The sequence below is a fragment of the Aquarana catesbeiana genome, linkage group LG05, assembly GCF_042186555.1.
Source record: "Aquarana catesbeiana isolate 2022-GZ linkage group LG05, ASM4218655v1, whole genome shotgun sequence".
Classification (NCBI taxonomy): Eukaryota; Metazoa; Chordata; class Amphibia; order Anura; family Ranidae; genus Aquarana; species Aquarana catesbeiana.
In genome coordinates, this window is record NC_133328.1 from 341,778,021 (window position 1) to 341,850,109 (window position 72,089).

Here is a 72,089-nt window from a genome sequence, read left to right on the forward strand (position 1 = left end):
GGAACTTGACTGGCCTGCACAGAGTCCTGACCTCAACACAACAGGACACCTTGGGGATAAATTAGAGAGGAGACTGTAGGTCAGGCCTTCTTGTCCAACATCAGTGCCTGACCTCACAAATGCACTTGGAAGAATGGTCAAACATTCCCATAGACACACTCCTAAACCTTGTGGACAAGAAGAGTTGAAGCTGTTATAGCTGCAAAGGGTGGGCCAAATGAGTTTTGAACCCAATACTAATACTGGGATGCCATTACAGTTCATGTGTGTTTAAAGGCAGGCATCCCAATACTTACGCCAATATACTGTATATTGCTTGTGACACTGAGCATGGCTATGGACTTAGGGCTGGTTCACACCACAGAGATGCAGAGAACATGTGTGGGTCTGTCCTGGTGGCTAAGTGGATAGCAGTTCTGTCTAGCAGCACCTGGGATGTTGGTTCAATTCCCCAACATGCTAATGCTTGTGTTGAAGTTTATATGTTCTCCCTGTGTGGGTTTCTCACCACAATCTAAAGACATGCTGGCACCTTATTTGTCTCCTGTTGAAATAGGTTCTAATGTAAGAAAGTTAATTTTGGACTTTATATTGGAAGCTCATTGCAGCCAGGGACTGATGTTAATGTTTATTAGCACTAATCATGCCCAGGGACTTGGACATTTCAAATTTTAGGGTTTACACTGCACAGGTACATATGATTAGAAAACTGTTTCTTTGTTTATGTGGATGCAAATGGACTTTGATCTTTGTCCTGTAGTTGGAGATTTGATGCACATAGCCAAGGCTAACACAGTTGTGAATACTATTATGTGTTCCTGCTCATCAGGTGCAATCACTTTAGACATACATGAAGAGACAGATTGAAAGATACTGGTGGGCGTGTACTTCTATTGGGTGTGTCAGTGTGCTAACAATACAACCTCTCTTATATAAAGGCTTGCAGTAGGGGGGGTTTGTTTGGCCTGAGAAGGTCAGGTTTTTTGTTGTGATGGAGAAGGAATGATATTGGGAGATTTGATGAAATTCTTGTGCATTTTTTCAATCAAAAGTGGCTTTATGTGGCCATGCTGTCAATGTTGTGGGTGTATTGTTCCTGTCTGATCATGCAAACATCGTTTGGAAGCATCTGCTGACCTACTATTTTTGATCTCGTTTAATTGTGTACACCGAAATGCAGCTTCCAGCAGAACATGGTCACCAATGTATGTGTGGATTGTGGGCTGGTGGTGGGTGTTTTGAATAAGTCTTTTGCAATATTATGTTGGAATGCTTTGTAAGAATGACTGTTAAGTATGTTTCTATAATCTTTCAGATAATGTGATGTGTTGCCCGTTATACACTGAAATTAAAGCTGTGTCCACGCTAAGGTTTTGTCTAATTTTAGATTGTAAGCTCCTATGAGCAGGGCCCTTAAAATTCCGTTGCTAAATGTGGTACCATATATCCTGTCCAAATTTTTTTTGAAGCTAGTAAATGTAAATTTATTTTTTCTGCTGGTAAAATAAAAGTACATTGAGCTTTTGTTGTGGTGTGTGTGTTTGGGTTTTTTTTTTTTTTTTTTTTTTTTTCTTCTACTTTTCTTTCTTTAGTTTTTGTGGGTGGTTTTGGGGAAGTGCAATATCTCTTTTATATTTTATTTCAATATGTATTTGTGCACCAAAAAACTAATCTCTTTGCCCTGGTTCACATGCTACTTTGAAATTGCGCTGCTTCACTTGAAGTAGCACGATTTCAAAGTAGCAAGGTCAGCGTGATTTCTGGTGGCTTCATACACAAATGTCTATTGAAGTCGCACCTGTAATCGGCAAAAGTAGTGCAGGAACTACTTTAGCAAATTGATGCGGTGCCACAAAAAAAATGTTGCATCAATTGGAACAGTGCCATTGCCAATAGTCATGCGATTTGATCTCTCAAATTGCATGACCAATCGCTCCAATGTAAACCTAGGTTTCTGCACAACTGCAAGTTATATATAAAGATTCCACCTTTATCATTAACAGCTGTGGAGAATTGCAGGTAATGAATTCAGCTGGTGGATAGGCAGTGTTTGAATGTGTCAGCTCTGGTTCACATTGGTGTGATTTGACATGTCAAATCTGTGGCAATTGCACTGTTCTAATTTGTGCGATTTGTATTGATATTGGTGCAGAAACCTGCACCGATGTCTCTGATGTTGCCCCCACAGTCGGGACTGACATGCAGGAATGAAATTGTGGGAGTTCAGCTGAACGCTTTCTTCCCTCTGTCAGTGTGAACCAGGGCTCAAACTGGGCCTTTTGCCTTTGTAATTCACCTGTTGCTAACCCAGGGACACCATTTCTTAGCAAACTCCCTTAAGTTTACCTTCAAATATATGTAGAAATACAGATTTGCATGTCTGAAAATAAAAATACTAATCATGGTTGAGATCAAATATTCGCAGCTGCAATCAAAAGTGTGGTTTCACCTTCTGACCTGGAAATTATTCATTGTATGCACCCAGAAGTTCCTGTGCTGGTCAGGATCTCCATCGAGGTGGACATGGCGAGGTCTCTTTAGCAGAGAGGAGGTGCTGCTCATTGGCCGGGTAAGTGTAGGATATGTACTTGTACTTAATCAATGCGGGGGTGGATGTCATAGCTGGATTTGGTGTGGGTGGGGTTCATTGATTTGTTTGGCATCACCACACATTTGCTTCCGTCCCATGTGCACACATCACTTCCTGCATTTGTTCTGCTGATGTAAATCAGTAAGGACTATGCAAGTATAAATGAGAGCTCCTTTTATTAAAATATATATGACTTGTTTCACAGCTGGGCGAATTTTCCAGCAAATTTGGACCTCTGAGTTGAATGACAAGTTGTACCCCATGATTCTCAATGACAACCATTCATATCTGTGCTACTTTAAGTCGCACCAACTTCAAAGAAGTCCCTGTACTACTTTGGTGTGACTTGAGGTATATCGGGTACAATATTACACAGGCATTCCCAGAAGTTGGGGCCAAGTTGCAGCGGCAAAGTGGCAGCAAAATAGTGTGACTTTCAGGTCGCAGCAGTGTGAATGAGATTTAAGGATAACACCTTTGAATTTGGCCCTATTGTCACTTGTGCATCCTGAAAGTGTAGCAAATTCGTCCCTGCACTACCTTGGTTTGACTTTGATGCAATTTGAGGTCCATACACCACAAGATTACACAGACATTGCTTCAAGTCATGACAAAGCTGTGCAATTTTAAGGTCGCACAAGTGCAAATGGGGCCTTATTCAAAGGTGTTATCAATTAATCTCATTAGGTTACTTTCACACTTGGGTGACTTTTCATGGAGCTTTGGACCTCAGAGTCACATGAAAAGTTGTCCCCCTTGATTTCCATGCATATTTATTAAAGCTGCACGATTAATCATCATCGTGATTTTTTTTCCCTTTACGATCTTGAAAAAAGAGTTTCACGATTCTTGCTATGCAAAGAACTCTCTCTGCTCTTCTGAAGCCACAGCCGAAAAAATAGGAAGTCTGCCAAGAATTAGAACATTCTTTATCAGTGAACTTAACTAGAAACCTTGTAACAATTTGTCAATTAAATAGAATTCTGTGTAAGTGAGGAAAGTTTAACTACTTAAACACTAAACATTTTTCTGACATTTGTTGGTTTCAGGTTAAAATCATTTTTTTTTTTGCTAGAAAATTACTTAAAACCCCCCAACATAATATATATTTTTTTAGTAGAGACCCTAGAGAATAAAATGGTGGTTGTTACAATATTTTATGTCACACTGTATTTGCGCCTTTCAAATGCAATTTTTTTTGGAAAAAAGTACGTCGCGAGAATCGTGATCTTTTTATCCTAAGCAAAAAAATTGTGATTCTCATTTTGGCCAGAACCGTGCAGCTCTAATATCTATGCAACTTCACCCATGTTCACATAGGTCTGAATTGACATGTCAAATTGTAGGCCAAATCGGCGCCTATTGATGGCAATGGAACTGTCCGAATTGGTGCGACGCCACAATGATTCCCAAAAGTAGTTCCTGCACTACTTTGGGCGACTTCAAGGGGCGATTTCTTACCTCCCAACTTTTTGAGATGGGTATAAGGGACACCTATTAGCAAAAGTAGGTAGGCATAGGACACTTTCTTAAAGGAGAACAGTTGGGACCTATGTGATTTCACTAGACATCTGTGCAGGAAAGTGCACTGATGTCTCTGAAATCGCTGACAAAGTCGGGCTGAGTCACACTTGTGCGACTTTGGACATCAGAGTCGTATGACAAGTCATACCCCATGATTTTTAATGTGTACCATTCATATCTGTGCGACTTCAAGTAACACTGACTTCAACGTAGTCCCTGTACTACTTTGGTCTGACTTTGATGCGAGTTGAGGTCCATAGACCTCAAGTTTACACAGGCATTCCCTGGAATTGCGGCAAAATTGCTGATGCAAAATCATGGGAAAGTTGCGTGTCTTTCCCTGCGACTCCTGTGTCCATAGACCTCAAGATTACACAGGCATTGCTTAAAGTCGCATTAAAATCTCGCAACTTTCAGGTCGCACAAGTGTGAAAGGTGCCTAAGTCACTGTGCTGAGTACTATTTTATACCTAGAATATAAAGTAGTCCCACCATCAAACACTAGTAAACATATGTTCTCAATATAATTGTGCTCAAATGGCTGAAAATCACACAGATGGTATCACCTACTGAAAGCTTGCATTGTACTCAGCGGCATATGCTGAAAAGAGGCAAATGCCTATTAGCCAATGCCACATTGGCACGAGCATGGTTGTTACTATAATATTAATGCCTGAAATGCAAAACATTATTGTATTGAATCAAGCATTAGTAAATGTATTTTCTCTGTAGGTAAGTGCTCAGCTCTGTAGCATAGCGGTATACCCTGCTGCCCCCAAAAGTTCAAGCCATGAATTCAAATCCCACTGAGAGCATCACCTCCCAGAAGTGTGCATTGTACTCAGAAGCATAATTAGGCAAAGCACATCAGCTTGCTTTATTCCATATTTTAACTCCTCAAATGCATGCAATGGTATGTACTTATTCAATAATATGGTATGGAATTCCAAAATTCAAGGAAAAAAATGTCGTAGGGTCCCCCCAGTACATACCAGGCCCTTCGGTATGGACTTTAAGGGGAACCCCACACCAAAATGTAAAATAAATTTGATGTGGGGCCCCCAAAATCCATACCAGACCCTTACCTGAGCATGCAGCCTGGAGGTCAGGATAGGGGGGGGGGACGAGTGAGCACCCTCCCCTTCTGAACCTTACCAGGCCATATGCCCCAAAGCACCTTTTCCCCATGTTGATGGGGACAAGGGCCTCTTCCCGACAACACTGGTCGGTGGTTGTCGGTCTGCAGGCAGGGGGTTTATCAGAATCTGGAAGCCCCCTTTAACAAGGGGTCTCCCAGATCCTGCCCCCTATGTGAATAGGTATGGGGTACATTTTACCCCTACCCATTCACCAAAAAAAGCAGTGAAATGTAAAAAAATTAATAGCCGGTTTTTGACAAGTCCTTTATTGTAGAATAGCTCCGAGCTGTCTTCTTCCCTGAGCCATCTTCTCCAGACGCTGTCTCTCCCTCCTCCATCTTCTCCCCGAGCTGTATTCTCCCAGAGCCGTCTCTCCTGCCGCCGCCATCTGCTGTGTTCTTCCTCACCGCTGGTTACCCGCTAATAAAAAAAAGCTGCTCTTCTTCCATGGTGGTCTTCCTCCGTCTGTGTTGTCACCCGCTGTGTAGTGTCTCTTACATAGCCATGGAGCAGACTCTCCGGGTGACATTATCGGATGGCCACAGAAGACCGCCACAAGAAGAGTGGCTTTTTTTTATTAGTGGGTAACCAGCTGCGCTGAAGAACACATCAGCAGGAGAAGATGGTGGCAGCAGGAGAGACAGCTTGGGGAGAAGAAACATCAAACACTAGTGAATGTATTTTCTATGTATTTTCTATGTATGACTGTGCTACACCCAATAGGCTAGCGGTCAACACTTCTACCTTGAAGAACTCATGGGTTCAAATTCCACAGAGAAATACTAAAAGATTGAATTGGTGTAAAAAAAGCAAATGACTATTAGCCAATTAGCCAAAGCAGCATATGCTGAAAATAGGTGAATGCCACTTAGCCAATGCACTTTAAATTTGGCTGATTCTATTATATTAACTCTTCAAATGCATGCAATGATATGTAAGTATTCAATACTATTATGGTGTGAAATTCCAAACACCACACACTAACTAATGGGCAGATTACATTTTTTTGTTTGTTCATTTTAATTCGCTTGTGCACTGAAAAAATAAACACAGCTGGGGGATGGTAGGTTGGCTGGTATTTGAACTTGTACCATGAGTGCTGTGGAGACATCTGAGCAGACTACTAAGTTATTGTGCTAAGTATGAGACCTGCATAATAGTGTAGTATGATTAAAGAATGAATATAAATAATTACCGCTTTATAGTCACCTAAATTAAAAAATAAAAAACAACATACAACAAATAGATAACCTAAATGTTTAATACATGTAACTTTACAGAATAGCAGACATTACTATGTAATAATCATTCATAACTGCATTAGTTAGCAAAAGAAGGCAAAAACTAGGAATACTAATTGCAACATACATCAATAGATGCACACGAGGTAGAGCACATCTCACATAAAAATGTTTCTTTCACATACATGGATCATGATTACAGTGCAGTACTATATAACAACTTGGTAGGAATTGGCATTTGCATATACGCGGAAGCGCTAATTAGCGCCAGCTTAGAATTTACTAACATGTGTTTCTCACTAATAGCGCTAGTTTTTCATTCGCACATTCGCCTGTTGAAATTTTATTTGGCTAAAATGGGAGCTATTATTTGCCATAGTGCCCAGTACTTCCTGGCGCTATAGTAAATGACCCCCATAGACTTTAACGGTGTTCGCATGCTCGAACAAACTTTTTTCCTGTTCACATGTTCTGGTACGAACCGAACGGGGGGGGGGTCTGCTCATCCCTACCTAGCAGTAAAAAGGGTCGCTGGTTCGTATTCCCAACCACACCACAAGACTACCTGCCTGGAGTTTGCATGTTCTCCCTGTGCCTGCGTGGGTTTCCTCCGGGTACTCCGGTTTCCTCCCACACTCCAAAGACATGCTGGTAGGTTAATTGGCTTCTGTCTAAATTGGCCCTAGTATATGAATGTGAGTTAGGGACCTTAGATTGTAAGCTCCTTAAGGGTAGGGGCCCATATTAGTGTATAATGTATATGTAAAGCACTGCGTAAATTGACGGCACTATAGAAGTACCTTAAATAAAAATAAATAAGTCTTCACTAATATTATGGTGTGAATCTCCAAAACACCATACACTAGCTAACAAGCAGTTTACATTTGATAAACTTTATTGTATGGTATATAAACCATCAAACACTAGTAAAAGTATTTTGTATATATAATTGTGCTCAGCCCAATAGGCTAGCAGTTAGCACCTCTACCTTCAAACATTCAGTTATTGAAAGACTCATGGGTTCAAATCCCACAGAAGAATCCTAAAAGATTGCTACTGGTGGAGAAAAGGAGAATTACTGTTAGCCAAAGCAGCATACAGTGAATGCCAAGTAGCCAATACACTTTAATGTGGTTGATATTATTGTATTAACTCTTCAAATGCTTGCAATGGTATGTAAGTATTCACTAATATTATGGTGTGAATCTCCAAACACCACACACTAGCTAACAAGAAGTTTACATTTAATAAACTTTATTGTATAGTATATAACACATCAAACACTAGTAAAAATATTTTGTATGTATAATTGTGCTCAGCCCAATAGGCTAGCAGTTAGCACCTCTACCTTCAAACATTCAGGTATTGAAAGACTCATGGGTTCAAATCCCACAGAAAAATCCTAAAAGATTGCATTGGTGGGAAAAGGAGAATGCCAGTTAGCTAATTAGCCATAGCAACACAAATAAACGTGTATATATATTTACTGAAAATAGGTGATTGCCAAGTAGCCAATGCAAAAAACAGGGGTAGAAGGCAAAAAGAATTCTTCAGTAAGGAACCAGCATGTTTAGCAAAAATATAAATGTTTATTATAGAAAAAATGATACCACATATACACCAGAAGGTGTCAAAAAATTGACAATAAGTGAACCAATAACCACCACTACCAATTAAAATAGACAACGTTGTCTAAAAACAAAGAACAACATACAGATGGCCACCACAACACATACAGACACATATAATTGGCCAGCTGGACTTAAAAAGTCTCATGTATAGTATATCTAGCTGAAAAATGAAAAGCCAATGGGTGACGGTATGCAGCCTTAGATGAAGGGGAGTCCGCAATGTGCACTGCCAATGACAGACCTGGGTTTGACTACAGATGGATGTACAAACTATGAAGGTTGCTGGTAATAGCACTGACAAGTGGATATCAGCCGCAGCAAGTAACATGCATAGGCGGCTGTGTCAGTGCTGGACGAGGGTGCAAGGGAGGATGGTGTGCCTGTATAACTTTAAATAAACGACAACAGCGTGTGGAGTGATGCGATCTCACCAGACCATAGGCATCCGGGTACAACAGGTAAGTTGGACAGTCCAATCCTCCTCAAGCTGAATCATCCTCTGGTCAAAGTAAAGTGGCTGATAAGTCCGTGTGAGTAGATGCCCGCCAGGCAAGTGGAAGTGGGGGAACGTAGTGGCGTGCCGCCTGCTTGCGGAATGGAGCCACAGTTGCTTCCGGATTCCGTGCTGTGGGGCTATCGACGGACTTACGGCAGGGCTTGAGCGGCTTCAGCAGTAGCGAATCAGATCCCAGGGGCTGTGGGTGGGTCTGTACGGGTGCTACATCGAACGTGATGGCGTCATGCTGACGCGTTTCATCCGTAAAGGATTTCTTCAGAGCAATGCAGTTTAATGTGAAAGTTTTTATTGTATTAACTCTTTAAATGCATGCAATGGTATGTAAGTATTCAATTATATTATGATGTGACATTCCAAACACCACACACTAGCTAAAGGGCAGTTTACATTTCTTTGTTTGTTTATTTTAATTCACTTGTGCACTGAAAAAATAAACACAGCTGGTGGATGGTAGGTTGGCTGTTGTTTGAACTCATACCATGAGTGGTGTAGAGATATCCAAGCAGACCACTAAGCCATTGTGCTAAGTACAAGACCTGCATAATAGTGTAGTATTATTAAAGAATGAACATAAATAATTACTGCTTTATAGTCAACTAAATTAATAAATAATAAATCAAAAACATGAAAAAAACAACATACAACAAATAGGTAACCTAAATGATTAATACATGTAACTTTACAGAATAGCAGACATTACTATGTAATAATCATTCAGAACTGCATTTCTTAGCAAAAGAAGGAAAAAAAAACTAGGAATACTAATTGCAATATAATTCAATAGATGCACGGGAATTAGAGCACATCTCTGATAAAAAATGTTTCTTTCACATACATGGATCATGGCTACAGTACAGTGCTATATAACAACTTGATAAGAATTGGCATTTGTATATACGCGGAAGCGCTAATTAGCGGCAATTTGGAATTTACAAACGTTTGTTCTCCACTTATATCGCTGATTTTCATGCGCAAATTCGCCGTTTTGTTTCCATTTGGCTAAAATGGGCTCTATTATTTGCCATAGTGCCCAGTACTTCCTGGAGTTATAGTAAATGACCCCCATAGTTCCAGTGTACAAAAACATATTTGGGGGGCACACCCTGCAATGCGTTTAAATTCAAGATGGTGCCGCTATAAGACCTACAAACAGTACAAAATATTTTACAGCGCACACATTCAAGAATTGTGCGCTGTAAAATATTTTATATAGTTCCAGTGCGCTCGGTCAAATGCCTTCTCAGCGTCAATGGCAAAATAAACAACGTTAACCACTCGTCTAGTGGCGTCTGAAGTCTGTCAACCAGGAACAAATCCCATCTGCTCTTTGTATTAGCCTAGGCAGCACCTCTGTCAACCTATGCGCTAGTATCTAGAAGCGTGGCATATATCTTAACATCTTGAGTAGAGCATGATCTTTTCCCTTCGGAGACTGGGCCACAGGTAAGTATTCCAACATGATGATAACCCCAAACACACCTCCAAGATGACCACTGCCTTGCTAAAGAAGCTGAGGGTAAGGCTCCATGCACACTGAAGCTCATAAACGGCTGTTTCTGGGAGTTTGGGCATTTTTTTTTAACAGCCCATAAACTCCCCTCTATGTTATCCTATGTGTCCATGCACACATGGACGTTTTTGGATGTTTATCAGCAGTGCAGTTTATGAGTTGTTTTCTGAACGCCACAAAATCGCATTCAGGAGTCATTTTTCTGACCAAAAAAAATGCCAAATGCTCATAAACACTGATAAACATTGATTAAACGCTCAAAAACGTGGCTCACCAGCGTTTTTTAACCATTGAAATAAAAAGCTAAAAAACGCTAAAGTGGAAAAATGCTAAAAACGCTAATAAATGCTATTGCAAAAACATTAATAAACATTGAAAGACTACACTGCAGAGCTACTGGCATTTTTATAACATAATTTTAATGTCCCGTGTGCATGGAGCCTAAAGGTAATAGACTGGCCAAGCATGTTTCCAGACCTAAACCCTATTGAGCATCTGTGGGGCATCCTCAAATGGAAGGTGGAGGAGCGAAGGTCTCTAACATCCACTAGCTCCGTGACGTCATCAGGATTGGAAGAGGACTCCAGTGGCAACCTGTAAAGCTCTGGTGGACTCCATGACCAGTAGGGTTAAGGCAGTGCTGGAAAATAATGGTGGCCACACAAAATATTGACACTTTGGGTCCAATTTGGACATTTTTACTTAGGAGTGTACTCACTTTTGTTGCCAGCGTTTTAGACATTAATGGCTGTGTGTTGAGTTATTTTGAGGGGACAGCAAATTTACACTGTTATACAAGCTGTACACTCACTACTTTACATTGTAGCAAAGTGTCACTTCTTCAGTGTTGTCACATGAAAAGATATAATAAAATATTTAAATAAAATATTTACAAAAATGTGAGGGGTGTACTCACTTTTGAGAGATACTGAGATACAAGTATTTTGGGGTCTGGATACTGCCTGGGGTACACATTTAAAAAAAAAAAAAAAATTGTTTTTACAGGAGATTTTAATGACTCTAAAAGTGAAAAAATAAAAATAAAAAAATCTACTAATATAGTGCCTGAGGGGTCCCCCTAGTCTGCCTGTAAAGTGGCACATCTGTAGAATGTATGGAACTGTTCATTGGTATGGACCATAGGGTGAGTACATGGATTGAAAACTGGCTACAAGGGTGAGTTCAGAGGGTGGTGATAAATGGGGAGTACTCGGAATGGTCAGGGGTGGGTAATGGGGTCCCCCAGGGTTCTGTGCTGGAACCAATCCTATTTAATTTGTTCATAAATGACCTGGAGGATGGGGTAAACAGTTCAATCTCTGTATTTGTGGATGATACTAAGCTAAGTAGGGAAATAACTTATCTGCAGGATGTGGAAACCTTGCAAAAAGATCTGAACAAATTAATGGGGTGGGCAACTACATGGCAAATGAGGATTAATGTAGAAAAATGTAAAATAATGCATTTGGGGGGCAAAAATATGAATGCACTGGGGGGAGAACCTCTGGGGGAATCTAGGATGGAAAAGGACCTGGGGGTCCTAGAAGATGATAGGCTCAGTAATGGCATGCAATGCCAAGCTGCTGCTAAGACAAAAACAGAACATTCCATAGCTCAACTTACCAACCAGTCTGCCAACCAACCAAATTAACCTGTCCAACAGTCTGCGTTAAAAACAGGGGTTTAGTTAGCAGGCATTTGCAAATGCATGCATAAGCTGCCAGGCCTCTTCATGGCACCCTGTGTATGCTTGCAGTCCTAACACTACTGAATTTATAAGTGTCTCCACAATGGAAGCACATGCATTAAATGGATAGATGAGAGCAGGTGGGCCTGGAGGTAGCCCAACCCCCCTTAAAGTAACAGGAGCACACTGAACACCCAGCAAGAGCACAATGGCAGCAAAGGTGTACAGTGTGTCCCCGGACCAATATACATCAGAAACAAACAAATGGCCCCTGCCCCCACCTATAACTGGCCTTCACAGCAAGGAGCACATGGAAGGGCTATCACATGAAATACAAAAACAGAACATTCCATAGCTCAACTTACCAACCAGTCTGCCAACCAACCAAATTAACCTGTCCAACAGTCTGTGTTAAAAACAGGGGTTTAGTTAGCATGCATTTGCAAACGCATGCATAAGCTGCAAGGCCTCTTCACAGCACCCTGTGTATGCTTGCAGTCCTAACACTTATTCTCTCTGGAGAAGAGTGGACATGATTTCAATTTACAAATACCATACTGGTGACCCCACAATAGGGATAAAATTTTTTAGTGGAAGGGACAAGGCATGTGGACACTCATTAAAATTAGAAGAAAAGAGGTTTAACCTTAAACTACGTAGAGGGTTCTTCACTGTAAGAGCAGCAAAGATGTGGCATTCTCTTCTACAGGCGGTGGTATCAGCATGGGTGTATTGATAGTTTAAAAAAACTATTAGATAAGCACCTGAACGACCACAACATACCGGGATATATAATGTAATACTGACATATAATCACACACATAGGTTGGACTTGATGGACTTGTGTCTTTTTTCAACCTCACCTACTATGTAACTATGTAACATGCTGCAGCAAAAATTTAATTTTTAAAGAAAAAAAATGAATGAAATGACATTTAAATTGCCAAAAATACCATTGGCAGCAATAGAAAAATGTTTAAAAAAAACGGTGTGGGGCCCCCCCCAGAATCTATACCAGGCCCTTATCTGAGCATGCAGCCTGGCAGGCTAGGAAAGAGGGGAGGGGGCGAGTGAGCTCCCCCCTCTTAAACCATAACAGGCCACATGTCCTTAACATGGGGGGTGGGTGCTTTGGGGCAGGGGGAACTGCTTCCCCCATCCCAAAGCACCATGTCCCCATGTTAATGGGGACAAGGGCCTTATCCCCACAACCCTGGGCCCCCAGATCCCCTATATAAATGAGTATGGGGTACATACGGTAGTACCCCTACCTATTCACCCAAAAAAGTGTCAAAAAGTAATAAAAACACAGACACTTTTGACAATTCCTTTATTAAAAAATAAAAAAACTGTGTCCCCCCAATTTAAATCCATTGTCAATCACAATGCCTGCTGCACTGCCAGACCTGAAAAAGAAAAAAACTGTCAACTAAGGCAAACCGTTAAATGTCTGGCTTGCCATTTGACAGTTCTTATATAGGTAAGGCGGGGCCACCTGGGGATGTTGCCTGGTGGAACCGCCCCCTTGTGATGTCACCAACCCAGCATGCACCCAGGTGTCACCAAGTGCCCGGTGGCTCTGCCCCATAAAGACATGGATGAGTAATTCTGGAGTGGAGAAAATTGACTGGCCTGCACAGTCCTTACCTCAACCCGATAGAACACCTTTGGGATGAATTATAGTGGAGACTGTTTATCAGGCCTTCTCGTCCACATTAGTGCCTCACTTCACAAATGCGCTTCTGGAATAATGATCAAACATTCCCATAGACACATTCCTAAACCTTGTGGATAGCCTTCCCAATAGAGTTGAAGCTGTTATAGCTGCCAAGGTTGGGCCAACTCAATATTGAACCCTATGGACTGTATATATTAGTGTTAGTTAGTTACTACTTTTGACACTGTTTTATTTCAACTTTTTTTGTTTCATTGTTTTTTTATATTTATTTCTCCTTTGTTAGCATTGTGGAGTTGCACCTGCACACTTATTTTTAGATGTAATAATCTAGTGCAGGTCCACTGTCAAAGTTCTGAAATGCTATAAAAGTTTAACCACTTGACGTCTGGAATTTTTTCCCCACAAATAAGGATGGGTTTACACTAATGTGAATTGTATGTGGGTTTCCCTGCATCCAATTATCATGACAGGAGAGTGTGACTGGCTCTCATTGGAGCCAATTCACACATCTCCGGGGTGGCCGCGGAGTGCACAGGTGAAGTGTTTTGTGTGTCTTTGGCTCAGTTTCAGGTCCGAATTCAGGCAAAATTTTGGCCCTAATTCGGACCTGAAATGGTGAACGGGGATGCACCAGATCCCCTGCTGCGAGGCGCTCCACACATAGTGTGAACCCAGCCTTAAGCTTTCTTTTGGTGGTATTTGATCACCACTGCATTTTTTGCACTATATACAAAACAATACCAACAATTTTGAAAAAAAAAAAAGCTTTCCGCTATAAAACATATCCAATAAAAAAAATGAAAAAAATCTAATTTCTTAAAAAAATTAGGGCAATATATATTCTTCTACATATTTTCAGTAAACAAAAAACCCTAATAAGCATATATTGATTGGTTTGCACAAAAGTTATAGCATTTACAAACTATAGTATGTATACGAAATTTCTATTAACTTTTTTTATACTAGTAATGGGGGCGATCAGCGACTTATAAAGGGACTGCAATAGTGCAGCAGACAATCGGACACTAATTGACACTTTTGACACTTTGTGGGAACCAGTGACACTAATACAGTGCTCGGTGCTAAAAATATGCACTGCCACTGTACTAATGACACTGGCAAAACATTAACTGTGTGACTAGCCAGTGTTTTCGTGTAAACTGTGTGCTGCTTTTACTAAGGGAAGTCATGGATTTGCAGGGACACAAATTCCATCACATCCCCCTGTCAGAAAGGAGCTATGCATTGTTTGCAAAGCTCTGTTCTGTGTCTCTGCCCGACAATCAGCAGGTGCCGGTCGACATCCAGCACCCGGCACCCATGGATTGGCTTCTTCTGTGGGCAATCACAGCAGAAGTGGTGCGTGTGCCCCCTAGGCAGAGGAGTTAGAGGTATATCTGCTACAGGGTGGTCCTTAAGTGTTAAAAAGTTTGTGTTATCAAAAACAAAAAATAATGTAAATTTCTGAGTTATACAAAAAGGCATTTTTCAGGAAACATGTGTTGGGTTATTAACTTACATATTTTCTGCAGTGAAAGAAGTAAATTGAAATAAGTAAATTAATTTTTGAAAGTTCATGCAAGCATTTCCTACAGTTGTTGAAACTTGTGTTGATTACTTACAACTAAGGATAAGATATGTGAAATAATACACTCTAATTTGGATATCTTGATTAAAACCTGCCTGCTGACTCCTGCTGAATCAGTGCTGTATCGCATATCAGGCAGCTGGCAGGCATCTTATGTTGAGACTTAATTTTGACCAGGAGAATACTTGGTGGCTTTTACCATATAAAATATCTGTATACTCTTCTGGCCTTCCACAGGACATCCTGAAAGCTAGGCTATCTATCCAGGAACTACTAAACCACTATGTTCAGGTCATGTGCCAAGCAAGATACATGTATGAACTCTCATAGCAGAAGGCGGTCAGCAAGTTGGTGCTGTTGTCACATATAACCTGGCTTTGCACAAGCTGGCACGGGATAAGCTAACTTTAAGACCACCGGTTCCTGAAGAGTTGCCAGAGTCTATGGCCCAGTGAGGCCCATCTGAGACTGAGAAGAGGGGAAATGTGACTGTGCTGTCACTGGCACAAAGGTGCAGGACATGGGTCAATAACACATAGCTCCAGCATTGTGCTTCATTCTGCATCCTTCTCAGTCACCAACTTATTTGCCTGGTGTACTGCAAATGTACCATTCCTGTCCATTCTTGCTGTACCATGGTCTTTGGTTATGTGGGCCCTTGATGCTAATTGTATGTTATAGCACTGTGCATGCTGGTGGAAGGCAGTCATTATGTCATCAAATGTCATCTTGGTACCTGCCTCTGTAGTGTAGCAATGGCCATAAACTGGGAGAGGGGCTGCAAAAAGGTTATGACCTGACTTATGCTACAGAACTAATTCACAGTTCACAATTCAATGAAGGGGTCACACTTTGGCCTTTTCACCTAGGGTGTTAAAGGTCCCAACAATGGGTGCAAGTCTTTTGCTGTCTAGTTGCCCATTTAAAATTAGCTTCAACTCATCTTTTTAGTGCATAATTCTGTTTTTCCTCATGCATGCAGTACCCAAAAGGCAGTGCCACAACTGATATGCCAAAGGCAGAGGCTGCAGAACACAACAGTGCTGTTGTTTAGCTAATGCTGTATGTTAAAAAAAAGCCTATGCTGCAGGATTTTTACAATTTACTGCTGATTCAAGTGTTTTGGTACTGTGTCTAAAGCTAGCCAATTTTTACCAAACATACTTAAATTAAAATGCTGGATATTTTAGGAAAAGTAGAGATACATGGATGGAAGAGAGGGGATGTGGGGTATTTAAAGTGTGTTAAACTTTTTCCTGCCATTTTATTAAACATGTAGGAAAATTTAGTATGGTACTGCTAAAAAAAATACATACACTAACCATTCTCTTCAACTATTGTGCTACTGGCCTATTTGTATGCAGTTGAGCGATAGACATGGGCCGAGCGACCCCCAGGTCAGTTCGCAGCAGAACTTTCGAACATCGCAAAAGTTTGCAGCTATGGGACCTGAACTGGAAAAATCAAATGTGCCCATTTTGAAGGCTTATATGCAAGTAATTGGGCATATAAAGGATGTGGGGGTCCGGTTACTGCCCTGGAGGACATGTATCAATGAAAACAAAGTTTATAAAAAACATAATTTTTAAATGAGCTATGATTTACTGATGCTTAAAGTGAAACTATAAATGAGAAATAACAATAAAAATGAAAAAATTCTTTAAATATAGTGTAACGAGCCCCTTGCTCGCTCGATCCCACTCTCCCGACACTCCTCTGCAGCTATTGAATCAGATTGCAACGTCTGATGGTTCGGTCATCCAATGCTCCGGGATTAGAACTTCAGCTATGTGCCGTTCTAACCCAGTTGTGATAGCTCAGAACAAACACCAGGCAGGCTGTATGTAAGTTCAACCAGGAATCTCACTTTATTGCAAAATACAGGCTTTTATACACTAAAAGTGGAGGTGCAGACCTCCTGCTCATATTACCCTAACAATACAGCTGTAACCTAATTAACCTAATTAACATGAGCTAATTAACTAATCCCTTTAGACAGCCTAGATGACTCAGACATGACTTTTAGGCCAGACTGGCCGTCTTGTAGTTCAGAAAATCCAATCAACATTATCACAATCAACATAGACTCTTCTTCACACAATAGCAGACTTAATTAACACAAACAACAATGGGGATCTAATGACTCTTAGATCCCATACTATAGACTTATTTACAATACACATTTTAGCAGACAACAGACAGACAGGTGCTGGAATTTACATCAGCATCTCCTAACAGTATCTGTCCCAGCATTATGAATTAGCCACTATTCCAACATGGCAAATCCAGTGTCCCCAGAGTCTGTGTGTCCTGAGGGACCAGGACCTGAATCCACAGTAATACCACCTCAAGGGTCCCCAGGCATACAGCTCACAAAGAGCACCATTCCCCCAAATGCAAGGGCCTACGATCGATCGGCAAGAGGCTAGCATACAGTCCCCTCCAAAAGTCTCTCTCCTGGCTAGGTCTGTCACATATAGTGCCTGGGGGTCCCCTTAGTCTGCCTATAAAGTGGCACATCTGTACCGTGTATAAAACCTGCTGCAGCAATAATGATATTTATAAAGCCAAAAAAATTACATTTTCACAGCAAGCTTTCTTTATTTTGTAAACAACGGTTTGGGGAGCCAGTTTGTATGATGAGGCCACAATTTAGTGCAATCAGAACAAGATTAGAGATATTTTGTATAGATTCTGGTGTCTCTTTCACAGACTTTGGATAGAAGTAACAGGTGTGGTAAAATGGGCTTTGATTGTTGGTGGTGCCTTCACACCGTAACCCTATAGAGATACTCTTGATGAAGGCAAAAATTGGCCTTGCTGTCAAAAATTTTATTTATATGCACCTATCAAACAGGTGTGGAAAAATTGGTCTTTGGGTCTTAATTGTGACCATTAAACCTACACCAAAAAATGTCTTCCAGATAAAATCAACACCTGCAAAGCTGGGCAGCCTAGACAGTCTTTTAGAGATTCCAGATCCAGGAAGTACTTAATCAGTGACATCAGCATCAGGGGTTTGATAGCTGCTGCTAATCCAGGACTGATAAATTTTGATAAATGTCAGCCAGTCCATGGAGTCTCTTATTTATGACAAAACCTCCAGCAGCACTGAATGCCCATTTGGAAAGCATGCTGGATGCAGGGCAGCCCAACAGCTCAATTGCATACTGGTTGCAAGTTCTGGCCAGTGGTCTATTCTCATAACTCAGTAACCCATTGGATCGTCAACTGTAAAACTCTCCATGTCTGTTTTATCCTTAGATAATCTCCCACCATACGATGCAGACACTGCCTATGGGATGTGGAGGCTGATAGCGCTGGGAGCTGAGGATTAAAAAAATGTTGAAAAGCATAAATGAGGCGACCCCCTTGTCCACCGCTCCTCTCTTGACCAACAGAAGCCTCAAAACTAAATTTTCCACGATATTATAACCAACCAGAGTCTGGAAAGGTGTTACATAAACTCACCTTTACCACTTGCCAACCAGCCGTCATCGTAATAGGGTGGCAGGTCAGCTCTCCTGCATGAATTGACATAGCTGTACGGTGGCTCGCACAGGCACAGTTCAGGAGGGGGCGCGCCACCGCTAGTGCGCTTTCGCTCCCGCTGCATGCTATCAATATCCACCAGCGACCCGCGATCGCCTAGTATAGAGGCAGAACAGGGATCTGCCAGTGTAAACAAGCGGATCCCTGTTCTGACAGGAGACATGACAGAGATCTACTGTTCCCAGTGATTGGGAACAGTGATGTCTGTCATGTCCCTGGCAGCCCATCCCCCCCACAGTTAGAACTGATCAATATAATAATGTCACTGGTCCCCAAAAAGGGTCATTTGCGGTCAGATTTGTCTGCCACAATGTCGCAGTCCCACTAAAATTCGCAGATCGCCGCCTACTAGTAAAAACAATTAAAAAAAATAAAAGTCCCTAAATCTATCCCATAGTTTGTAGATGAAATAAATTTTGCACAAACCAATCACTATATGCCTATTGTGATTTTTTTTACCAAAAATATGTATAAGAATATATATCGGCTTAAACTGATGAATAAATGTGTTTTTTTTTTATATTTTTGGGGGATATGTATTATAGCAAAAAGTAAAAAAAAATTTTTTTTTTTTTAAATTGTCCCTCTTTGTTTGTTTATAGCGCAAATAATAAAAACTGCAGAGGTTATCAAATACCACCAAAAGAAAGCTCTATTCGTGGGAAAAAAAGAACGTCAATTTTGTTTGGGTACAATGTTGCACATCCGCACAATTGTCAGTTAAAGCGACACAGTGTCATATCGCAAAAAATGGCCTGGTCATTTGAAATATGTCTTGCTCTTCTTCAATGCCTCCAAAACTGCCAGGATCCTCTTCTACCTCCCTCTCCTATTGTGTGTTATGTGGCGTCGCAAAAATGGTGTCTGCATAAAGTGGGCCTTGAAATTAAAGCAAGTCCTCCTCTTCCTCCTGTTGCTCTGCCTTGAAAGCCCTGTCCACAATGCCATGCACAATCTGATCCAGCAGGAACACAACAGGGATTGTGTCACTGATGCATGTATTGTCATAGCTCACCATCCTTGTTACCTACTCAAATGGTGACAGTACAGTGCATGCACTCATTATCAGCAGCCATTGGCGTGGGGAAAAAAAGTCAAGCTGGCCTAAGCCTGTCATTGTGCCATATTCACACAAATACTCGTTGATGGTAGGGATGAGCCGAACAGCCCCCGGTTCGGTTCGCACCAGAACCTGCGAACGGACTGAAAATTTGCACGAACGTTAGAACCCCATTGAAGTCTATGGGACTTGAGCGTTCAAAATCAAAAGTGCTAATTTTAAAGGCTAATTTGCATGGAATTGTCCTAAAAATGGTTTGGGGACCCGGGTCCTGCCACAGGGGACATGTATTAATGCAAAAAAATGTTTTAAAAACGTCCGTTTTTTCGGGAGCAGTGATTTTAATGATGCGTAAAGTGAAAAAAAAAAGTGAAATATTCCTTTAAATATCGTACCTGGGGGGTGTCTATAGTATGCCTGTAAAGTGTTGCGTGTTTCCCGTGCTTAGAACAGTCCCTGCACAAAATGACATTTTTAAAGTAATAAAAGTAATTTAAAACTGCTTACGGATTTAATGTAATGTCTGGTCCCGGTAATATGGATGAAAATCAGTGAGACAAACGGCATGGGTACCCCCAGTCCATTACCAGGCCCTTTGGGTCTTGTATGGATATTAAGGGGAACCCCGCACCCAAATTAAAATAAGGAAAGGTGTGGGGCCCCAGGCCCTCTGAACAGCAGTATACAGGTGGTGCAAACAAGACAGGGACTGTCGGTTTGTTGTTAAGTAGAATCTGTTTGTAATTCTGAACTGGTACATTTTTAAAGTGTAGCTCCAGCCAAAAAATCTATTTTTAAGCTTTTTGGAAAACATAGGGAAGGGTTATCACCCCTGTGACATTTGTTTTGCTGTCTGTGCACCTCTTCAGAAGATTTTACCTCACTTTCTGTCCCAATGACAATTTTTTTTTGACAATTTGGGGTTTTTAGTGAAACAAGGATTGGTGATAAAGCATCAGTGGAGAGAAGACACATTTTTCCCATATTAACTCTTACAGGAGAAAATTTCCCTTCCTAGGGGTATATTTCATCTCACTTCCTGTTGTCTCCTTCCGTTTGCAAGTAGGCATCGTTTGTAAGTTGGATGTTTGAAAGTAGGGGCCTGCCCTATATACTCTGCAGAAATTGGGGCCATAGGTGTTGGTGTTGCCACAACACTGTAATGCCCTGTACACACGGTCAGATTTTCCGACTGAAAATGTGTGATAGGACCTTGTTGTCGGAAATTCTGACCGTGTGTGGGCTCCATCACACATTTTCCATCGGATTTTCTGACACACAAAGTTTGAGAGCAGGCTATAAAATTTTCTGACAACAAAATCCGTTGGCGGAATTTCCGATCGTGTGTACCAAATCCGATGCACAAAGTGCCACGCATGCTCAGAATAAATAAAGAGATGAAAGCTATTGGCTACTGCCCCGTTTATATTCCTGACGTATGTGTTTTACATCACCGTGTTCAGAATGATCGGATTTTCCAACAACTTTGTGTGACCGTGTGTATGCAAGCCTAGGATTTTGTTGTCGGCATGTCCGATCAATGTCCGACCGTGTGTACGGGGCATAAGCCCTCACAGTTACTCTTGGTGGGCGCTGGAACGGGTTCTGCTGTGAAATATTAGATCAAGAATTGTAATTACATGCTCCTGTTGAACAGGGTCAGAAAAATTGGGCCTTTGGTGGTGGTGTCACAACATTGTAAGTCCTCACAGTTATTCTTGGTGGGCGCAGAAACGGGCCCTGCTGTGAAATATTAGATCAAGAATTGTAATTAGCAAAAGAATTGCATCAAAAATTGTAATTACACGCCCCTGTTAAACAGGGGCTGAAAAATTGGGGCTTAGGCACTGGTACTGGTGCCACAACACTGTAACCCCTCACAGATACTCTAGTTGGAACACAGGAACGAGTCCTGCTGCAAAAGAATTGCATCAAAAATTGTAATTACACGCCAGTGTTAAACAGGGGCTGAAAAATTGGGCCTTAGGCACTGGTGCTGGTGACACAACACTGCAACCCCTCACAAATACTCTAGTTGAGTACAGCAATGGACCCTCCTTGCAAAATATTGCATTAAAAATTGTAATTACACGCCCCTGTTAAGCAGTGGCTGAAAAATTGGGCCTTAGCCACTGGTGGCGGTGCCCAGAACCAAAAATATTCTTACAAGCTATCAGCATGATCATTGAGGAGGAAGAGGATAGTCACTCAGCAAACCAGGATAGTCACTCACCATCAGCATGAAGGGATCTGACATTCCAAAAAAAATTATTCGGTTACATCAGCATCAGGTGCTTGGTAGCTGGTGGTGATCCAAGACTGATTCATTTTTATGAAGGTCAGTCGATCGACCAAGTCGGTGAACAGGCGCACCCTGTGATCAGTTACACAACCTCCAGCAGCACTGAATGTGCGTTCCTAAAGAACGCTGGATGCAGGACAGGCCAGTAGCTCAATTGCATACTGTGCAAGCTCTGGCCAGTGATCCATCCTCAAGACCCAGTAACCCAGAAGATTTTCGGAGGGAAAGGTGTCCAAGTCATATCTTTCCCCTAGGTATTCCTGCACCATGTAAAACAGATGCTGGCAATGGTTGCTGGAACCAATCATACCTTGGGGCTGCGGACTAAAAAATTGTCTGAACGCATCGGTCAGACGGCCACCTTCTCCACTGCTCCTTCTTTGACTGACCGAAGCCTCAGCAACACGTTGTCCAGGAACAGGAGTTGGTAACCTCCCAGTCTCTGGGAACGCGTTGCACAGACCTTTCTGCAAGGCCTCCTGAAGATGTTTCATCCTCTGCTCCCTCTGCAACAGCAAGATAAGGTCTGCAACCTTACCCTTGTAACATGGATCAAGGAGGGTTGCCAGCCAGTATTGATCCCTCTCTTTGATACCACGAATACGAGGATCCCTCCACAGGCTTTGCAGGATCAGGGAGGCCATGCAGCATAGGTTTGCTGAGGCATTCGGTCCGGAGTCCTCTGGGTCACTAAGGATGACATGATCCGCTGCCACCTCCTCCCAGCCACGTAAAAGTCCATGGGTTTCTTGGGACTGTGAATGATCCCTTAAAGACTGCTGCTGATGCTGAGTGCCAGGCTCCACCTCCATGCTGACACAATCTTCCTCTTCCTCCTCCTCCTCCTCGTCCTCTTCCTGTGTGATCGGCGGGCACGCAGGAACACTATCTGGATAAAGCAGGCCTTGAGAGCTAAGGAAGTCCTCCTCTTCCTGCCTCTGTTCTGCCTCAAGTGCCCTGTCCATTATTCCACGCAGCGTGTGCTCCAACAAGTGGACAAGGGGGACAGTGTCACTGATGCATGCATTGTCACTGTTCACCATCCTCGTGGCCTCCTCCAATGGTGACAGGACAGTGCATGCATCCCTGATCATGGCCCCTGGCGTGGGGGAAAAAAACAAGCTCCCCTGACCCTGTTCTGGTGCCATAGTCACACAGGTACTCATTGATGGCCCTCTGCTGCGTGTGCAGCTGCTGCAGCATGGCCAACGTTGAGTTCCACTTGGTGGGCATGTCACAGATTAGGGGGTTCTTGGGCAGGTTAAATTCCTTTTGGAGGTCAGCCAGCCAAGCACTGGCATTATTTGACCTGCGGGAATGCACACAAGCACACCAGCTCAAGCACCGCATGGCATCTTTTGACCTGCGTGCTTGCGTAGCCCCTTGAACGCCTACAGAGCACCTCTGGTTCCAAAGACAAATCAGCACAGGAAGAGGCCAAGGAGGAAGAAGAAGAGGAGGGGGTGGAGGAGAGAGGTGTGGCAGAATCACCACTAGTAGTATTTTGGAGGCGTGGTGGCGGAACAACCTCCAACACTATTGCACCCTGTCCTGCATCCTTCCCAGCTGCCAGAAGAGTCACCCAGTGCACGGTGAAAGATAGATAATGTCACTATCCATGCCTGCTGGACCATGAGTCAGCGGTAATATGCACCTTACCACTGACCGCCTTGTCCAGCGAGGCCAAGACATTGCCTTTCACATGCCGGTAGAGAGCCAGAATCGCCTTCTGTGAGAAAAAGTGTCGTTTGGGAACCTGCCACTGACGAACCGCACATTCCACAAACTCACGGAAGGGGGCAGAGTCTACCAACTAAAAAGGCAGCAGTTGAAGTGCTAGCAATTTAGCCAAGCTAGCATTCAACCCCTGGGCATGTGGATGGCTGTGAGCGAACTTCATTTGGCGATGCAGCAGCTGGGGAATTTGCCTGGTACAATCTGACGTCGGTGTACCGATAGCAGATTGCCCCCAAGTACTTGACTGTGACACACCTAATTTTACACCTTCATTCCTCTCTGTGCAGGTCTCAGAGAGGACTGAAGCTATAGTGGGGTTGGAGATCCCAGCTGATGAGAAGCAAGGAGAGGTCCTCTTTGTTCTTTGGTGTGTGTCATTTAGGTACGCTTGCCAGCCAACTGCATGGCAGGTCAACATATGTCTGGTCAAGCATGTAGTGCCCAAGCGGGAGATGTTTTGGCCACGCGAGATATGCTTGAAACATACGTTGCAAATAGCATTGTTGCAAATGGCCCTGGTGAACATGTCACTAATCAGGCGGTTTACGGGCAGGAGGAATTCCAGCTGAATTTCAGCCAACTGAGCATGCTTCTGGCCTGCTTTAGCAGATCTTCCAATACTGGGTACCTGCTTAAGAAATGCTGCGCCAGGAGTGCGCATGCGCGGGACTTTCGGAGCGACACACTGACCGAGAGCTCCACACCGCTCCGGCCCTCCAGAGCTCAGCATAAGCGCTAAACTCAGTGGATCTCAGCAAGAGGACCAGGTATCTGACCCTCTTACATCTGGGCACCAGCCTAAATGTCCGGATCCCAGCAGAAGAAAAACATTAATAGGCAATTGAACTTTGGCCTAGCTCCCCCGGGACCTTCCAAGATGGCGGCCGCAACTGCTCCATGCGGAGACACTGCAAACATACAAGGCCCGGTATTTCCTCCAGCGCTTTCCACACCATCCACAGCACAAGTGAGTACCATTATGGGGGCACAAAGCTACCTGGCTTCACCTGCATCCACTGAATCTCTCCTCAGCAGATTGCAAAACGGAAACCCTTATTTTCCCCTTCTTAATTCTCCTGACACCATTGCAGACTCCCCACAAGCCTCCCCCACCACTAATAATCATCCTCCAGAGATGGCACAACTGCTTAACTGCTTCTCGGACATGCTTGCTACAGGGCTAGCACAAAACGCCATGCAAATCACCACATCAATTAAAGCAGACCTCCAGAGTTTAGGGGCAAGAATGGATGCTATTGAACAGGCTGTAGATGATACTGCAGCACGCACCAACCAACATGCCACCTGTATCCATTCTTTACAGGATCAACTTGAGAATGCCCTGGCCAAAATTGAAGACCTGGAGAACAGAAGCAGACGATATAACTTTAGAGTATGAGGTATCCCTGAAGCTAACATGGATATCCCTAACACAGTCAAAGCCCTAATCAAAGAAATTATCCCGGATATCCCAGATGACAAGCTCGAATTAGATAGGGCCCACAGAGTGCTTCAACCCCCCCGCCAAGATGGCCACCCCAGGGACATATTGGTCAAGACACACTTTTATGGGATAAAAGAAGAGGTCATGAAAAGATCCCGCTACAAGGATGACATCACCCTGTTTGGAAATAAAATCCAGATTTTCGCTGATATCTCACCGACCACGATTCAAAAAAGAAGATCACTTAAACCACTCTTAGAAGTGCTCTCTCAGAAAATGGTCAAATATAGATGGACATTTCCTTTCTGCAATTCAACTACAAAGAGAAATCCCACGGCTTCTCGAATTTCCAAATGGGTGAGCAATTGCTTCTCTGCCTCGGGATAATATCTCAAGATATACCCACACACAACGTAGAGAACCGACCAGCTTCGTCTAAAAGGCCCCCTCCAAACAGCCCCCTTACCCCATTGTGGGTGAAACAACAAACGAAGAAACAACGGGAATCCATGCCCCCCAGATGAACTCTGCTATCATTTTCTCACGTAACTCTTATCATCCTGCAGTAAAAGTGTAGAAGCTTCTCCTACACACTCCTGGTCTTTTTCAAGACCTGACCTCCTTTATTTGCTTCTTGCCAATCTTTTTGGAAGCACTTGATGCAGAATATCCCTTCACCTTAGGAGGACTGCCAAAGACTCACTAACTTTTTATTTTTTCCCTTTAGGTCTCAGGCTCGGGCCTTACCTTGGAACACCTCCAAATCCCATAAGTCTCAGCCCCCCTCATCTCCCCTCTCCCCTACCCCCCACCCCCCACCCTTCCCCCTCCCTACCCTGCCCCCCAATACTGTGTTATCTTTGCATAGCAGATGTTCCCAACATGTTATGACGCCGGTCATTCTCTTGTTTACATGGTACACTGATAGCTATTGTTTTTCTTTGTCGGATTTACAAAGGCGAGTTTGCCCTTTTACTTAGAGATAGTAATTGGAAAACACTCAATTTCGCCCATGCTATGTTGTTAGTAGCTCCTGCTATAGGGAGATCTCTCCATTAGCTTTTTTCTTTTTTTTAATATCTTTTTCATAGTTTATAGCAAATGCTCTGCAGCTGGAGCGGCTCCACATGCCACTCCACCTACTGTAACCGAGAGGAAATTTTGCCCCTTGGTCACAATAGACATACGACCCTAATTGGGGCTGTTCATATTTTACTGAGCCCTTTATTTTAGGGGCTCAGTGCAGGCTTCTGATCCTGCAATCAAAGGATCCAGGGTTCCTTTAAACACTGGACTCCTTCTCTCTCAGTTGGTTCTATTCTTTTCTCCCGTCTTTCTCTGTCCTGCTCTTTTCCCCACCCTTTCTTCCTCCCACCCAGGTGCCTTCGAGGAGAGCTGACCAAGCACAACATCCGAGACTCCGCAGCTGAGACCACGATCCCAGGAAGGATGGTACCCCAACCCTGGATTGGGTAAGAACCAGTATCTTATTGACGAATTCCTCACACAATGTCCATGGCTAACGAACCTTCCCCACAGTCATCTCTTAAAATAGCAACCCACAACGCTCAGGGACTAAACTCTCCAGTAAAAAGGCGCAAAGCCTTCCATAGCTACCACTCCAGGGGGTTAGATGTTATTCTCATCCAAGAAACTCACTTCCCAAAATCTTTCAATCCATCTTTCCTACACCGTAACTACCCCACCTTTTTCCTGGCCAATGCAGATGACAAAAAAAGAGGAGTAGCTGTACTTATTTCCAAACGCACACCATTTTCTTTGACTAAAATCATTAAGGATGAAGAGGGAAGATACATACTTGTGAAAGGTCAAATAAACAGTGCAACTCTCTCCATGGTATCATACTAGGGACAGGCTTCTTTCTTCTCATCTATGCTCTCCTCGCTCTCCCCACACTTGGAGGGCAAGGTGATCATGGGAGGGGACTCAAATATTGCCTTCGATCACATGCTAGACAAGTCAACAAAAAGCCACTCGAAGCTCAAAAGGCCCCCCAAACAGAGCCTTCGTATTGCTCAACTTCTGCACTCTTTGGGTCTGATTGATGTATGGAGAGAGTTAAACCCTAATACCAAATACTATACTCACTTCTCGGCCCCCCACAGAACATATGCACCTATAGATCATATTTTTATACACACTACTGACATTCACCTAGCATCTCGGGCAGTAATTAGCGAGGTCCCATGGTCTGACCATTCACTGGTCTCAACCAAGCTATGCGGATTTCTACACACAAGAAGCCCACCACAATGGCGCCTCAATGAAGCTCTCCTATCAAACCCGGTACACTGCACCATGATAGAAAAAGACATCTTAGAATACTTCCGCATTAATGACACACCAGAGATTTCTCCAGGCACTTTATGGGGAGCACATAAAACAGTAATTAGGGGTAACCTTATACAACTGGTAGCGAAAATAAAAAGAGAAAAACAAATTGACATCAAAAAGTTGCAAAAAGAATTCCAATTTATCTGTAAACAGCACAAGCAACACCCCACACCCACGTCTCTGGCCAAAATGAATGCCTCTAGGATCGCATTAAACACTGCTCTCACATCTACTGCAGAAAAACACCTCAAATGGATTAGCGGAAGATTTTATCTTAATGCTGATAAGTTTGGCCCCCAACTGGCCTCAAAACTTTCTCCCAGACATAGATACCAAGCTCTACCCAAAATTAAATCCATCTCGGGTTCTCTAACGCAAAACCCCAAGACAATACTAGAAACATTCCACTCATTTTATTCCAAGCTATATTCCTATCCCAGTCAGGATAATGCCCAGAAACTCAATGAATTTTTTGATAGTATCCCCCTCCCCAAAATATCTGACTCTCATCACGCCCTAATGGAAGCCCCTATTTCTATAGAAGAGGTTATGGAAGTTATAAAAGAAACTAGAACGGGCTCGGCTCCAGGCCCAGACGGGTTCTCGTCATTATACTACAAGAAATTTGGAGCTTCCCTAGCTCCTTATCTGGTCCGGCTCTTTAATTCCCTTAACAAACAATCACCTGTAGATCCAGCAACAAACCTAGCCTATATCTCAGTTATACCCAAACCAGGAAAAGACCAGAGCTTGGTCAGCAATTACAGACCTATATCCCTCATGAACATTGACCTGAAAATAATGACCAAAATCCTTTCCAACAGACTAGGCTCCTTTATAGGAGCATACGTTCATAGGGATCAAGTGGGCTTTATACCGGGGAGGCAGGGTCCGGACCAGATAAGGAGAGCAATAGATATCATATCTATACTGCAGTCAAAATGGGATGGTAATACACCCCAAGAAGGCTACCTCTTATCTATAGACCTCCAAAAAGCTTTTGACTCCATTACATGGCCTTACCTTTTCGGAACATTAGAGCGATGGGGTTTCGGCTCCCATTTCTTAAACATCCTTGCAGCTCTCTATTCCCAACCCAAAGCCCAGATTAGGATTCAAGGTCATTTATCTGAATCTTTCCCCATAACCAAAGGGACTAGACAAGGTTGCCCCCTATCACCCTTGCTCTTTGCCATCGGCATAGAAAATTTAGCCATTGCAATAAGGAATCACCCGGACATCCATGGCGTTAATTGTGGCCAGTCAACACACAAATGTGCCCTATTCGCAGACGATGTCCTACTCTTCATCACTTCCCCCCTCATCTCTACCCCCAACATCTTCTCCCTTCTTCATAACTTTGGACAGATCTTGGGATTACAAGTGAATATGTCCAAATCCATAGCACTTAACATATCCACCCCATCACGCATCCAGGAAACCCTAAAGGAACATTTCCCCTTTATATGGAGCTCGAATTCCATCACATATTTAGGTATCCAGTTAACCCCCCTAATAGAGCAATTATACCGCTTTAACTACCCACCCATGTTCAAAAAAATCAATTCTGATCTGGATCATTGGTCATTACACAAATTATCTTGGTTGGGTAGACTAAACGCGGTCAAAATGACACTATTACCGCGGATCCTGTATCTGTTCCGCTCCCTTCCCATTCCTGTCCCCAAATTTCATATCTCTAAGTTACAATCCTCGATCATCCAATTTATTTGGAAAAAAACGAATCACAGGCTCCCTAAAAAAACTCTTTTTAGACCAAGGAAAAAAGGCGGTCTTGGACTGCCCAACCTCTGGGGGTACTACCAGGCAGCACATCTTAGTCAGATTTCAGCCATCTATTACAGAGGCCCCAAACCTGAATGGATAGAGATGGAAAGACAAGCTATACCCAAATTCACTATAGATTACTGTCACGGAACGTCCCACACTCCGCTTGAGTGCTTCCGTCATATACTACTTCCTCCCAGTCTGTATGCAGATATCCCAACCTCTCTGAGCACAAACAAGGCGACACTTGCTTGTTGCTACTAAGAACTCACTTTATTCAGAACCAGAATACAGTCTTATATACACAGGAGAAGATTACTCTAACAATACAAACGTAACCTAATTAACATGAGCTAATTATCTAATCCTTTATACAGCCTAGGTGACTGAGACATGACCTTTCGCCCAGACTTGTGGTCACCGAGCTTCATACAGTTAATTAACACAATAGCAGTCATCCCGTCTCCTACATTGTATAGAGGACAATGTCATTAGCTCATTCAATTAGCATAAACACAGGTTGATGACACCAGCATCTCCTCACAGGATGTGTCCCAACAGAATGAATCCATTGAAAATCCAGGGCCCATAATCAAAAGGCAACAGGCTTGCATACAGTCCTCTCCAACAGCCTCTGTCCCGGCTAGGTCTGTGACATCTCTCCCCTTTCGGCAGGAGACTAACACAGGAGGAGACCCCAGACGGGTTGACTCCGAAGTTAGTCCATAGTTCCAGTCCTCTACTGCCTGTACCCACACAGTACCCCAAACAAATTGTTCCAAACAGAGTATTACTCACCCAGCCAACCTCTGCCTCTCTCAGAGAACATATCTGCCGCTGGGGAGAGGCCTGGACTGGCTCTTCTCCCTGGAATCCTTTCTGCCGCTGGAGAGAAGACAGGGTGTCTGGGCTCACTCTGTCATGCTGTTGGGGATCGGGGCCCACTGCCCAGCATCCCTGGGGTATACAGGTGGAGACTGAAGTCCCATCCACCTTCACAGGAAATCCATCCTCTGTTAGTTGAGGGCAGAGTCCAGCAGTCCTCGGCCCTGTTGCCAGCCCTTCTGCTGGAAACCCCACACCATCTGTTCTGGCTAACTGTTGGAGAGGGAGGCCGACTGCCCCGCCTCCCTGGAACTCTGTAGTTGTTGCCGGTGCTGGGCAGAGGTTGGTAGCACTCTGCCCTGTTGCCAGCACTTCTGCTGGGGACTCCGCATCCTCCGCTCCAGCTAACTGTTGGGGCAGGAGGCTGCTTCCTCCACTCCCAAACTGTGTAGCTGCCATTGGGGAGGTGAGCCGGCTGCTTCCTTTTCCATTCCCTCATCTGGCTGCAGGGACGACATGTCGATGGTACTGTCTCCCAGGTACACGGATCTTTGCTGGGGAGGAAAGCCCACTTCCTCCACCCTGGCCAACTGTTGGGGAGGGACAACACACACCTCCTCTCCCTTCTCCCCCTGTATCTGCTGCTGGGAATTGATTGCCATCTTCTCAGCCTGAGCCTCCACAATTGCTGCAGGTGTGGGGCAGAGGTCTTGGACCCTCTGTCCAGTTGCCAGCACTTCTGCTGGGGGTTTGCCAGGTGGTTCCTCCTCTACAGAAACGTCTATTAAATCCCCAGTCTCTGGAATTGGTAAAAGTGTGGGACAGAGGTCTTGGACCCTCTGTTCAGTTACCAGATCTTCAGCTGGAGAAGTTTGTTTTAACTCCATAGATGCTGCTGGCAGAAAATCACATGTCCCTGTCAGTGTTGTGGGAGAAAGGCCGACTACCTCTTCTCTCAGGAAGGCTGAAGCCACTGTTGGTGCTGGGCAGAACACAGTGAACTTTGGCCCTGATAGCAGCTCTTCTGCTGGAGGCTCATCAGGTTGTTCTTCCTCAGCAGAAAAGTCTATCAAATCCCCATAATCAAAAGGCAACAGGCTTGCATACAGTCCTCTCCAACAGCCTCTGTCCTGGCTAGGTCTGTGACAATTACCTATTATGGCGTCCCCATAAAACTAGACTATCGATCCTCTCCCCTTCCCTCTCTCATTCATTCACATTGTGTGACACCATGCACAAATTACACAATCTAATATCTCCATGGAAACCCTTGGCACATATCTTTAATAACCCCCACTTCCCTCCAGGCACAAACATAAGAGCGTTCCAATGGTGGCTCGATAAGGGTATGTACAGAATAGGTCACTTCTGCATTTCTAATGGTCCCCTCACTTTGGCGCAATGCACATCCAAACTCGAAATGCCCCAATCAGAAAAATTTCGCCTTTACCAACTGAGACATTTCCTACTTTCCATCCTATTCCAGGAATCGCTTCCACTTCATACCACTCCCTATGAACAGTGGTGCTCCTCAGCCATGGACATGAAAGGGGGAATTTCTCTCATATACGCAGCTGTAGACGAACCTCAAGAGAAAGCTACTTATATGACAACCTGGGAACGTGATGTCAGATTTGAATGGGATCTCGACACATGGCACTCCCATGTCGCGTCCGCTTTTAAGGGGATCCTAAATGTCTCTCTTACTGAAGCAGATCTCAAAATTATAACGCGGTGGTATCTAGTCCCCACTAGGTTAGCTAAGTTCTACCCACATTCCTCACCAACATGTTTTAGGGGATGTGGACACATGGGCACCCTCTTACATATCTTTTGGGAATGCCCACGTATCAGAAGCTACTGGAACAAAATTTTCAACCTCATTCGCAAGGTCACTGACTTAGCGATCCCACAAACTCCAACTGTAGCCCTATTAAACCAAAAAATCCCCAAAACTCCTAAATATGATCAAATTCTAATCCACTATATTCTTATCGGAGCCAAAATTACAATAGCCCGGGCATGGAAACTTCCTACAGTTTCATTCCATATAGCCAAGCAGAAAATCTCTTGGATCATGTACCAAAAGAAAAATTCTAACATCATTCTTGACAAGACTGAGAAATTCAAACGTCTTTGGGATCTGTGGGCTCGTCATATGGGAGTGACCCTCTAATCCCTAAACTTGTTTCTTTCACAGCTAAATAAGTTCCCCTGCCCGACTGTTGGACACTCGAACACAGCTCTCCTCGAGGGCCCTGACAATCCCCCCCCCCCCACTCAATCCTCTCTTCTCTCTCCCCTTCTCTCTTTCTTACTATTTCTCTCTCTTTTCTTCTTACTCCTTATTAATAAAACAAAATTTTCTTTGTGCTTTTACTCCCACCGAATCAGAATGGTGGGGTGCAAAGTTGAGGATACAAGATTATACATATGCCTATTATGATCCTTTCCGTTATTACTTTAAAGATGTTATCTTTTACCCACGCTTGTATAAATTTAAAACCTAGTAAAATAGACACTAGTTCTGTAATCTCGACTCCTAAAGTCTGGTATCATTTTCAGGAATTTAAATGTTTGGCATAGCACCAATATTCATGAACTGTTGGGAGTTAACTTACTAAAGGAGGGCCGGGGCCCTTGATGCCCAGACACAGCATGATCCCGTTAAGGGGTGTCTGGTCGCTGGGGCAGTCGGCTTTCTGTTGCAAATACCCAACTGGGTCATGTAGAGGTTTTCTTTCATTATTTCCAAATAGAAATTTCAGATGTCAATAACTACATTGCAGAGATTTTCATGTTAAATCCGTCTATATTTTAATCTACATGTTCAGAATTTTATATCTGCTCCTCTCCCCTGCGTGGGTAAAGAACTGTTGATGTTTAACATTTTGCCTCAATAAACATTTTAAAACTGAAAAAAAAAAAAAAAAGAAATGCTGCGCCACCAAATTGAGGACATGTGTCAGGCATGGTACATGTGCCCACTTTTCCTGTCTAAGGCGGACATTAGGTTTCTGCCATTATAGCACACCACCATTCTTGGCTCCAGCTGGCATGGCATGAACCACCTGTCACATACCTTCAAGCAGAGCCTGATGAGCAGAGGAACGCCTCTCATACAGCCCCGGTTCAAGGACCACGAAGGTTGCAACAGCGATCGCGGGAGCACGGTGAGGTAGTAGTGCCTTCGATTTTCTCCATAAGCAGGTAGGAAGGAGAAGCAGGTGGCAGTGGTAATAGAAGGTGCTGATTTGGTGCGGATGCAGGCACGTGGTGGATGCAGGTGTGCTGTTGATGCAGGTACATTGCAGGTGCCCGTGTAGTGCGGCCTCTGGTACGTAAAGGCTGATGGAAGCTGAGGAGACTAGTGCAGAGTCAGGCAAGCCAGGTTATAGAAAGGAGATCAGATACATCAGAGACATCAAGCAAAGAATGGTCAAAGTTTAGGCAGAGGTTTGGCTACAGAGAATCAAGTAGATGTATTGTAGATGAATCAAAGTCAAGACAAGCCGGGGTCAGGATTGGAGAGAATCAGGATGGTCAGAAAGCCGGGTCAAAACAAGATAAAGGACAGGCACTGGAACAAGATACAGGGGAAAGCTGCAGATCAGACAGCAAAGCCCTAGTGCATCTGCGCTCCTTATATATGCCATTTGGGACATTATTGTGCGAATAGTTGTCAAATGTGTCATGGAGAAGGAGGAGGAGGGAGTAGACCTGACAAATCTCACATCATTACCACTAGCTGTATAGAGACATGGCAGCACAACAAGCTGCAGCACTGAGCCCTGTCCTGCATCCTTCCGAGTTGCAAGCAGAGTTACCCAGTGTGCTGTGAACAAAATATATAGTCCCTGACTATGCTTGCTGGACCACATGTCAGCAATAACGTGGACCTTGCGGCTGACTGTCTTGCCCAACGATGCCAATGTGCAGTAACGCACTGAAATACGCTGCATTAAATGTGAAGTAATGCACTGCAATATACTTTGGTAAACATGCAATAACGCACTGAAATATACTGTGTTAAACATGCGCTAACACACTGCAATATACTGCGGTAAACAAGTAATAATGCACTGAAATATACTGTGTTAAATGTGCAGTAACGTGCTGCAATATACTGTGGCAAATGTGTAATGACGCACTGTAATTTACTGCGTTAAATGTGCACTTATACATGGCCTACTCTCAGGTTACAAAGTCAATATGACCAAAACAGAAGCCTTATCAATACATATCCCATCTGATACTCTTGCCACCTTTCAACAAAATTGTGTTTCATGTTCCTCAAATATCTAGGGGTTCATGTAACCTCCTCATTCCCTGCTCTTTATCAAGCTAACTATCCCCCTCTTTTTAAGGATATTAATCTCCTCCTACACCAGTGGGATAATTATCCTCTCCCACTTCTAGAATGAATTAATGTTCTTTAAATGTCTATCTTGTCGAACTCCAGTTTATGTATGTGTGCCCTTTACATGTGACTGGTTTTCTGCTATATCTGACTATGCTGCATCTACATATATTGATGTAGTTCTGGTCGGGTCTATATATGTACATATATTTCATTATATATGTTATCACTACTTTTTTCTTAATCGTTTATAGACTTTTCTGACTGACTGGGACTACTTGGTTGACCTGCATCTCTATACAGCCTTTTTGCTGTGTTATTTATCCGAGTACACGGTGGAGACGATTTGCAGCGCTGACACTGTCCTGGAAGGAGGATGACTGTCATTTAAAAACATTCCAACCCTTGATGTTTTTAACTCTCTGGTGAGTGTGAACCCCTAGGGGGAGTGTGACGCATGGTTTGAGGATCTCTGGTGTGAGGTGCACTTCAACAGTTCCACATTTATACCACCACCTGTGTCTTTTGGACTGCCTATCACCCTCTGTCATGCATTTTTTCTCATATGTGGATACCGTATGAAAGCTGGTCATAATAATTCATGACAATATCACTGCTATGGTATATATAGGTACCTATTGAGGTACCTGTGGACATTTTACTATTTTTTGTTTATACATTTGTTTTATTAGCTGCTAAACGGGTTATACCCTTAGGCTGGCTGTCCTCTTCTTCTCCTACTTTTTCTCAACTGGTACAAGCTATAGCCTATATACACAGAATGAAGCATCTTACAGCAGTTGTACTTGACTTCAAACCTCAATTCTCAAAAATTTGGGATATGTGGGATGATTCCGAATTTAACCCTGAAAGGATACATCCTCCGGCTTCAGATTGATACCACTTTATTCTTAAGTTGCAGATATCATATTTACTGTTACTTTATGCTCTAGGAACTTCACCCCCCCCCCCATCAAGTAGATCTCAAGAAGATAACCCATAGAGCTGTAATAGGTTATTTGTATTGTTAAGTCTGTTGTTTCTACGTTCGCTCTACTGGAAGACGTCTACTTACTATATGCAGTTATGTTCTACTCTCATGTTCTAATGCAACACTGTAATGTACTACTGTATGAAGTGATACACTTGAACCTTTCAATGCTCTTAAATACTTTTCTGTATTGTTTTTGCTGAAAAATAATAATAAAAATACAATTATAAAAAAATACTTTACACTCACAATAGAATCAGGCCTGAAGAAGGAGCATGCATGCTCCAAATGCATGCCATCTTGGTCACGCCCACTGTTGCTGTCCATCTCCCTGGTGATACTTGGCTCATCCTCCTGCCCACTGTCCTGGCCGGCAATGTGAGACGCTGCAGACTGCAGCCTTCCACCTGGACGAACTCGACACAGCTGATCTATGCATGTCCTTATACTTCTTTTATCCTGTGAGTGTATCTTTTATTAAACGTGATCCCTTCAACCCTTTGCTGCACTTAGATTGGCGCTACTTGTTTTTATCGCTCTATATCCATAGAGCTGCTTCTTACTCTGACGGCTGGCTGCCTATTTAGTTAGTGAACAAGTACATTGAGATTGTGTGAAACGCGTCTACCTTGTATCCTGTGTATCCTGTCTACCTCTGGCATATGTGAGTAAAGGATTTTTCTTCATTCAAGCTCCTGGTGGTGTGCGGCTGATTCTTTTATTTACCTGGCTGCCTATCTACCACATACTACTTCTACTTCATACCGAGACCAACACCATCTATGACTTTTATTCTTGTACTTACCAATTCGCAATTTTTATATCAATGTAACGGCCCCTTTTACATATGTGTTACCCACCTGCAGCTTTCCCTTAATTAACTCAATTGATTTTATCCATTTTAATGTACTGCATCTATACTATTGCTACTATATTGTTGCTACTACTGTAATGTTGTGCTACCGACCGCTAGTTTATCCTCTACAGCGCTCAACATACCCCTATACAATATCCCACTATAGCACACTAAATCACTAGTAGCACTGAACAGAGCCCTGTTCTATCTCTCTCCATGACAATATCACACTGCAAATGGCCACTATGGGAATAATACTTTTATAGTGTAGGATGGGACTAAGAGCAATGAGCCATGATTGGATAGAGTCATCATGACAGTGTTCAATCATTGCTCTAACAGTACTATGTGCCCTGATTTGGCAAAGCTTTTATTGCTTTAGCCAATCAGGGCTTCCAATGCATTGTGCGGCGGTACAGTGCATTGTGGTCATTCAGCAGGCAGGACGAACAATCGAACGACCCAACAATTAATGCTCGGGCCGAACCGCCCGTCCAACACTATTGAGACATTCAGCTGGTTAAATAACACATTCAACTACCTGAAAAAAATCAATTGTGCCAGAAACAGGAATTCCACACTCACACACAACAGACAAAAGTCATATTCTGACATGTTTCATGCTAGGCACAGCACTTTCTCAAAGGATTCTTTGAGAAAGTGAAACCTGAAATGCCTGAAATATTTTACTTGAAAAGGCTATAGTATACTAATGAATCATATTGGGTTGCTGGTTCTGCTATTTTAAAGACATGCAATAATGCAAAAGTAAAAAAAAAAAATGTATTACATATAAAAATTGTGTCATGTCAGGATGTGGTATTAATGATGCTGTCCATGAAAATCATACTGTCTCGTTGCACCACTTAAATGGGTTCTAAAAGCCTAAAAGCCTAAACAGCACCTCTCTCAGCTGGGTGATTACAGAAGGTGGAGGGGATATGGCTACATGTAGAGGTGCTGTTTGGAGTTGCAGCTATCTTGCCACTTCTGTAAGCTACTGATGCTTATGTTCCAGCCTGAAGCCTGAAAGCTGCACTTCCATCAAGAACTCTGCTTCAACCAGCCACATTCCTGCTGAGCTCTGCAGCTTTACGGTGATCCTATGGAGATCTATATGGGTCTATGACAAGCCTTGATCCACTTTAATCTAGTGAGTGCATTTTTATTGTCGTTTATACTTTTTTGTGTTTGTGTCTTGTGTTTGTTTTTTATTTGTGCATTGGGATCTCAAGACCTAACCTGAGAGGAGCTGAATCTACTTTAGCTGTGTTCCCTACCACTCTCCTTGCCCTCTTATGTGCTCAGTTAATGACGGTTGGGTTCCAGTCAGTGCAATAGCTTATTCTTTTTCTTTGGTATCATATCTTGCCCTCACCTCCCTTATACTTACCTGCTCTCCCTTACAGGTATCTATCTTCCCATATATTTCACTGGTGGTTGAAATTTACTGGTTTAGGAAAATTTTGTAATAAACTATGGAATGTTGAATGAGCAAGCACATAAACAATTAAAATCATAATAATTGCAAGTATGAAAAGCTGGAACATTTTGGCTCCAAAAAAAGTTAATTGCCAATTCATTTTGTGAATAGGTAATTACTGATGGATTAACAGCTGTTCAACAACAGATTTACTCACATCTAAAATTGAAAATAAGTATAAATCCATCTGTAAATCCACGCACATAGAGAAGATGTCATTAACCATATTTAAATCACTTGCTAACACAGGGCTAAGTGTATAGTAATAATTTACTAACATGAGAATGAGTAAAACTTTGTATTTATAGTTATTCATTCTGTGCAGCCATGCACCTATTAATGAGAATTCTTAAAATAGGTTTCCCCAGCTGGTTTGTTGAATAGGTGCCCTAGCATCAAGCACATTATCATCTTACTGACACCTTTAAAGCTCAACTCTAGGCTAATATAAAATACACAAAATAATTCAGCTCTATATTACTTATTAGGGATGTGGTTTGTGTTAAAGTGAAACATAATCCAGCTATCTTCCTCCACATAGGTAGGTAGGGCATGTAAACAGCTGCATGTGTACATTCACAGGGCTTTAAAAATAATGTTATTTGTACCATTTTGTTCATGTTTTGCCTATCACATGATCCCCTGTCCCTATTATCATCACAGTATGACTTGGGAGAAGGTGGAGCTACACAACAGAGAGTAACATGTTCTGTGACATTGCTTTAGCTAATCCATTCCCTCCCTTTCATGCCATTCAGAACATAATGCACTGTCTGTCAGGCATATGCTCTGCCCCTTAGGCTTCTAATAGTATAGAAAAAGAGAGATTGTAAAAGTTAGGATTGTAGCAAGATCAAAAGGTCAATTAGATAGGACAATTCTTTAGATATTACATTACCTCCCCTTTCATACCATTCAAAGCTGTGTTTTCTGTGTCTTCTGTCAGCCAAGCATCTAATCTACCTAGGGACAAGGCTCATGTGACCTAGTAAGTAAGCCATGTAATAATATACAGCTTACTTACCAAATAAACAGTGAGCATACACACTGTAGTGGCAATGATTGTTGCCACCAGGTAGGGGAAAGACCAGGATTACCAGGCACTTTTAATTATTGGAAACATTTACATTAAAAACTAATGGTATTGTTAGGTAATATATGTAATTAGGAAGGTGTATATACAGGGTAATTCTTTTTATTGAGTTTAGAGTTACTTTAACAACTGCCCAAGATTTGCCCAACCTAAAAAAGGGTGTTGACCACCTTTCCCTTGTGCAGAGTTTGCCTTTGGCTGCTAAAATGCAAGCAGCCACTTGTAGCCTATTTTTGGCTGCTAGGTTATCTGTGGCTACATGGTCATTGGCTGGTATGGATTTTAACCACTTCCTTACTGCACTATAGCTAAAAGGCTACAGGCTTGAAGATACTGATAGACTGATACTGATACTAATAGCGCTGATAGACCTTTCTTTTTTAGAAGGTCATTTGTGTCTGGTGAGTTATACAAACTACTGGGGTGTGAGCACTGGAACACAATGGGGTCAGTTCACTAACGTTTACCATAAAATTAGTCCGATTCATTAAAAAAAATAAAGATTACAGATAATCCTCGTTTAACGACTAACCTGTTTGACGACCGCTCAGACTTATGACCAGTTCTCCCCACTCGAACGACGTGCTATACATCATTGTATTGTACAGTACAGTATTTTCATTTGTGTTCTGTACTTATGCAAATGAAAACAACATTATTGAGCTGGAGTTTTGTGTTTAGACCTTTTTTTCACAATACAGTACAGTACAGTATTTAAGAATGCTTAAAATATTGATTACTTGTGGCTCCTCATTTAACCACTTGAGATCTGTGCTATAGCCGAATGACAGCTACAGCGTGGACCTGCTTTGCCGGGACTACATCTATTGACATCGTCCCGTGCCCGAGTGGCCTGTGCGTCCCCTGCAGGGTGCGTGCGGCGTGCTCTGTGATCAGCGAGTCTATGAGACTCGCTGGATCACAGATCGGAGTAAGGGGTCGATACCGACTCCTTACCACGTTATCAGCTGTCAGCCAATGACAGCTAATCATGTGATGTCAACAGAGTCGGTAATTGGCTATTTTTTCTCCTCGCGCTGATAGCCCCGATTACGGCGAGCTGTCGCCAAATCATCAGTGCCCACCTGTGCCCCCTGCCAGTGCCACCTAGCAATAGGCAAAAGTGCCGCCTACCAGTGTCCACAGTGCCACCCATCAGTGCCCACATTGCCACCTATCAGTTCCCACAGTGCCACCTATCAGTGCCCACAATCAGTGCCTCAACAACAGTGCTGCACATCAGTGCCACCTTTCAGTGCCCATCAGTGTCACCTACCAGTGCCCATCAGTGCTCATCAGTGCCACCTATCAGTGCCCATCAGTGCCATCTATCAGTGGTACCTATCAGTGCCCATCAGTGCCACCCATCCATGCCACCCATCCGTGCCACCCATCAGGGCCCATCAGTGCCATCTTATCAGTGGCCATCAGTGCAGCCTTATTTGTGCCCATCAGTACAGCCTTATCTGTCCCCATCAGTGCCACCTTATTTGTGCCTATCAGTGTCACCTTAACTGTGCCTATCAGTGCCCATCAGTGCAGCCTATCAGTGCCCACCAGTTCAGCCTATCAGTGCCCACCAGTGCTGCCTCATCAGCACATATCAATGAAGGAGAAAAATTACCTGTTTGCAAAATTTTATAACAAACTATTAAACATGATTTTTTTTTTCAAAATTTTCCATCTTTTTTTGTTTGTTTAGCAAAAAATAAAAATCCCAGCTGGGATTGAATACCACCAAAAGAAAGCTCTATTTGTGTAAAAAATTATAAAAATTTCATTTGGGTACAGTGTTGTATGACCGCGCAATTGTCATTCAAAGTGCGTCAGCGCTGAAAGCTGAAAATTGGTCTGGGCAGGAAGGGGGGTTTAAGTGCCCAGTAAGCAAGTGGTTAACGACCAATTTGTTTATTGACCTGGTCATTGGAACTGAACCTGGTCATTAAGTGAGGAGTACCTTTATGCAGTATTTGCTGCAAAAAAATGTGACAGTAAATATTATTTAAAAAGCTCTTAAGTCCAATTCACAAACAGACCAAGAAAAAAACATGCAATATTTTCCATCAGGGTTTTTGCTGGCGGTATCACATGTGGTATTTGTCAAAAAACTGTGTGGGGATTGGGAGACCCCCAGGCTGTTTTTTGACAAATAGCTGCTTGCTAAGGAGCGGGCTGGGAAGCCGGCTACCATGTCCTTAATGAAGGATGACTCATTATCTGTCAGCGTGTTGCCACCAATTAAAAATAATGGAAAAAAAAACAGCGTAAGGTCCCCGCAATACATACCAGGCCTTTTGGGGATTTTAAGGGGAACCCCATGCCAAAATTTAAAAAAGAATGGCATGCGTGGGGTCCCCCAAAATCCATACAAGACCCTTGACCCAGGAAAAAAAAAGAAGAAAAAAAAAAAAAGAGAAAAAAGAAAAGGACTCACATAATTTTTTAAGAGCACTTTTATTTTTGGCACAAAATTAAGGTTTCCAGGAACATTGATTGCTATAGAGACCTGATTGGAATTATGCACAATTCTTTTAAGCACATTGATTGACACAGAGATTTGATTGTTTTTCTTTTATTGTTTTCTTATATTATTATATTGATATCTATCTATCTATCTATCTATCTATCTATCTATCTATCTATCTATCTATCTATCTATCTATCTATCTATCTATCTACCTACACATATATATTAGTATATTCATGTGCTGCTAATTTACACTTTTAATACTGGCTATACAGTATACCTAGAAATACAAAATGCTATCTTCTATTTTTTCGTGAGAACGCAGCTGAAGAAAGAAAACTGTAACCACTTGCCTACAGGGGACTTTAACCCCCTTCCTGCCCAGACCATTTTTCAGCTTTCAGTGCTTTCACACTGAATGACAATTAGTCATATTTTATCTTATCTTATTTATATACATATATTCTTATTTTAGCTGACATATACAATGGACTTGGATACATGCCATGCAGGACACACACTCTATCACACTGTTTTTGTCATTTTTTTTATTTACACGTTTATTTTTTTTATTTTTTTTCTCTATTGTCTCCTATATTCTAAGCCCATACCATTATTGAACCAGATAGCTTCATGCATATACATACTTATATCATATACTACTTTACTTTTACTATGCTGTTATGACAGCATCTATTGATACATATGCATTTATGTTTCAGTTGACATTATTAATGGATACTGGGAGATCTTTGGTGGCAAAAATAACCCTAATTAGTGTATATTATTTGGTCTTTGTGAAAGCTATAGAGTCTACAAGCTATGGTGCCAATCATTGAAAATTGATCACACTTGATGTACTGAAGGCCTATCTCATTTCTTGAGGCACTAACAAGCTAGGAAAGTACAAACACCCCCCAAATGACCCCTTTTTGGAAAGTAGACATCCCAAGGTATTTAGTAAGTCACATGGTGAGTTGTTTGAAGTTGTAATTTTTTCCCACAATTCTTTGCAAAATTATTGTCAAATTAACAGGTTATTCCTCTCACACAGCATATGCATACTTGCAACTACACCCGAAAACACATTCTGCTACTCCTCTTGAGTATGGCAATACCACATGTGTGAGACTTTCACAGCCTTGCCACATACCGAGGCCCAACATGCAGGGAGCATCGTCAGGTGTTCTAGGAACATAAATTACACATATAATTTCATGACGACCTATCGCACTTTTGATGGCCCTGGAGCACCAGGACAATGGAAATGCCCACAAAATTACCCCATTTTGGAAACCAAACACCCCAACGTATAATCTATGAGGCATAATGAGTCTTTTGAATGGTTCATCTTTTTCCAGAAATTTTTGGAAAATGTGGAAAAAAATCGAAAACGCTTTTTCTTTACACAAAGTTGTACATTTATAAGATATTTCCAACGCATAGCATATACATAGCAAAAATGAAACCCCAAAATACTACTCCTTCTGAGTATGGCGATACCACATATGTGAGACTTTTACATAGCCTGGCCACATACAGTGGCCCAACATTGAAGTAGCACTTTCAGGCGTTCTACAAGCATAAATTACAATTATCTCATTTCACAACCACCTATTACAATTTTGAAAGCCCTGGAGCACCAGGATAATGGAAACGCCCACAAAATGACTCCATTTTGGAAAACAAACACCCCAATGTATAATCTATGTGGCATAATGAGTCTTTTGAACGGTTCATTTTTTTCCAGAAGTTTTTGGAAAATGTGGAAATAAAATGAAAATGCATTTTTTTACACAAAGTTGTCCATTTATAAGATATTTATAACACATAGCATGTACATAGCAAAAATTGCACCCTGAAATAGATTCTCCTACTCCTCCTGAGTATGGCAATACCACATGTGTGAGACTTTTACACAGCCTGGCCACATACAGAGGCCCAACATTCAAATAGCACCTTCAGGCATTCAAGGAGCATAAATTACACATCTAATTTCCTGACAACCTATCATTTTTGAAGGCCCTTCATATTTCAAACACATAGCATGTACATACCAAGAATTACACTCCAAAATAAATTCTTTTAAGGAAAGGGTAAAAAAAAGTATTACCTGTGGTTTTAGTAGTGTTCATAGAGGAGATCACGCACATAGGTTTGACGTGATGGACTTGTGTCTTTTTTCAGCCTTGCCTACTATGAGAGAATTGATCTAGGCAGCAGGCAACAGGCAGGGATGTGCTTAGCGACAACAATAGCAATTATTCAGGCAGCGGGCAGGAATATTGTCTATAGTCAGCACAAGGATATTGTCAGCACAGCCAAAGCATTTGTCCATAGAAATTGTCCAGGCAGAGACAGCCAACACAGCCATAATATTAGTCCTGGTACACTGTTACCTGCAGACACTCATTATTGTACCGCTCTCCAGCTCTTCATAAACATACTGCCTCTTGCTACAGCTAATTATTTCCATAGTCCAGGTAGCAGGCAGAGGTGTGGTCAGTTCATGCGGCAGGCAGAGGCTTGATGGTAGTAAGTCAGCAGCAGGCTGAGGGCCGCAATCAGGTAAGACCTGTGCACAGGGGAACAGGGGTAGAGGCTTCGCCCACCTAAATCTCTATGAAGGCTCCAGACTCCAAACCCTAATCTGGAAATTACAAAACCCGGAGAAAACCAAAAAATTGTTTTCTCCTTCTGGAAAAACATTTCTGGAGCCCCTCACATGTGAAACCCTGTGTACTACAGTAGGAGGGCAACAGATCAATCCAAGCGGTAGGCAAAAGCATAGTTGATAAAACAGGCCAGTGTCAGTTCACGTGGAAGCAGTCCAAATGGTAGACAGAGGCATAGTAAAAAAACAAGCCAGGGTCCTTTCACGTGGAAGGCAGTGGCATGGCTATTTGAGGAAGCATAGGAAATGATCAGCACAAATGGGGAAATGGTTAAAAATATGGACTAATATTTTAGGGGTGTGAGATACAGTCAGAAGCATTCACCAATGCAAAGGCTGGGTTCGGAGGGACACTGGGGACAATGATAGGTGGTATCTCTTCGAAATCCTCCTTTGCTGCATACACAACATCTTTTTTGGCGTCTTCGACCTACTTCAGATAGTGGAATGTTGTCTGAGAAGTGGCGCTCATGAAGTTGGCTAACAGCATCAGAGTGAAGGTTTTCGGGGGGGGAGCTTTTTTGGTAGATGAGGGACGTGACAACTTCTTAAATTAATTTTAGGAAGTGGGTGGGGCTTTTCTTGGATTTGGTGTAGATTATGTATGTATTATAAATGGCCAAATTAATTAAATAGATTGCTACTTTCTTGTACCATAAATGTCACCTCCTTATTGACAAATAGGGCTGAAGCATTTGGTCATTGAAATCCATCCCCCCATGTAGAGATTGTAATCTTGGATATTTGTTGGCTTTTCAAAGGGACCTCGTCTTCTTTGAACTTCAGCTGTAGTGTCATCATGGATGGTGGTCATCATGTACACATTCCTGTTATCCTTCCACCTCAAGGCCAGCACTTTCCCCCTTTGCAGTTTTTTATTCACTATGGATTGTGGGAAGCCCTTCCTATTCTTTCTGGAGGTTCCGCAGGCCAGGGTTTCTGCAAGGTAAAGGTGTTTGAAAAGTGGTATAGAAGTTATCTGGGTATATGTGGTAACCTTTGTTCAGCAGTGGTTATGCCAGGTCCCATGCAATTTTTCCAGTTGTGTCCATGTAGGCACCAAGGGGGCTGGAGCTGGGAATCTCTTACTTCGTATATGCCGAGGGCAGATATCATGTGACTCTCTCACAAAGCTTGTAAAATTTGACTCAGTATCTGGCCCTTTTGCTAGGAATGTATTGTTTTATTTCTAGCCGGCCTGAAAAGGGTACCAGGGACTCATCTACATATATACATTGACTGGGGACATAGAGTTCTGCAAATCGTTGGAAAAATAAATTTATGAGTGGGCAAATTGTATATAACTTATCATAATTTGGGTGATTGCAGGGAAGACACTGGGTGTTGTCGCTGGTATGAAGGAAGCACATAATCATCTCATATTGAGACCTGGACATTATGGCAGAATAAATGCGCATGTGGTGGATGGGGTTGGTGGACCAGTAGGCATGTCCTTCTTTTTTTTGTAAGCCCCATATTTTTGGTGAGGCCCAAATCTCTCCACTCAAATGGATGGGTGTATGATGATTGGGGGTTGTTGGCAATATGCTGCTGGGCATATAAATTGGTCTGGTCCATGATGAATTGCAGCAAAGAGTCGGGCAAAAATAAAGAAAAACAATACATTTCTGGGAAATTTGGGGTATTGGCCTGCAAACCTGGCTATGCGGTGAAAGGGGGAATTCTTGCTGATCCTGAGTCAGAAAGCAGCCATGTTGGGTTGGCAAGATCATCTGGGGGATATGTAGTGGCCCTGGTTCTTGGGGGATGTGGCACCCCAGTGCTGGTATTAGGGGGATTTGAAGTTGCTGTGCTGGTACTTGGGTGTGATGAGGCAGCGCTGGTACTGGGCCTGGGCATTTCTTGGGGTCTTTCACTGGCAGCACCGCTGGTACTGGGCCTTTCTTGTTATCTTTCGCTGGCAGCAGCACTGGTACTGGGCCTTTGTTCTTGGGGTCTATCGCTGGTGGTAGCACTGGTACTGGGCTTGGGAATTTAATCCCGGGGTCTATTGCTGGTGGCTGCCTGGTTTCCAGAGCGAAAATTCATGACAAAATTAGAAAAGTAGAAAATCCGAAAATTCTAAAAATCTGAAAATAAGAATGAAAATGCACAAATTCAAAAGAAAGAAAATTCGAAAATTCGAAAATCCAAAAATTCAAAAGTCCAAAAATTTGAAAATCAGAAAAAATTTGAAAATTTGAAAAAATTCTGAAATAATAACTAACTAACTAATAATAACTAACTATTAAATTCAACGTTTTGGAATTCCTTTAAAATTTGACTGTTAGTGAACGTAATGAATACAAATTTATCCAAAGTTCTGAATTATCTGAAATAACAAATGCCGCATCTAAACGGCTGGCCGCAAAATAATGCTACATCTTTCATTAGCTTCCAAAGACATCGCTATCACTAACATGTATGCAACTCCCCTGATAGCGTCTTCTTTCAGGACATGGTATCTTGGATCTTGGCCGCCCCTGAGGCTCTTCACCTGGTTGGAGGAGACTTAACTCTGTTATGTGCCCATTAGAAGATCGTGCAGGCCGTAAATCCCAAACAACACGAAACCCTGACTCTCTGACTGTGGACATGACACTACTTGTCCGGGCCATCTCATCAATAAATTTTATAGACTTTTGGCGCCTAACCCACCTGATTGACCGAGATTTTACTTTTTTTCACCCCCCCACAATTCTTTTTCATGAATAGATTTTTTTTGCATCCCAAGCTTTACTGTCAACAATCAGTGATCCAGAGATTGGTGACACAGTGATCTCAGACCACAATCCTATCACTATACACCTAACCAATATCAAACCATCTTCGCCCTCGACCCCCTGTCGATTCCCCTCATATTTAGCCGAAAATGAAGATTTTCGGGACATGCTCCATGCCGTTTGAGAGGATTATACCTCCACCAATGGTGCACACCTCACTGACCCAAACCTTTTTTGGGAGGCAGGTAAAGCCTTCCTTAGGGGTAAGATTATCTCATACACGGGACAATTTAAAAAGCACTCCCGACAACAATATCTGCAGGCTAGTGAGACGTTACGGTCGGCACATATTGCTCTAACGCATAATTGCACCTTGTATAACATTAAAGCCTGGCAGCTCACTAAACAAAACTTTGATCTATGGGCTGAGCAACAAGAAGGAGGTAAAACATCCTACTTCACACTTCGTTTGCACAGATATGGCAACAAGGCGGGCAAACTCCTTCAGATCCGCGCTATAGCCGAATGACAGCCACAGTGTGGCTCTGCTATGCCGGGAGGCCGTCAATGGACGGCCTCCCCTTTGCACATTCCCCACACACTGTGATCACCGAGTCAATGAGACATGGATGATCACAGATCGCCACGTGATCAGCTATCAGCCAATGACAGCTGATCACGTGATGTAAACAGAAGATTGGTAATCATTTTTTTTTCTCCTCACACTGACAGCGTGAGGAGAAAAAAAAGCTGATCACCGGCTTCAGTGCAAGAGACATCGGTCCCAAAGAGGAAGAGACGAAGCGGCCTCATCTGTGCCCACCAATACCGCCTTCCAGTGTCACCTGCCAGTGCCTAGACAGTGCCACAAATCAGTGCATAAGTGCCAGCAATCAGTGCTACCTATCAATGCCCACGAGTGCCACCTATCAATTCCCAACAGTGGTGCCAATCAGTGCCTCATCAGTTCCACCTAGCAGTGTTGCCTATCAGTGTCACCTACCAGTGCTGATCAGTGCCCATCTCTGCCACCCATGAGTGCTCATCACTACCACCCTTCAGTACCCATCACTGTCACCTATCAATGCCCATCAGTGCCAGCTATCAGTCCCACCTATCAGTGCCACCTATTAGTGCCCTTCAGTGCCACCTATCAATGCCCTTCAGTGCCACCCATCAGTGCCACTCATCAGTGCCCACCAATGCCACCTATCAATGCCCACCAGTACCACCTCATCAGTGCCCACCTGTACCACCTATTAGTGCCCATCAGTGTCGCTTATTAGTGCCCATCAGTGCCGCCTTATCAGTGCCCATCAATTCAGCCTATCAGTGTCCATCAGTGCAGCCTATCAGTGACCATAAGTGCAGCCTCATCAGCGTACATCAATGAAGGAGAAAAATTACCTGTTTGCAAAATTTATTAACAAAATATAAAATGGTTTCGTATTTTTTTTCGGTCTTTTTAAATTTTTTTAACAAAATAAAACCCAGAGGTGATCAAATATCACCAACAGAAAGCTCTATTTGTGGGAAAAAATTATAACATTTTAATTTGGGTACATTGTTGTATGATCGCGCAATTGTCGTTCAAAGAGTGACAGCGCTAAAAGCTGAAAATTGGGAACAGAGATCTTGGGAGACACATTCAGGACCCGCAAATACACATGCCTTACTCCACAGTTCCTTTTCCTTACCAGATGGCTGAATCCGCATACAGACTAAGGTGTTCTCATCCTAAAACATCAGAGACTTGTACTTCTGACTGTACTGCTCCAAATGCCTCTTTGAGCTCAAGACATAAGAGAGCAGCTTGTTCCACTGCCTCATCCACCGCTCTGTTTGGCCACCATAAGGGGCTTATGGAAAGCTTTAAACAACCTCTCCATATTGGTTTGTAAGCTATATATGCCCTGTGTTTGGACTGTGGTCCTTTTAATGGAAAAACTGGGTTAACTGGCTGGAGGAAGTAGGTTTAAAAAAGACAGGAAGTTGTAGGTGTAGGGAGGTGTAGGTGGAGGAGTATAGATGAGAATGGAGATTGTGGATTTGTGCACAGCTGTGAGGCTCCAAGTCAGTATCCTGGCTGTAAACCTCCTGGCAGGGGAAGTTTCTCCCTTTTTAAAAGTCGGCGACTGTTAACCACAATGGCAGTTATGAACTCTTTAAGTCTGTGAGACTGTTATTGTCTGTTACTTTGCTGCGATGAGTTTGTTTAAGTTAATAAATATTACTTTTTTTGCAAAGCCTGTGTCCTGGAGGGAGGCGTGGCAGGTGCGCTGTGGAGTGGCCACCTGACACAGGAGCTAAGCCACCAGAGACAAGTGCCAATTCCTGGGCCTCTGCAAACATTAGAATGACAATTCTTGCTCCTTCTGCCTCAGGCAGCCCTCAGCTATGCCCCAAAGAAGGAGGGAAGTGCCACAGTCTGTTAAGCTGGATGGCTTCTTCTCAAAGCTCCCCGCCGGTCCATGGCAAAATGATAATGGCAGTGGCTCTCAGAGGTGGAATGGAACCTCCTCAAGACACTACAAGCCTCTGCTCTCCACAAAGGGCTCATCCATAGGGGCCACAAGCCAGTTCCCTTCCTTCAGTGTCCTCCACACCCTCCTCAAGAAGCCCCGTGAAGTACAGGCCATGGAGGGCCTTATAATAAGATGCCCCAAGATCCCTGGTATAGAGGGGAGCGCACAAGCCTTGCAGCCACACACAGACCCCTTTGCTGTGTTTACCACCTCAGACCACCCAGCGCTGGAGACAGTGTTGAGAAACATGCTAACTTCCCTCAGGGAGTCTCCAAATTGATATGAAATCCCACTTCCACTGTGTCCAGGCTGACATACAAGACCTAGAAGATAGGGTGGATCATATTGAAGACAAACTGTGTGACTTTGCAGAATCTTTCAACACGCTAGTCGATTCTCTCTTGGCACACGAGGATGAAATCACATGGCTGAAGTTTAAAGTTCCAGAAATGATCCTGTAATGCCAACTATGGCAATTTGCACAATACCTCTTCCTGGACATTATAGATACCCTCACATCAGCAGATTTGTCCATTGATCAAATCCACAGGCTCCCTAAATCCAGCTATATCCCATTCCATATTCTTAGAGATAGCATCCTCCTGGTGCATTTCTATCAGGTTAAGAAGCAACTCCTGATGGCGTTCCTTAACCGGTTCCCGACCGGCTCACGTCCTTTTACGGGGACAGATAGGCACCCCTGCACGAAACCCCGTACATGGAAAGGGGTCCCTTTAAGAGCCGCTAGAGGGCGCACCCGGGGGACCCGATGAGCATGGCCGGCATTCACAAACACCACCGTCCATGTGCGATCACGTGCATGAGAGCTAGCATGGGGATGTGTGTGTGTAAACACACAAATCTCTGTTCTGTCAGGGGAGAGGAGACATGTCGTTTGTTCCTACTAAGTAGGAACAACAATATGTCTCCTCCCCTAGTCAGCCCTATCCCCATACAGTTAGAACACACTAAGGGAACACACATTTAACTCTTTTTTTGCACCTTAGTATTAACCCCTTCCCTGCCAGTGACATTTATACAGTAGGGATGAGCTTCCAGTTCGAGTCGAACTCATGTTTGACTCGAACATCGGCTGTTCGCAATTTTGACGAACACCGAACAATTTGAGGTGTTCGCGGCAAATTCGAAAGCCGTGGAACACCCTTTAAAAGTCTATGGGAGAAATCAAAAGTGCTAATTTTACATAGTTACATAGTTACATAGTAGGTGAGGTTGAAAAAAGACACAAGTCCATCAAGTCCAACCTATGTGTGTGATTATGTGTCAGTATTGCATTGTATATCCCTGTATGTTGTGGTCATTCAGGTGCTTATCTAATAGTTTCTTGAAGCTATCAATGCTCCCCGCTGAGACCACCGCCTGTGGAAGGGAATTCCACATCCTTGCCGCTCTTACAGTAAAGAACCCTCTACGTAGTTTAAGATTAAACCTCTTTTCTTCTAATTTTAATGAGTGGCCACGAGTCTTGGTAAACTCTCTTCTGCGAAAAAGTTTTATCCCTATTGAGGGGTCACCAGTCCGGTATTTGTAAATTGAAATCATATCCCCTCTCAAGCGTCTCCTCTCCAGAGAGAATAAGTTCAGTGCTCGCAACCTTTCCTCATAACTAAGATCCTCCAGACCCTTTATTAGCTTTGTTGCCCTTCTTTGAACTCGCTCCATTTCCAGTACATCCTTCCTGAGGACTGGTGCCCAGAACTGGACCGCATACTCTAGGTGCGGCCGGACCAGAGTCTTGTAGAGCGGGAGAATTATCGTTTTATCTCTGGAGTTGATCCCCCTTTTAATGCATGCCAATATTCTGTTTGCTTTGTTAGCATCAGCTTGGCATTGCCTGCCATTGCTGAGCCTATCATCCACTAGGACCCCCAGGTCCTTTTCCATCCTAGATTCCCCCAGAGGTTCTCCCCCCAGCGTATAGAATGCATTCATATTTTTGCCACCCAAATGCATTATTTTACATTTTTCTACATTGAACCTCATTTGCCATGTAGTCGCCCACCCCATTAATTTGTTCAGGTCTTTTTGCAAGGTTTCCACGTCCTGCGGAGAAGTTATTGCCCTGCTTAGCTTAGTATCGTCTGCAAATACAGAGATTGAACTGTTTATCCCATCCTCCAGATCCTTTATGAACAAATTAAATAGGATTGGTCCCAGCACAGAACCCTGGGGCACCCCACTACCCACCCCTGACCATTCTGAGTACTCCCCATTTATCACCACCCTCTGAACTCGCCCTTGTAGCCAGTTTTCAATCCATGTACTCACCCTATGGTCCATGCCAACAGACCTTATTTTGTACAGTAAACGTTTATGGGGAACTGTGTCAAATGCTTTTGCAAAATCCAGATACACCACGTCTACAGGCCTTCCTTTATCTAGATGGCAACTCACCTCCTCATAGAAGGTTAATAGATTGGTTTGGCAAGAACGATTCTTCATGAATCCATGCTGATTACTGCTAATGATATCGTACGTATTACTAAAATCCTGTATATAGTCCCTTATCATCCCCTCCAAGAGTTTACATACTATCGATGTTAGGCTAACTGGTCTGTAATTCCCAGGGATGTATTTTGGTCCCTTTTTAAATATAGGTGCTACATTGGCTTTTCTCCAATCAGCTGGTACCATTCCAGTCAGTAGACTATCTGTAAAAATTAGGAACAACGGTCTGGCAATCACTTGACTGAGTTCCCTAAGTACCCTCGGATGCAAGCCATCTGGTCCCGGTGATTTATTAATGTTAAGTTTCTCAAGTCTAATTTTAATTCCGTCCTCTGTTAACCATGTAGGTGCTTCCTGTGTTGTGTCATGAGGATAAACACTGCAGTTTTGGTTACTGAAGCCCCCCGATTCACTCGTGAAGACTGAGGAGAAGAATAAATTCAATACCTTCGCCATCTCCCCATCCTTTGTAACCAGATGTCCTTCCTCATTCTTTATGGGGCCAATATGGTCTGTCCTCCCTTTTTTACTGTTTACATACTTAAAGAATTTCTTGGGATTTTTTTTGCTCTCCTCTGCTATGTGTCTTTCATGTTCTATCTTAGCTGTCCTAATTACACGCTTACATTTCTTATTGCATTCTTTATAAAGTCTGAATGCTGAGGATGATCCCTCAACCTTGTATTTTTTGAAGGCCTTCTCCTTTGCTTTTATATGCATTTTTACATTGGAGTTAAGCCATCCAGGACTTTTGTTCGCTCTTTTAAATTTATTACCCAATGGGATACATTGGCTAATGCCCTTATTTAATATGCTCTTAAAGCAAACCCATCTCTCCTCCGTATTCTTTGTTTCTAATATTTTATCCCAGTTTATGCCTTTTAGCAAGGTTTGTAGTTTAGGGAAGTTGGCTCTTTTGAAATTCAGTGTCTTTGTATTCCCTTTATGTTTCCTATTTGTGTGATTTATACTGAAACTAATTGACCTGTGATCACTGTTACCTAAATTGCCCCGCATTTCCACATCCGTGATCAGGTCTGTATTGTTGGTAATCAGTAGATCCAGTAATGTTTTATTTCTAGTTGGTGCGTCTACCATCTGACCCATAAAATTGTCCTGCAAGACATTAAGGAACTGGCGAGCCTTAAATGAATGTGCGGTTCCCCCCGCCCAGTCTATGTCTGGATAATTAAAATCCCCCATTATGATAACACTTCCCATTCTTGCTGCTAATCCAATTTGTGATAGGAGATCCGTCTCCACTTCCTCCCTCAGGTTTGGGGGCCTATAGCATACTCCCAGTATTATTTTCCCCTTAGCTTTATCCCTTTGGAGCTCTACCCATAAGGATTCCACCTCCTCTCTAGCTCCCTCAGTGATGTCATCTCTCACATTCACTTGTACATTATTCTTGATATATAGGCATACCCCTCCCCCTTTTTTACCCTCTCTATCCTTGCGGTATAGGGTATACCCTTGAATGTTTGCCAGCCAATCATGAGAGCTGTTGAACCAGGTCTCTGAAATTCCCACAAAATCCAAATCCTCCTCGTACAACAGTATCTCTAGTTCACCCATCTTGTCCGCCATGCTCCTGGCATTGGTGAACATGCCACATAGTTTAGACCGGTCGCATATTGTCCTCGTATTGGGTGTTTCGAGATTGCAACTAGGACTTGCTACTATACTCACCTTGTGTTTTTGTGCTTTGGTTAACCTACCACTAATGCCCCCAATACTAGCCTCTGGAATATCTTCCGCGCTGGCTATCTCTGCCTCTGGACCCTCCCCCCCATCGCCTAGTTTAAAAACCCCTCTAACTTTTTGGCCATCTTCCTTCCCAGCAGATCTGCACCCTCCTCATTTAGGTGCAGTCCGTCCCTTCTATAGTACCGGTTACCAACTGAGAAGTCGGCCCAGTCCTCCAGGAACCCAAACCCCTCCTTACTACACCAGCTCTTCAGCCACTTGTTTACTTCCCTAATCTCCCTCTTCCTTTCTGGTGTGGCTCGATGTACCGGTAGTATTCCTGAGAATACTACCTTGGAGGTCCTTTTCCTCAATTTAGCTCCTAAGTCCCTAAAATCGTTCTTTAGGACACTCCATCTGCCTCTGACTTTGTCATTGGTGCCAACGTGCACCATGACAGCCGGGTCTTCCCCAGCCCCTCCCAGTAATCTGTCCACAAGATCCGTGATGTGCCGAACCCGAGCGCCCGGTAGACAACATACTGTTCGGCGCTTCAGGTCTTGGTTACAGATTGCCCTCTCTGTCCTTCTAAGAATTGAGTCCCCTACCACCAGAATCTGTCTTTCCTTTCCCTTTGCTGCCCCCCCACTCTCACTGGAGGAGTTCTTCCCCCGGCAGCTAGGAGAGTCCCTCATCTCCAGCAGTGCTGGTCCCTGACTGGTTTCACCAATGACACTCAAAGTAGCGTACTTATTGGGATGCTCCAGTCCTGGATCGGCCTCCCTGGCTTTTCCCCCTCTACCCCTCCTGACTGTCACCCATCTACTCTTTGCTAGTGCCAGCACCTCTTTGTCTCCACCCGCCTCTGTGCTGGCCCCTGCCGGCACCTGCCGTGTACGTTCCTGGCTCTCATTTAGTATGGAGGGACTTCTCAGTGCTGACAGTTGCTTCCCCAGATTCAGAACCTGGGCTTCCAGGGAAACAATGTGCTTACATTTTGCACAGCAGTATTCGCCCTCGATCTGATGATCAAGGAACGCATACATGCGGCAAGATGTACAAAGAGTCGCCTCTCCACACCCGCCGGGCATCGTACCTATTAAATTTAGTGAGGATTTGGGGATTTTACCCTGTCCAAATTACCTAACAGCTAGCTTCCTGGCACTAATACTCAAGACAATACACAGGTACACAACAAGACAATACACAGGTACACAACAAGACAATACACAGGTACTCACAGACCTACGTGCAATCGCAGAACAGTCGCAGACCTATGTACACTCGCAATACTCAAGTATACAATACACAATACACAAGTACTAACGATCCACACACACTACTCAGACAACACTCATGTACTCACACTACACAGGTACTATGACCCCTGTTATAATCTCCTGTTTTAAACTCTGGTTTTAACTCACCACTTAGAAAAGTTCCACTTGGTATAAGTTCCAGCAATCTCCCAATGAGCAGGCTCAGGATGAGTCCTACACACAGTTATATAGACTGCAGGCACCTGTGAGCAATCACCCCTCCCCCTACTTAATAGCCTGAAGGAACCAAAGAAGAAAAAAAAAAAAAAAAAAAAAAGCTATTTAAAAAGTGACAGAAAAGGCTAATTGAAAAGCTAAAAGGAAAAGCCCCAAAAATGCTACCCAGCAAACAAAAAGTAAAACTTGTTCACTCTCCGTCTGGTTTTAACTCACCACTTAGAAAAGTTCCACTTGGTATAAGTTCCAGCAATCTCCCAATGAGCAGGCTCAGGATGAGTCCTACACACAGTTATATAGACTGCAGGCACCTGTGAGCAATCACCCCTCCCCCTACTTAATAGCCTGAAGGAACCAAAGAAGAAAAAAAAAAAAAAAAAAAAAAGCTATTTAAAAAGTGACAGAAAAGGCTAATTGAAAAGCTAAAAGGAAAAGCCCCAAAAATGCTACCCAGCAAACAAAAAGTAAAACTTGTTCACTCTCCGTCTGGTTTTAACTCACCACTTAGAAAAGTTCCACTTGGTATAAGTTCCAGCAATCTCCCAATGAGCAGGCTCAGGATGAGTCCTACACACAGTTATATAGACTGCAGGCACCTGTGAGCAATCACCCCTCCCCCTACTTAATAGCCTGAAGGAACCAAAGAAGAAAAAAAAAAAAAAAAAAAAAGCTATTTAAAAAGTGACAGAAAAGGCTAATTGAAAAGCTAAAAGGAAAAGCCCCAAAAATGCTACCCAGCAAACAAAAAGTAAAACTTGTTCACTCTCCGTCTGGTTTTAACTCACCACTTAGAAAAGTTCCACTTGGTATAAGTTCCAGCAATCTCCCAATGAGCAGGCTCAGGATGAGTCCTACACACAGTTATATAGACTGCAGGCACCTGTGAGCAATCACCCCTCCCCCTACTTAATAGCCTGAAGGAACCAAAGAAGAAAAAAAAAAAAAAAAAAAAAAAAAGCTATTTAAAAAGTGACAGAAAAGGCTAATTGAAAAGCTAAAAGGAAAAGCCCCAAAAATGCTACCCAGCAAACAAAAAGTAAAACTTGTTCACTCTCCGTCTGGTTTTAACTCACCACTTAGAAAAGTTCCACTTGGTATAAGTTCCAGCAATCTCCCAATGAGCAGGCTCAGGATGAGTCCTACACACAGTTATATAGACTGCAGGCACCTGTGAGCAATCACCCCTCCCCCTACTTAATAGCCTGAAGGAACCAAAGAAGAAAAAAAAAAAAAAAAAAAAAAAAAGCTATTTAAAAAGTGACAGAAAAGGCTAATTGAAAAGCTAAAAGGAAAAGCCCCAAAAATGCTACCCAGCAAACAAAAAGTAAAACTTGTTCACTCTCCGTCTGGTTTTAACTCACCACTTAGAAAAGTTCCACTTGGTATAAGTTCCAGCAATCTCCCAATGAGCAGGCTCAGGATGAGTCCTACACACAGTTATATAGACTGCAGGCACCTGTGAGCAATCACCCCTCCCCCTACTTAATAGCCTGAAGGAACCAAAGAAGAAAAAAAAAAAAAAAAAAAAAAAAAAGCTATTTAAAAAGTGACAGAAAAGGCTAATTGAAAAGCTAAAAGGAAAAGCCCCAAAAATGCTACCCAGCAAACAAAAAGTAAAACTTGTTCACTCTCCGTCTGGTTTTAACTCACCACTTAGAAAAGTTCCACTTGGTATAAGTTCCAGCAATCTCCCAATGAGCAGGCTCAGGATGAGTCCTACACACAGTTATATAGACTGCAGGCTTATATGCATGGTATTGTCATAAAAAGTGTTTGGGGATCTGGATCCTGTCCCAGGGGACATGGATCAATGCAAAAAAAAGTTTTCAAAACGGCCGTTTTTTTCGGGAGCAGTGATTTTAATAATGGTTAAAGTGAAACAATAAAAGTGTAATATTCCTTTAAATTTTGTACCTGGGGGTGTCTATAGTATGCCTGTAAAGGGGCGCATGTTTCCCGTGTTTAGAACAGTCTGACAGCAAAATGACATTTCAAAGGAAAAAAAGTCATTTAAAACTACTCGTGGCTATTAATGAATTGTCGGTCCAACAATACACATAAAAGTTCATTGATAAAAACAGCATGGATTTCCCCATAGGGGAACCCAGAACCAAAATTTAAAAACAAAATGGCGTGGGGGTCCCCCTAAATTCCATACCAGGCCCTTCAGGTCTGGTATGGATATTAAGGGTAACCCCGCGCTAAAATAAAAAAAATGGCATGGGGTCCCCCTCAAAATCCATACCAGACCCTTCAGGTCTGGTATGGATTTTAAGGGGAACCCCGCGCCATCTTTTCCTGCGGCCTGGCAGGCCGCAGAAAAAGAGGGGGAACGAGGGAGCGCCCCCCTCCTGAACCGTACCAGGCCACATGCCCTCAACATTGGGAGGGTGCTTTGGGGTAGCGGCCCCCCAAAGCACCTTGTCCCCATGTTGATGAGGACAAGGGCCTCATCCCCACAACCCTGGGTCGGTGGTTGTGTGGGTCTGCCGGCGGGGGGCTTATCGGAATATGAAAGCTCCCTTTAACAAGGGGATCCCCAGATCCCGCCCCCCCTGTGTGAAATGGTAATGGGGTACAAAAGTACCCCTACCATTTCACAAAAAAAGTGTCAAAAATTTTGAAAATGACAAGAGACAGTTTTTGACAATTCCTTTATTTAAAGTCTTCTTCTTTCCATCTTCTTCAGGTCTTCTTCCTTCCTTTGGTTTCTTCCTCCATCTTCCTCTTCCTCTGGTTCGTCCTCCGATCCTCTGCTTCTTGCTCCGGTGTTCTCGTCCAGCATTTTCCTCCTCGGTGTCTTCTTCCCCGCTTTGTTCTTTGACCGCTCCGCATCCATGGGAGGCTCCCGCTGTGTGATGCTTCTCTTCTTCTGACACTTATTAAATAACGGAGGGCGGGGCCTTATTAAATGGGGCTCTGGATTCCGATAAGCCCTCTGCCTGCAGACCCCGACAACCAACGGCCAGGGTTGTCCGGAAGAAGCCCTTGTCCTCATCAACATGGGGACAAGGTGCTTTGGGGCCGGGGGCCACAGGGCACCGACCTGCCCCAAAGCGCCCACCCCCCCATGTTTAGGGCATGCGGCCTGGTACGGTTCAGGAGGGGGGGTGCTCGCTTGTCCCCACCCCCTTTCCTCCTCTTTTTTTTTTAGTTTTCTGTGCCTGATGGTCCTTGGGTAATATTTGCCTGAATTTGTACCTGCACATGTATCTACACATTGGGGGTCATTTACTATAGCGCTATGGCGCTAATTCGCAACAATTTGCACGAAATAGCGCTAATTCGCGCTAAAACGGTATTCACTATAGCGCTGGTGAGAAAATACTCCCAAAATCTAATTTACTATAGCTCCCTGAAACTAAATAGCGCCCAAACCCTTACTCTGCTAAAACCTAGAGAATTGCACATGGAAATAATGTTTAGAGAATGATATAATTGCCTAAATGGTACTGAAATATGTGGTATATTATTTAAAGATTATCTGCTTTTAAAATGTGTGAAAAGGTGATTTCTATGCTGAAATATCTTTAAAAGTCTGAAAAGTGAAAAATTCCCCGTTTTGGACAACTAGGTGCCAACACAACTGAGCATGCTCAGACCTGAATATAACTCTCATTTTAACTCAAGTGTTTTTTTACCCGGAGCTATAGTAAATACCAAAATGAGAGCTAATTAGAGAGCATTTTTTGGGAGTTAAAATCTGCTCTAATTTAGTCCAAATGAAGTTTCAGTCATTGATTCTAATGGAACAATTCTAACTTTCACAAAAAAACCTTTTAATGTAGAGATGAAATGTATCTTTCTGTGAAATAAATTTTCCTTTGCAACATTGTTTATCTACTTAAAATATTTTGATTTTAAGAATGCTACAATGTGGAGTGTTTTGATGTTTTGGTAAAATATATTTTTCTCTGTCACTTTCACTTGTTACTCTTCATCTCACAACAATCTTTACCCCAAACTCACACAGGTGTCTTTACAATCCACAAACAATATCATTGCTGATGAAAATTTAAAATGAATCACAATTTTTTGTGCTTTTTATTATTTCCAAATATTCATAATTTGAGCCCAAAAAATGTGATATGTGTACCAACATCAGAAAGCAAAATGTAATTCCCAAAAATTTGAGGGTAATATTCTACTCTCACCCACAAAAAAACACCAAATATCACAGAATAAATCAAGAAGAATAACTCTTGAGTGATGTAATTCCATCACCTGTATGTCCATAGAAATGCAGTATTTATGTGTTTTTATGTGTATTTATGTGTAGTTATGTGTAGGAGGATCTCACACGTGGCAGTTCCATGGCTTAGAGGTAAGAACTTCTGCTTAGTAACTCTGAGGGTCTGGGTTCAAATCCCAGCCATGTTACTTCATGTAGAGAAGTTGTCTCATCTGCCAGGTCCTATGTCTAAATGTAGTAGTTATGTGTAGGAGGGTTGTTAGTTTTTTTCAGATGCACTATTTAGCCAAAAGTATTGGGACGCCTGCCTTTACACACGCATGAAATTTAATGGCAGCCCAGTTTTAGTCTGAGGGGTTAAAATTTGATTTATCCCACCCTTTGCAGCTAGAACAGCTTCTGGGAAGGCTGTCCACAAGGTTTAGTGTGTCTATGGGAATGTTTGATCATTCTTACAGAAGTGCATTTGTGAGGCCAGGCACTGATGTTGGATGAGAAGGCCTGGCTCGCAGTCTCTACTCTAATTCAGCCAAAGGGTGTTCTATCAGGTTGAGGCCAGGACTCTGTGCAGGCCAGTCAAGTTTCTCCACCCCAAACTTGCTCATCCATGTCTTTATGGACCTTGCTTTGTACACTGGTGTGCAGTCCTGTTGGAACAGGAAGGGACCATCCCCAAACTGTTCCCACAAAGTTGGGAGCATTAAATTGTCCAAAATGTCTTGGTATGCTGACGCCTTAAGAGTTCCCTTAACTGGAACTAAGAGGCCAAGCCCAACCCCTGAAAAACAACCCTGCACCATAATCCCCCTCCACCAAATCATTTGGACCAGTGTACAAAGCAAGGTCCATAAAGACATGGAGTGATTTTGGGGTGGAGGAACTTGACTGGCCTGCACAGAGTCCTGACCTCAACACAACAGAACACCTTGGGGATGAATTAGAGAGGAGACTCTAGGTCAGGCCTTCTCGTCCAACATCAGTGCCTGACCTCACAAATGCACTTGGAAGAATGGTCAAACATTCCCATAGACACACTCCTAAACCTTGTGGACAAGAAGAGTTGAAGCTGTTATAGCTGCAAAGGGTGGGCCAAATGAGTTTTGAACCCAATACTAATACTGGGATGCCATTACAGTTCATGTGCATTTAAAGGCAGGTGTCCCAATACTTAGGCCAATATATTGTATATTGCTTGTGACACTGAGCATGGCTATGGACTTAGGGCTGGTTCACACCACAGAGATGCAGAAAACATGCGTGGGGCTGCCTGGTGGCTAAGTGGGTAGCAATGCTGTTTAGTAGCACCTGGGATGTTGGTTCAATTCCCCAACATGCTGATGCTTGTTTATATGTTCTCCCTGTGTGGGTTTCTCATCACAATCCAAAAACATGCTGGCATATTATTTGTCTCCTGTCAAAATAGGTTCTAATGTAAGAAAGTTAATTTTGGACTTTATATTGGAAGCTCATTGCAGCCAGGGACTGATGGTAATGTTTATTAGCACTAATCATGCTCAGGGACTTGGACATTTCAAATTTTAGGGTTTACACTGCACGGGTACATATGCTTAGAAAACTGATGCTTTGTTTATGTGGATGCAAATGGACTTTGATCTGTGGCCTGTAGTTGGAGATTTGATGCACATAGCCAAGGCTAACACAGTTGCAAATAGTATTATGTGTTCCTGCTCATCAGGTGCAATCACTTTAGACATACATGAAGAGACAGATTGAAAGATACTGGTGGGCGTGTACTTCTATTGGGTGTGTCAGTATGCTAACAATACAACCTCTCTTATATAAAGGCCTGTAGTAGGGGGGCTCGTTTGGCCTGAGAAGGTCAGGTTTTTTGCTGTGATTTGTGGTGGGAGAAGGAATGAAATTGGGAGAGTTGTTTAAATTCTTGTGCATTTTTTCAATCAAAAGTGGGTTGATGTGGCCATGCTGTCAATGTTGTGTGTTTATTGTTCCTGTCTGATCATGCAAACATCATTTGGAAGCATCTGCTGACCTACTCTTTTTGATCTCATTGTTTAATCGTGTACACCGAAATGCAGCTTCCAGCAGAACATGGTCACCAATGTATGTATGTGTGGATTGTGGGCTGGTGGTGGGTGTTTTGAATAAGTCTTTTGTGATATTATGTGGGAATGCTTTGTAAGAATGACTGTTAAGTATGTTTCTATAATCTTGCAGATAATAATGTGATATGTTGCCTGCTATACACTGAAAATAAAGCTGTGTCCACTCTAAGGTTTTGTCTAATTTTAGATTGTAAGCTCCTATGAGCAGGGCCCTTAAAATTCCATTGCTAAATGTAGCACCATATATCCTGTCCAAATTTTTTTGAAGCTAGTAAATGAATGTAATTTTTTTCTGCTGATAAAATAAAAGTACATTATTGAGGTGTGTGTGTTTTTCCTTCTACTTTTCTTTCTTTAGTTTTTGTGGGTGGTGGTTTTGGGAAAGTGCAATATCTCTTATTGAAATAAAATATATGTATTTGTGCACCAAAAAACTAATCTCTTTGCCCTGGTTCACAGTGATGCTACTTTGAAATTGTGCTACTTCACTTGAAGTAGCACGATTTCAAAGTAGCAAGGTCAGCGTGGTTGCAGGTGGCTTCATACACAAATGTCTATTGAAGTCGCACCTGAAATCGGCAAAAGTAGTGCAGGAACTACTTTAGCAAATTAGTGCAGCGCCACAAAAAAAATGTTGCATCGATTGGAACAGTGCCATTGCCAATAGTCATGCGATTTGATCTCTCAAATCGCATGACCAATCACTCCAATGTAAACCTAGGCTTCTGCACAACTGCAAGTTAATGATAAAGGTGGAATCTTTATAACAGCTGTGGAGAATTACAGATAATGAATTCAGCTGGTGGATGGGCGGTGTTTGAATGTGTCAGCTCTGGTTCACATTGGTGTGATTTGACAAATCTGTGGCAATTGCACTGTTCTAATTGGTGCGATTTGTATTGCTATTGGTGCAGAAACCTGCACTGATGTCTCTGATGTTGCCCCCCACAGTCGGGACTGACATGCAGGAATGAAATTGTGGAAGTTCAGCTGAACGATTTCCTCCCTCTGTCAGTGTGAACCAGGGCTCAAACTGAGCCTTTTGTCTTTGTAATTCACCTGCTGCTAACCTAGGGACACCATTTCTTATCAAACTCCCTTAAGTTTACCTTCAAATATATGTAGAAATACAGATTTGCATATCTGAAAATAAAAAATACTAATCATGGTTGAGATCAAATATTCGCAGCTGCAATCAAAAGCGTGGTTTCACCTTCTGACCTGGAAATTAGTCATTGTAATCACCCGGAAGTTCCTGTGCTAGTCAGGATCTCCATCTAGGTGGACATGGCGAGGTCTCTTTAGCAAAGAGGAGGTGCTGCTCATTGGCCGGGTAAGTGTAGGATATGTACTTGTACTTAATCAATGCGGGGGTGGATGTCATAGTTAGATTTGGTGCGGGTGGGGTTCATTGATTTGTTTGGCATCACCACACATTTGTTTCCATCCCATGTGCACACATCACTTCCTGCATTTGTTCTGCTGATGTAAATCAGTAAGGACTATGCAAGTATAAATGAGAGCTCCTTTTATTAAAATATTTATGACTTGTTTCACAGCTGGGCGAATTTTCCAGCAAATTTGGACCTCTGAGTTGCATGACAAGTTGTACCCCATGATTCTCAATGATAACCATACATATCTGTGCTACTTTAAGTCGCACCAACTTCAAAGTAGTCCCTGTACTACTTTGGTGTGACTTGAGGTATATCGGGTACAATATTACACTGGCATTCCCAGAAGTTGAGGCCAAGTTGCAGCGGCAAAGTGGCAGCAAAATAGTGTGAATGAGATTCAAGGATAACACCTTTGAATTTGGCCCTATTGTCACTTGTGCATCCTGAAAGTGTAGCAAATTCATCACTGCACTACCTTGGTTCGACTTTGATGCAATTTGAGGTCCATACACCACAAGATTACACAGACATTGCTTCAAGTCATGACAAAGCTCTGCAATTTTAAGGTCGCACAAGTGCAAATGGGGCCTTATTCAAAGGTGTTATCAATTAATCGCATTAAGTTACTTTCACACTTGGGTGACTTTTCATGGAGCTTTGGACCTCAGAGTTACATGAAAAGTTGTCCCCCTTGATTTCCATGCATATTTATTAGAGCTGAACGATTAATCGTCATCGTGATTTTTCCCCCTTTGCGATCTTGAAAAAAGCGTTTCACGATTCTTGCTATGCAAAGAACTCTCTCTGCTCTTCTGAAGCCACAGCCATCAAAAGAAAGGAATAGAAAAACCGGGAAGTCTGCCAAGAATTAGAACATTCTTTATCAGTGAACTTAACTAGAAACCTTGTAACAATTTGTCAATGAAATAGACTTCTGTGTAAGTGAGGAAAGTTTAACCACTTAAACACTAAACATTTTTCTGACATTTGTTGGTTTCAGGTTAAAATCTTTTTTTTTTTTTGCTAGAAAATTACTTAAACCCCCCCAACATTATATATATTTTTTTAGTAGAGACCCTAGAGAATAAAATGGTGGTTGTTACAATTTTTTATGTCACACTGTATTTGCGCCTTTCAAATGCAATTTTCTTTTGGAAAAAATTACTTAATGAATTAAAAAAAAAAAGAAAAATTAGCCCAATTTTTTGTCGGATAACGTGAAAGATTTTACGTCGCGAGAATCGTGATCTTTTTATTCTAAGCAAAAAAATTGTGATTCTCATTTTGGCCAGAACCGTGCAGCTCTAATATCTATGCAACTTCACCCATGGTCTGAATTGACATGTCAAATTGTAGGGCAAATCGGCGCCTATTGATGGTAATGGAACTGTCCGAATTGTTGCGACGCCACAATGATTCCCAAAAGTAGTTCCTGCACTACTTTGGGCGACTTCAGGGGGCGATTTCTTACCTCCCAACTTTTTGAGATGGGTATAAGGGACACCTATTAGCAAAAGTAGGTAGGCATAGGACACCTTCTTAAGGAGAACAGTTGGGACCTATGTGATTTCACTAGACATCTGTGCAGGAAAGTGCACTGATGTCTCTGAAATCGTTGACAAAGTCGGGCTGAGTCACACTTGTGCAACTTTGGACATCAGAGTCGCATGACAAGTCTTACCCCATGATTTTCAATGTGTACCATTCATATCTGTGCGACTTCAAGTAACACTGACTTCAACGTAGTCCCTGTACTACTTTGGTCTGACTTTGATGCGAGTTGAGGTCCATAGACCTCAAGTTTACACAGGCATTCCCTGGAATTGTGGCAAAATTGCTGATCCAAAATCATGGGAACGTTGCGTGTCTTTCCCTGCGACTCCTGCGTCCATAGACCTCAAGATTACACAGGCATTGCTTAAAGTCACATTAAAATCTCACAACTTTCAGGTCGCACAAGTATGAAAGGTGCCTAAGTCACTGTGCTGAGTACTATTTTATACCTAGAATATAAAGTAGTCCCACCATCAAACACTAGTAAACATATGTTCTCAATATAATTGTGCTCAAATGGCTGAAAATCACACAGATGATATCACCTACTGAAAGCTTGCATTGTACTCAGCAGCATATGCTGAAAAGAGGCGAATGCCTATTAGCCAATGCCACATCGGCATGAGCATGGTTGTTACTATAATATTAATGTCTGAAATGCAAAACATTATTGTATAGAATCAAACATTAGTAAATGTATTTTCTCTGTAGGTAAGTGCTCAGCTCTGTAGCACAGCGGTATACCCTGCTGCCCCCAAAAGTTCAAGCCATGAATTCAAATCCCACTGACAGCATCACCTCCTGGAAGTGTGCATTGTACTCAGAAGCATAATTAGCCAAAGCACATCAGCTTGCTTTATTCCATATTTTAACTCCTCAAATGGATGCAATGGTATGTACTTATTCCATAATATTATGGTATGGAATTCCAAAATTCAAGGAAAAAAATGTCGTAGGGTCCCCCAGTACATACCAGGCCCTTTGGTATGGACTTTAAGAGGAACCTCACACCAAAATGTAAAATAAATTTGATGTGGGGCCCCCAAAATCCATACCAGAGCCTTATCCGAGCATGCAGCCTGGAGGTCAGGATAGGGGGGGACGAGTGAACACCCTCCCCTTCTGAACTTTACCAGGCCACATGCCCCAAAGCACCTTTTCCCCATGTTGATGGGGACAAGGGCCTCTTCCCGACAACCCTGGTCGGTGGTTGTTGGTCTGCAGGCAGGGGGTTTATCAGAATCTGGAAGCCCCCTTTAGCAAGGGGGCTCCCAGATCCTGCCCCTTATGTGAATAGGTATGGGGTACATTTTACCCCTACCCATTCACCAAAAAAAGCAGTGAAATGTAAAAAAATCAATAGTCGGTTTTTGACAAGTCCTTTATTGTAAAATAGCTCCGAGCTATGTTCTTCCCTGAGCCATCTTCTCCAGATGCTGTCTCTCCCTCCTCCATCTTCTCCCCGAGCTGTATTCTCCCAGAGCCGTCTCTCCTGCAGCCGCCATCTTCTCCATCTGCTGTGTTCTTCCACACCGCTGGTTACCCGCTATTAAAAAAAAAAGCTGCTCTTCTTCCATGGTGGTCTTCCTCCGCTGTGTTGTCACCCGCTGTGTGGCGTCTCTTACATAGCCATGGAGCGGACTCTCCGGGTGACATTATCGGATGGCCACAGAAGACCGCCACAAGAAGAGCAGCTTTTTTTTTATTAGTGGGTAACAGGCTGCGCTGAAGAACACATCAGCGGGAGAAGATGGTGGCAGCAGGAGAGACAGCTCGGGGAGAGAAACATCAAACACTAGTGAATGTATTTTCTATGTATTTTCTATGTATGACTGTGCTACACCCAATAGGTTAGTGGTCAGCACTTCTACCTTGAAGAACTCATGGGCTCAAATCCCACAGAGAAATACTAAAAGATTGAATTGGTGAAAAAAAAGCAAATGACTATTAGCCAATTAGCCAAAGCAGCATATGCTGAAAATAGGTGAATGCCAATTAGCCAATGCACTTTAAATTTGGCTGATTCTATTATATTAACTCTTCAAATGCATGCAATGATATGTAAGTATTCAATACTATTATGGTGTGAAATTCCAAACACCACACACTAACTAATGGGCAGATTACATTTTTTTGTTTGTTTATTTTAATTCGCTTGTGAACTAAAAAATTAAACACAGCTGGGGGATGGTAGGTTGGCTGGTATTTGAACTTGTACCGTGAGTGCTGTGGAGACATCTGAGCAGACTACTAAGCCATTGTGCTAAGTATGAGACTGGCATAATAATGTAGTATGATTAAAGAATGAATATAAATAATTACCGCTTTATAGTCACCTAAATTAAAAAATAAAAAACAACATACAACAAATAGGTAACCTAAATGTTTAATACATGTAACTTTACAGAATAGCAGACATTACTATGTAATAATCATTCATAACTGCATTAGTTAGCAAAGGAAGAAAAAAACTAGGAATACTAATTGCAACATACATCAATAGATGCACACGAGGTAGAGCACATCTCACATAAAAAGGTTTCTTTCACATACATGGATCATGGTTACAGTGCAGTACTATATAACAACTTGGTAGGAATTGGTAGGAATTGGCATTTGCATATACGCAGAAGCGCTAATTAGAGCCAGCTTAGAATTTACTAACATGTGTTTCTCACTAATAGCACTAATTTTTCATTCACACATTCGCCTGTTGAAATTTTATTTGGCTAAAATGGGAGCTATTATTTGCCATAGTGCCCAGTACTTCCTGGCACTATAGTAAATGACCCCCATAGACTTTAATGGTGTTTGCGTGCTCGAACAAACTTTTTTCCTGTTCACATGTTCTGGTGCGAACCGAACAGGGGGGTGTTCGGCTCATCCCTACCTAGCAGTAAAAAGGGTCGCTGGTTCATATTCCCAACCACACCACAAGACTACCTGCCTGGAGTTTGCATGTTCTCCCTGTGCCTGCGTGGGTTTCCTCCGGGTACTCCGGTTTCCTCCCACACTCCAAAGACATGCTGGTAGGTTAATTGGCTTCTGTCTAAATTGGCCCTAGTATATGAATGTGAGTTAGGGACCTTAGATTGTAAGCTCCTTGAGGGTAGGGGCCCATGTGAGTGTATAATGTATATGTAAAGTACTGCGTAAATTGACGGCACTATAGAAGTACCTTAAATAAAAATAAATAAGTCTTCACTAATATTATGGTGTGAATCTCCAAAACACCATACACTAGCTAACAAGCAGTTTACATTTGATAAACTTTATTGTTTGGTATATAAACCATCAAACACTAGTAAAAGTATTTTGTATGTGTAATTGTGCTCAGCCCAATAGGCTAGCAGTTAGCATCTCTATCTTCAAAATTTCAGGTATTGAAAGACTCATGGGTGGGGGGCAGGAGGCGGAGCCTAGCAGAGCAGACATGCATTGTTAGAGCTCCACACCGCTGAGGAGAGAAGAGAAGGACAAAGCGGAGCCTGCAGGCTCAAAAGGTACCCATTTGAACCTTTTTGCCCCAGGGAACAAACTGTGAAAGTTTGGGCAGGAAATATGGTACTGGGAGGAAACTGTGGCAGAAATAAAAATCACCTCACAAAGAGCTCACAGGCACTCACTGCAGCTGAAGCAGCTCCAGTCACCTCACAAGATACAGCATCAGGGCGCTCTCACAGACAGAAAATGTCACAGCAAGACTCTCCATTTGAGTCAGATACAGAACAAATCCTCTCACAAACTTCTCCACAAGCCTCCTCAGTATCCCCAGAAATATTATTACAATTTGAAAAGATGCTTCATAAGGCTTTAAAACAAACCTCAGACCAAATAACAAAAAGCCTAACCAAAGAAATAAGAGAGCTGGGAAACCGCACCGCAGCCTTAGAAATAAAAATGGATGAAATTGAAATTACAACCCAAGAAAATATAACAGAATTGGAACAATTAAAAAAAGAGAATTTAATACTTCAAACTAAGCTCGAAGATTACGAAAATAGAGCCAGACGTTCAAACTTGCGCATAAGGGGAATACCTGAAACTGTGACAGACCTGCAATCTACTATTACTGCTCTATTACAAGAACTAAAGCCAGATATCCCTATTGAACGTTTAGAACTGGACAGAGTACACAGAGCCCTCACAGCCAAAAAGAAAGATGGACCCCCACGTGATATAATCACAAAATTTCATTATTACAGAACGAAAGAACAAATACTAATTGCTGCAAGAGAAAAAAAGGAACTTAATTTTCAAGGACACAATTATCAAATTTTTGCTGACCTATCCCAACTTACTATTACTAAAAGACGATCCATGAAACCCCAACTAATGGAACTGCAACGCCACAACATTATGTATCAATGGGGCTTCCCCTTTTCAGTCAGATTTAACTACCAAGGTACAATTTACAGAAGCAGATCAGCAGATGAACTACAACAAACCCTTTTAAAATTAAATCTGACAGAACCCACAAGCAGCAACTCTCCCACACGTAGAAGAATGGCATCATCTTCACCTTCAGGCAGCACCCAGAAAATTTCAGAACAAAATGGGAATCATCATTCTCACAAAAGAGGCCGTTATGCCACATCATCCATGGACCAAGAAGATTCAATGGACTGACATCCTAATTCCTGATATCTCTTCATTTATTATACTAAGAGATGGTTCTCTATAAAAAACCTATATTTATAACTGAATGTAACTGCATTCTGATAGTCACACACTGTGTGGGATCATGTTACATTCCAGTTATATTTCTTATTACTTCTGATTCATATAGCCTTAGAATATATAAGTGAAATAAGGAAATTCTTGTTCAGTTATATATTATCAGGTAATAATAGATTTATTACTTTTTAGGACAAATATGTTCAATAATCCAGAAGTAATGGAAGCTTTTTCTTTCTTTTCTTAAAACAAATATATTATTATCTAACTAGTTCCTAGAATTATGTTTTTGTTTATTCTAATCTGAAGCAATACAACCTCAATTTTATGAGTTAACATATCTAAACAGTTGCATATGAATAAAATATGTAATTGTTTACTCTAAAATGGTTAAAATCCCAAAATAATTCAAACTATCTTCATCAATACCAAAGTTATTAACAGTACCTTTCTAACTGAATTATTTAGCCTAGGGCAAGACTAACCATATACAACCACCCTGGAATAAATAATTTCAACAAAAACTATATTCTGAACTCCAATTAATGAAACATCATTTTGATGTCTTTTGACATAGCACTTCTCTCCTGTAAGCGGTAGATCCGTGTACCCCCATTAGCCCTCCTCATTCTCCCAATCATATTATGTGGGAGTGTGACGAAGGCACTTATTCCCCTGAGAGAGATATTTACTCTCTTTCACGGGTAAATTGTGATTACTTGCAAAAAATAATTTATACAATGTATCATTTAATCTCATATGTTTTTTGTTTACTCTTTACTCCAGAATTCACTGGTTTCTTTTCTATCTATTCATCTCTTCAGTCCACACAGGTTGATCTGCGCAGTCAGCTCTGCATAACAAAAAGTAAGTCAAAACTATTTGATCTATTGCCATGGCACCACTGAATATACTTTCCCTGAATGTTCAGGGAATAAATGTCCCTCAAAAAAGGACCAAAGCCTTCCGTACTTTCCATAACAAGAAGGCTCACATAGTATGCCTCCAAGAAACACACTTCACCAAAGATTCTACTCCAAAATATATTTCTCCTTTTTATCAACAAATTTACACGGCTTCTGCCTGTACCAAGCAAAGGGGAACTCTAATTGCATTTCACCGATCCACACCATTCACCTTATCATCAGAAATTAAAGACCCAGAAGGTAGATACCTGATACTCATGGGTTATATAATGGATACAGCAATCACTGTGATTTCCTACTACGCTCCTAACAAACAACCTACACCATTCCTCTCACATATATTACAAGTGATTAATACACACAAAATAGGAACAGTGATAATGTGTGGGGATTCGAACCAGGTCCTCCTCCCATTTCTAGATAAATCACCTTTTACACCATCCAAAATAACCTCTAGATTACCTTTTTCTCAACTTCTTTCCAAATACAATCTGGTAGATTCATGGAGAGAAAGTAACCCAATGAAAAAGAAATTCACTTATTTCTCGCACCCTCATCAAACCTTCACCAGAATAGATCATATTTTTCTAACAATAGGAATGATACCAGAAATTATTGCATCAGATATATTTCCGATTCCGTGGTCTGACCATAATGCAGTATACACTACTATAGCCTCAGCCATACCAAAAGCGCATGACCCAACGTGGTACTTACCGGACATAATGCTCAAACACCCACTACATCAGATGGCCATTGAACAAGCTTTAAAGGAATACATATCAATTAATAATACAACAGACATCTCCCCAATAACACTGTGGGAAGCTCATAAGCCTGTCTTGCGTGGTACAATACAAAGACAAATGGCACTATTTAAACGGGAACGCAAAAATCTAGCAAAAAAACTAGAGCTCAATTTTAATGCAGCCTACATATCATTTCAAGATAATCCATCTCAGAGTACAAAATCTCATCTGGAAAAATCTAGATTGGAATATGATCTATTTCTCACTGAGTCAGTTGATAAATCCCTCAAACGCTCCAAACACAATTTCTACATGAATACAAACAAACCTGGTACATATTTGGCTCGGGCATTAAATTCAACTAACAAATCTTTCAAACCAATACGTTTGAAATTATCAAAAAATGTTTACACTTGTAATCCAGTTAAAATAGTCCATAAATTTCACTCACATCTCGCAACTTTATACAAGACAAACAATGAATTTAATCCTACAGAAGCTGAATCCTTCTTCTCAAAAATAAACTTACCTGAGTTATCTCAGAATCAAAAAAGCAGTTTGGATGAGCCTATAACTATAGATGAAGTTGCTAACGCCATAAAAGACCTAAAACTTAACAAAAGACCAGGCCCAGACGGCTACTCGGCTTTATACTATAAAACATTCTCAGAAATACTCTCTCCCATTCTCACTGAAACTTTTAACAAACTTCTAGATGGACATTCTTTTCGGCAAGAAACACTAATGGCAATTGTTTGTATGATCCCAAAACCCCTTTCTGATGATACTTCCTGTGTGAATTATCGGCCTATCTCTCTGTTAAACCTCGATATTAAATTATTAGCAAAAATAATAGCAAAACGCCTCAATAGCATTATAGGAAAATTAATACATAGAGATCAAGTAGGCTTCATGCCAAATAGACAGGCAGGCGATGGTATACGCAGGGCAGTGTTATTGGCACATATTGCTAAAAAACGGAAAATCCCTTTATGTTTTCTATCTCTCGATATTAAGAGGGCATTTGACACAGTATCCTGGCAATATATGCAATATTCATTACAAAAATGGGGTTTTGGACCCCACTTTTTAACATGGATCAAAGCATTATATAATAAACCCAAAGCCTATATAAAATATGCTGGATACAAATCTGAAGCCTTTAATATCGAAAGAGGTACCCGACAGGGTTGCCCATTATCTCCCTTATTATTTGCCCTTATACTCGAACCCATGGCCCAATACATCAGAACAAACCAAACTATAACTGGCATTGAAGTAGGAGGTATTACACACAAATTATGTATATTTGCAGACGATATATTACTTTTTCTATCATCACCACAGGTCTCTGGTCCTAACTTAATACCAGCTCTTGATGGATTTGCAGCCCTATCCGGCCTTATGATTAATCCTAAGAAATGCCTAGTGCTTAATATTTCACTCACAAACATGGAATTGATCCCGGCTAAGGCTGCATTCCCATTCACATGGGCAGGAAAATCAATCCCATATC